Source organism: Rosa rugosa, chromosome 1 (assembly GCF_958449725.1).
Source record: "Rosa rugosa chromosome 1, drRosRugo1.1, whole genome shotgun sequence".
Taxonomy (NCBI): domain Eukaryota; kingdom Viridiplantae; phylum Streptophyta; class Magnoliopsida; order Rosales; family Rosaceae; genus Rosa; species Rosa rugosa.
The window spans coordinates 47,731,938-47,804,026 of NC_084820.1; the positions used below are offsets into that span (position 1 = coordinate 47,731,938).

A 72,089-nucleotide genomic window follows, 5' to 3' on the forward strand; every position below is an offset into this window, starting at 1 on the left:
TCAACTTCATCTACATCCAAAAAGATACTCTAGGTGGTTGAAAAGCCGCTCGCTGGTCTACGAAAATGCAATAATCAGACTAAGACATATGACCTATATAGTGCGAATTGTAGTGATGAACATGATAGTTATAGATCTCTTTAGAGTTGCCGACTGTTACCCCTATAAAAGATATAATAAGGATGAATCCAACTGGATGACCGATCATATATTTCTCCATATTGATTATATCCATAAGTGTCATAGCCAAATTGATTGTTGCCTTCATGAGATTCATTTGAGGTCTCACTGTGCTCTGTGCCTAAACTGATAGAGTCAATTGAAGAAACATCAGATGGGGTACTTTGATCATCAGTTGCACCTCTAGTCCTCCTCCCATATCGGGTCTTCTCTTGAGCACCATGACCAACTATTCTAGCTCCGTGGTCTTCATCTTGGGTGGTATGATCAAACTTACCTTCACAGCTAAATTGGTTTAATCCTCCACCCACAGAAGATTGTTCATATTCATATCTTTCACCTCCACCACCTGTTTCGCTTCCACCATCTTCATCATCATAACTATCTGGAGTTGTTGTACCACCCCACACATCATCACTATCTGAATTATCTCCTGGGTTTTTAACAACTTCTTCAGATAAGACCCTCTTTACATTGATTCTAGTATTAGTTGCAGTTTCTACAACTTGTGGAAGAGGTCTTCCAACTTCATCATGAATTCTCCTTGTCCAGATTTGTCTTCAGGAAATTTCTCCTCACTTGGATTCCACTCCTCACTCGGATTTCCCTCGACGAGATTTCTCCTCACCCATATTCGCTTCGAGGAGATCCCTCCTCACACATATTTGCATTTAGAGAATTACTTCTCACACATAATCACCTTGAGGGTATTTCTCCTCACCTGAATTCGCCTTGAGGGGATTTCTCCTCACCCAGATTTCTCTTGAGGAGATCTCTCATCACACAGATTTGTATTTAGAAAATTATTGAGTTTTTTCTATTTTTATTTATTTTTCATAAGATCACATATATTTCTTCACTTTATCGGGGATATATCCTAAATATCTAATATATCGGGGATATTTGACGATGTCGGAGAAATTTCGGGGGAAACGGTAGAAGATAAGATATTAACCCTCTAAGATATATTGGTCCGTCGAAAAAGGGAGATATCAAGAGATATATTGGAAATATCGCAGATATTTCAATTCTTGGACTGAAGGAATGATCAATCTGCAAATAAAATAGCAACTAATGTCTAATATGTCGATTTATTATCGTCTGATTTTACTTACATGGCAACTATAAGCATCACCATGCCCGATCAGAACCATCCCTTTTAAAACCACATTGATTTTTCCCTTAAACATAAATAAATAAATAAAATAAAAACCCACATTTTTTTAGGGCAACGGAAGATAAATCCATTGATGAAAATTATATGATCTTTCCCAGTCAACCTTGAAGGATCCGAGGACCGCTCATATTACAAATTGATGCTCATATAATAAACGACTAAATCCAAAAAACAGATACTCAAAATACTAAAGTCCAAAAGGGAAATGCAGGAAAAAAAATATAGAAATAAAATTCTCTACTTCTAATAACCCTAAAATGAACCACTACCTTAACTAACTTGTTGCCTAACACCCTCCTAGTGTACGTCGCAACAACCAAAGCAGTCACAGCACAGTGTAGGGGTACTACTCCTAGCCAGACTGGGAAAGGATCTCTTGCCCCGAAACCTCTGCAAGTGGAGCCTCAGAACCTCCCTCATATGAAACAGAGCGCATGGACTCTGATCGAGCCAACTATGATACCATATGGATGGCATTTGGTGTGTTCCTCCGACCACGGGGCTTGCCACACTTCTTGTTAACCTTAGGGGTTGTGGTGATGGTGGCTTCGAAAAGCTCGTCAGATGAGAGGTCCAACCCCAAATTCTCAGGCTGCAGACTTGCAACAACTAGAGCAAGGCTATGTTAGGCCATCTTGCCCTCTTCCCGTGCCTAATCCTCCCTTGGACTCCATATACTGGAAATCTGACCCGAACTCGAGGAATCATCTGGCTTAGATGTAGTCACCACCTTTGGCAAAGGCCGAATTTGCACGTTCATTTTCTTCAGCAGATTTGGGAACCGAAAAACGGGGAAGAGAGAGGGAGAGAGGGTTGGCTAAACATTTGCCCTAAAAACCAGGGGAGAAAGAGCAAATCCCACCGCTGGTCCTTGAACCAGACCCTTAATTCTCCTCGCTTCCACCTTCGCCTCTCTAGGGCACCTCTCCCTTCCATGATTAATCATGGAACGGAACATTATCTACACCTATAGAGAAATCTTTCATACCTGAAGTGCAAGGTAAGGACGTCCACTGGTGAAACCCTAACCCTTTGATCCAAAAGCACCGAATCATTGATTAACAGCACGAGTCGAACCCTCGCTACACCACGGTGCACCGCAGTCTAGTCCACATGCAGCACCTCACCGATCGTCTCCCTAACCAGTCGACTGGTGGCCTCAGTCAGGATCGCTGGCAGAAGGCCTTATAGCTCCACCCAGATCCAAACAAAGTCCAACCTCACCGCCGCTATGTCGGAGAAGCCATCGTAATCATTAAGCAGGACCACTGCTCGTTGAAAGCCCCAAGGACCACTCTTCTTCACCCTAGCCATATCGCGTTAATGAGTGAAGATGAAAAAGATGCAGTCAACCTTCCCCGAAATTTGGAGATTTTCCAAGTCTATCGACTCTTCACCGTCTTTGAGCGACAGTCAGGTAGCAAGTCTGGCTAAAAAAAAAAAAACCACATTGATTTTCTGTCACTCGAAATTTTTTTGAAAACATTCTTACTATTTATAGATTTATGCACATAACAATATGTAATTCAACGATTGGACAAATCTAATAGTCTGACCGCAGTGACGGAGCCAGAATTTCATATCAAATGGGGCACTCAGAAGTTTTAGAAAAAAAAAATTAAAATTTAAAATATATACCCATATTTTAATAAAATAAAAAAAATTGCCATAAGATTAATATTTTTCTTAACATTACATATTTTATTAGTAAAATTTATAGCTTTAGATATTAGATAATTTTCCATATGGAGATATAATACTTGCATGCCTTGCCACTAAGCCAAATTGGTTGACAACGAAATTTCTGAAGTCTAGCCAACTTATTTTAGTTTTCATGTACGGTTAGTAAAAAAAGAATATAAAAGTGAGTAGGGCACGGGACTCACTGGATCCCCAAGTGGCTCCACCCCTGTCTGACCGTCTAACTGAAGATTATATCTAGAATTTCACATATCGGGTGAATTTGTTCCTTATGCCTTTTTTTAGTTGCTAAATTATATATATTTTTTTGAAACGATTTGATTTTATTAGATATCAAAGCCATGAAAAACAGGCCAGAGTCTAACAGAACTTACATAAGAAAGTCCGGGACAAACCGGATAACCTATCTAAGCCACTCTAAAACTCATTAAGATCTAAGGGACGCTCGCTGAATAGCAAGCCTAAACTAAGAAAGAGTAGTCTTGCTCTCTAAGGAAGAAATATTCATCTAGTCTAATCTGTCAATCACGCAATTGTGGTACAAATATCAACTAGACACGTCTTAGAAAAGCCTATAGAAATTACCCCTACTGCAAAAGGCTTGAGTCCAAAATGTCTAAAAGCCGAGAGGACTTAAGATAGCGCTAGCTAGTCCCACCCCCTTAGGGTTGGAACTTGCACCATCTTCAGTCTCCTCAGTAGCCAACAACCTCGGAAACAGGTTGCTCCTTGGGCTATTCTTGAGGCACTGCAGCTTGTCTCCAAATTTGAGCCCTCCCCAATCAGGCCCAGTAATCACCATGAACGGCCCACTGAAAGCAGCCCCGAACCCAGCAGGCCCAGAAGCCATAACCAGCTCAGTCAAACCAGCGGTTAACCCTAGTTCAAAACTAGGGTTTCCCGCCGATTTTTCCGGAGGCTCTTTTGACCCGCAGGCCGCTGTTGCACTCGTCTCCAGTACCAGACCTGTTCCCGCCATCAGACCCGACCTAGCCACCGGCTGCGGTACAGAAACCAGTCCCAGGCCTCCTGTCGCCGCCATCTGCAAGCCTGCATCACAGCCCGAGTCGCCTTCGTCCAGGTTAGACCGCCAGACGCCACCATAGTCAGCGCCTCCCGTCGCTCAGATCTGACCTCGGCCACCCGACGCCTCCATGATGTAGAGGCTGATCGTCTCGAAGACGGCAGGCCCCGACACCCATGCCTCTCTAACACGATCCACCACTCCACAACTAACAAAACACCCTCAGTCGAGGGTCGCCTCAATCGGGGCCTGGGAGAACCTGTGTCGAGATCCCAACGCCGCCGCCTGAGAAACCATGGACGCTCCCAGCCTACGTCGCTTGAATCTCGCCTCTGCTTGGTCAGGAGAGCACGAGACTCCCCGCCGCTATACCGAAACCTAGGTTTCGTCTTATCGGGTCGCTCCGCAAGTTTCGGAGGCCCTCGCACCATCTCCCGATTGCTAAATTATATATGTTGCTCACCGTCTATACAATATCTTTTCAAATATGGTCCTAAACTACAATAAATATTGTAAACTCATTAAACCTTGTTATTACTGGTTTAGCTAGCACTATGATGAGGAAGTTGTCAAATTTCTTTGTTTCCTTTTTTAGTACATATCCATCTTCGAATTTTCAAATAGACATCTCCATTAAATCAAAAGGTTTCGTGTGATTGTCTTGACCTCTAACCTAATCTAAAAGTTTTATACTCTAGCACCCAACTTGAGAAATGAAGCAAATTAAGTGCTATTCCTTAATCAAGGGTGGGGCTTACTTGCTCTAACTAAGAAGGGGCCTAAATTATAGGCCAAAAAAGTACTTAACAACTTAATACTTGATTAATAAAAAGTATTTAAAGAATGTGCAATCATGTTACATATGGCCGGCAAAGCATGCAAAAATGCAAGAAATTACATTATATTGAGATAAAGTATTATTGATTCATTATAAATGTAAGGATTAATTTCAGTTTACCCCTCTGAGGTTTGGGGGTGTCATCATTTCACCCCCCAAACTCTCAATTTCATTTTTTTACCCCCTGAACTTTCCAATTTCAATAAGCCGTGTCCAATTTCTCCTATTCTGTCCAAATGGGGCGTTAACTTTGACCTTTGAGGGCTAAAATGGTCATTTCAAGACCAAAAACATAAAAATAAAAATAAATAAAAAAATTCATTTTTTTCTGTTTTTTAGTTTTTTTTTTTTGTTTTTTTTTTTTGTCTTCAACCTATACACCACAAGTTATGGTTTATAAAAACAAAAAAAATACTCTAGGTGGTTGAAAGCCGCTCGTTGGTCTACGATATTTGTGATATATCTCCAATAAAGTGAAGAATTTTAGGATATATCCCCAATAAAGTGAAGAAATATCTGTGTAAAATCATTTTTGGTCTACGATATTTGTGATATATCTCCAATAAAGTGAAGAATTTTAGGATATATCCCCAATAAAGTGAAGAAATATCTGTGTAAAATCATTTTTGGTCTACGATATTTGTGATATATCTCCAATAAAGTGAAGAATTTTAGGATATATCCCCAATAAAGTGAAGAAATATTTGTAAAAAATGATTTTACACTTTATCTGTAAATATCAGTATATCCCCAATAAAGTGAAGAAATATCTGTGTAAAATCATTTTTTACAGATATTTATTTACAGATAAAGTGTAAAATTATTTTTTACAGATATTTCTTCACTTTATTGGGGATATATCCTAAAATTCTTCACTTTATCGGAGATATATCACAAATATCGTAGACCAGCGAGATGCTTTCAACCACCTAGAGTATTTTTTTGTTTTTATAAACCTATTATAACTTGTGGTGTATAGGTTGAAGACAAATTTTTTTAAAAAAAAAACAGAAAGAAAAAAATAGAAAAAACAGAAAGAAAAAAAAAAGATTATTATTTTTTTTTTAATCTTGAAATGACCATTTTAGCCCTCAAAGGTCAGAGTTAACGTCCAATTTGGACGGAATAGGAGAAATTGGACACGGCTGATTGAAATTGGAAAGTTCAGGGGGGTAAAAAAGTGAAATTGAGAGTTCGGGGGGTGAAATGATGACACCCCCAAACCTCAGGGGGGTAAACTGAAATTAATCCTAAATGTAAATTAATGTCCGACACTGACTATACATATACTAGTTTTTTTTTTTCCAGTATTAATTTACCAAATAAAACTCTGAAGTACGATATATGAAATGGTCTTTCTAAATGTACCCAGCAAATATCTAAGTATACCCAGCAAATCTTTTACACCCAACAAAATCATAGAATCTCTAACTACACCCATCAACTTTTCCAATAATACCCTTATTTTTACACCCAGCAAATACTTACTTCCTTCTTCTAAGATGGTTTATATTAAACTTCTTAACACTGATCTTGTAACAAGGATGCATACCCAGTCCCAAACTCAAGAATTTCTCCATTTTAGACTTCATCGTCATCACTACCTCCTTCGCTCTTCCTATTTAGTTTGGTGGCCAACTACCAAAGCCTATATTAAGTTTTTGGGGTTGCCTCGACACAAGCTAGCTCTCGTCGTTGCTTCCGCTTCCCGAAAGGTTACCTACACATATATATATTGCCATCATATGTATAAACATCATCGAAATAGCTACTAGTACAAACTAACCAAATTAATATCAAAATCAATTAAATATAATCATGTATTTGTTTCATCAAGATCTGGCAGAAAACAATTATGAAACCATGTATCTAATATTTACCAAAAAAAATGCACCTGATAACAAGATCAAAATAAAAGAATTGAAGAAGAGATGGATGGATGGAAGAGAAGGATAGGGTGTATATACGCTTAAATCCGTAAGCCTGGGATCTGCTGGTGGCCTTGTCAGTGATGACAATAGCCTCCAAGATGTCACCAAACTGCTCAAAGTATCTCTTCATGGTCTCCTTCTGGGTCTCCCAAGCCAATCCTTCAACAAACACCTCAATGTACGTCGTGTCCTCAAACTGACCTGCCGCTCCTCCTCCCAAATTAATTGCTGCTATTGCTGCCGTTGGTGCTGCTACGGCCTGACTCATGTTTTCGATCTTTTGCTAGCTGTCTATTTGAGCCGATCTTTGTCGTCATCGCTACTTCTGAAATCATAATTACACTCACAACTTTATCGCAGAGATGAGACAATTATAATGATAAGTGAAATTTGGGTTTGAAGTTTTGCTTGAAGAAACAACGTAACAACTTGAACTACTGGGTACAAATAAAAAAAAAAGAGTTTCAACTATAAATTATTATCTTAGTTTACCATAAGTTATTATCTTAGTTTACCATGACTTTTAATGTCATTTCATATGAGGATACAACTGTCTTTTCATGTAAAATTGATTTGCTGGGTATACATAGATATTTGCTGGGTACATTTAGAAACACCCTATATGAAATCACAAAACATATATCCTATGTTTCTTGCATTTGAACGATCTTACTTTGAATACGTACATATAAATATAATAAACCATGGAAAACTGAACACTTATCTAGCTCAAATTAGCTAGGGATATTCCTATTCTAATGGATTTTGACATTTTCAAGCAATTTAAGTTGAGCATTTTAAATTTGAATAGCATACCTCTAATTTTAAAAGAGACACAACAAAAATGATATAGGATTTGATCCACGTTTTTTGGTTTAAACTTTAAAATGGCCAATGCAACATTTTGGCAAATCAATCTTCCCCAGTTTTAGGAAATGTGCTAATTTATGTTTAAACAAACCACATCGATTTAGGCCTTAAAAACCAGAAAACAAAATACCACAACGACAACCTCAATCGTCCCTTTATCGAGAAATTATTAAGAGTATTACCATACATTATATTGACTTTAAGTCATTTCACTCATATAACATATGTTTATTATCGATTATTTTCCTATTAGAAATTCCTAGATTTCATAATCTAATAACTTAAACCCCAAATGGAAAAAAACTGTTGTTGTCCGATTTTTGTGTTTTTAACACAAACTTTAACGATAGTTGAATGAAAGGAAACCGTAACACCTCTCATATTGCGTATTAGAAACTTACTCTTTTGAGTCCGAAATACAAATCAACAAGTTAACTTTCATTTTTTATCCACAATTTTTTTTTTTGACTTGGTTTCTTCTCACCATTTTCCCACCGTAAAATTGCATCTTCATAATAGTCAACCCCATTCAAAAAACAAACCCCCCCTCCAGATCTTACGCCCAAGAAGGCTGAGATGATCAAACCGTAAAGAGTACAAAAAATTAATCCCACCACCACTACCATCAATGAACTGTCAATTTAACCTTTTATCCCGGTCAAACAGTCAACACACCATGGCAGAAACCCTCAAATTTATACTCGATAATCTATTTAATTGGTTTTCGTTTTCTCATTTTTAATTTTCCTTCTTTACTGTTTCTCACACCTTCCTCAGTTTTCAAATTGTTACCCCATCCCGCTCACACTTTCCTCTCTCTCTCTCTCTCTCTCTCTCTCTCTCTCTCTCTCTCTTTCAGTCTCTCTCAGCTCAGGCTCTCCTTTCTCTCAGAGCTTACAACACAGATTCAGGTCAACCTCCAAGCAATGCAGTTCACAATTTGTGTATTTACTAATGGGTTTTGGTCATTTTCATGGTTTTGTTCTGGGGACAAATCGATTAGGGTTTACTGGGTTTGTTGCTATTTTTTGAAATTCTTCAACTTTTGGGTCGCTGATGTGGTTCTCAGTGTACCCTTTTGTTCTTGGAAGAAAAGGAAGTGAATTAATGCTTCAAGAACCAATCTTTCTTATTTTGGGGTGAATATTTGAAGGAAAAGAAGAAGCTCCCACTTCACTGAACTACTGAAGTTGATTTCTTTTTCTTTTTTTTCCCCTTTGGTTTTATGTGAAAAGTGAAAACTTCGCAAACTGGGTCTTGCTTCCTCTTATGGTAATTCATGTTCTAGGTGTCAATTTTGGAGAATGCTGAAGATGTTTCAGAAATGGGTTTTTGACTAAAATGGGTTTTTTACCTGGAAGAGCTCAGCTTGATGCTGAGAATTTAACTCAGCTTTTGGGCCATTTTATGTCTTTTAGCCCCCATTTCCATCTGATCTGAGTAGCTGAAATTCAAACATTCAAATTGCAGTTCTTTTCCTCAGCAACCTATTTGTACTTTTCCTAAATTTTCATTTTAATGCACAGCTTGATTGGTGTGTCCAGAGTAGAGTCTAATGAATTCTCAAAGATATTGGGTTAAGAATGTTACACATTTACATCCCTCATTATTGTATCCTTTGACCATAAAATTCTTGGGTGTTCTGGAAACATGTTGAAATGAATACCAGATATGATGCCCAAACTGTTGTCAATGTGTCTATCTATCATTTGAATAGAACTTTGGGTGTGATTGGAAGCAATCTGTTCAGTTGATCTGTATCGTATTGTGATAAATAATTCACAATCTACTAGCTCTCCATATAATGTGGCTCTTTTGGTGGTTGTTGAGAAAACTTGTATAGCCATATGTGATTTCAAACTTCCTTTGTTTTTGAATGAGTAACTTTTTTTTGTTCCCAGCATCATAGTACACAAAATGCAGGCTCTACTATATTGCATTGATCACATACTTATCATGATTTTGAAATTGCATAGGTTTTACTTTGAAGTTGCATTACAACACACCTGGAGATCTGCTTAGAAATTTCATGCTTCCTGATGTCTCCATCAGTATTTCTGTAGTTTACCGCTATTTCGGATTGTTCTTGAATTCATTTGGCCCTTTGGTTTTGCTTCAGGTTACATTGACTGGTTCCATTTAATGTGGTGGGCTGTTCGTCTCTCAGTCCAGCAAATATGAAGAGACAGAATCTGGCCACTGCAAATGTGAAGGAGTTTCCTGGCCGCATAACACGTGCTCGAGCTGCTTCATTAGATACATCCAGACAGTTTCCCCCATTAAAAGCATGCACACAACCCAAGCAGCAGAGTCAGAAGCCGGCTTTGCGTGCGAATCCAAAGAGAGCTTCTGTGGATGAGAACAATGAGAATGAGGCTGGTAACGCATGCGTCCAGCATAAGAGGAGGGCAGTGCTTCAGGATGTAACCAATGCTTTCTGTAAACCTTCATATGGGGACTGCTTCAATGCAACTAAAGTTCAGGTAAATATGCTATTAATTAGATTTTTCAGAATACAAATTCTGGTATTATCATCAATATAGGATAAATGCAATAACACACTTGGTTGTGCAAGCATACTGCTAATTTTGGTTGACTGAATGTTAAGCAAATTTAGAGACAATATCGGTTTGCAGTTCTTTGGTTGATCAAAATCTAGTAAGTATACTTGAAGGATTATTGTCAGGAGTCTATAACGTCCACTTATATCAGTGTCTTTCTTGTAACAAGGATTAGTAAGTAGATATTTCTGTTCCAAGATCTTTTATCTCTCTATTTTCCTGCCTCAAGAATCTGAACTCCGCCTCTAATTTTGCTGAATGCAGGCTAAGAAAAGAAAGCCAGCTAAAAGAGGTCAGGCAAGGGTCACAAAATTGACCCCTTCGATTTCTGTAGATTTGAAAACGGAGGTTGTGCATGAAACAGTAAAAACAGAACTTACATCGGACAGATTTATGCATTCAATGAATTTGGAAGATGGTGACAAACTTTTTCATTCGGCTGCCTTAAGTGGGGATGCTATTGCTATCCATCAGTTGGAACATCAGAGTTCTGAAGTGGATTCAAAAGTCCAAAGTTGTCCTAATAAAGGTTTGCTTTTGTTTTCTCACCTCGAGCATGTATAATAAATGCTTGAGTAGAAATCAATGGAAGGTTTAAATTGTGAAATATATTGACACCCTTGCCAAGATATACTTTGGGATTGAGCACTCTTGTCCACATTGTTTTAATTACCTACTCATACCTAGAAAGGATAATAAACTGAGCTAGCATGGGTGAAATTTGTTATTCTAAATGTCTGTAATTTGAAATGGCGGAGAGTTCAAGGAGCTATATGAGCTTGGAAGGCCTAGTTTGAGGAGGTTTCACCACCAGATATTGGTTGTTTCTCCTTTGAGCAATCTGGTCTATTACTAGCAACTCCCTGTGGTACACTTTTCAATAGAACATACCTTAGCAACTCAAATCCAACTCTAAAAGCTTAAAGAGTACATATGACTAGAACCTTCCATACTGTTCTGCTCATATTCAAGATAGTTATTGCTGATTTATGGTTTACCAGTTTGAAATAAGAATTGGAGAACGGTAATTATTCACCGAAAGTCATCTTAAATCAACCATCAAACAACAAGAAGTCGGTAGGGGTTCAACATTATCTAAAAGTTAGCATTCTGCAAATCTTTCTCTTCTATTGCCATGTAAGATAAAATGACAGTTCTCATTATAATGCAATTCATTGCAATACAATGCTTTATGTGTTATACTCTGAGTACTAGATGCCAAATTGCTAATGTTGCTTTTTATCTTGTTATATGTCCATCATATGCAGTACTTTGTGACCTTTACTATTAAATTGTTGCAGCAGACATTGGTAACCTTTTGATGAACATGATCACATTGAGTAACCCGGATATTGTTGACATTGATGCTGGTCACAAGGATCCTCAATTGTGTAGCCTCTATGCCCCTGATATCTATAACAACTTACGTGTTGCAGAGGTGTGTGCTGTTCATGTTATACTTTGTTGTGATAGAAGTTCCATTTTCTAGTGCCACAACTATATATTCAATTTTTTATTACAGATTTACAGTGGATCATTAATCACTAGTCACCTATGCCACTCAATTATGAATATCAGTGATGTACATTTGATCAGCTAGTTTACCAAGCATAACTATCTCAACCAAAACGATGTAGTGCCACCAATAGATACGTGATTCCCAACAAGTTATCTAAGCTTTTTTTCATACGATGTTCTGTTCGATATGCCTACTACTTTTTCACGAGTTTTAATATTGAATTATGAACATATCCCATTCCCTTGATTAGAAAATGATTATAAAATGCTCTTCCATGCTAGCTTGATACATGTGATACAGTGATTGTGTGGAATTGCATGTTGAGCTAAAAATTAGAAACTTAGTACTCATTCTGTTTCCAAAATGCTTGCTCATGCTTAGGGGTCCTATGCTAGGATCTCTCATCTTTTATCCTCTTCTCCATGTGACAATTGATTAGATTCTTTTTGTTTTTTGTTTGGTTTGTCTTGACAGCTTTCCCGAAGGCCATTTCCTAGTTTTATGGAAACGACACAACGCGATATCACCACAAGTATGCGGGGTATTTTAATAGATTGGCTAGTGGAGGTTAGCTGTTTTCTTTACCTGATATTGGTTATGTAGACCTCATGTATCTGATTAAGCATCAGGCTGCAAGTTATGAGCCATTTAGATGCTGCCTTCCTTTAAAATTCAAGCTGTATTACTGAGGATAGTCCCATATTTTCTTTTCTACTATTTAGAGGAACTATTCATTTTGGATGTTTTAAATTCCCTGGTTCATGTTGCAATAGTTGGTTCAACAATTGCTGTATGAGATGCTGGAAGTTAATGTAGCTTTATGTCCGGTTCTTGTCCTTAATGCAAAGTTACGTCCCCCCAAAATTACCTATGCTTTCCCTTTGGAACTAAGTCAGTATCAAATGGGATTACATGTTTAAACAGATTTGCCTAATATTGTTAACCTGCTTCTAAGATAGTTCTATCTTTGCATTTTATATAGTGTAATTATTCTTCACATTGCTCAACTTGTTCAGTAAATTATACACAGCTTGCACAGTAAGTCTTCTATGAAGCTTCTAATTCTGTTGCAGGGAATAGCTATACACATTTGTGCTTTCTATTCTGCTATTCCACTATGAATTGCTCATTATGCTTTTTCAAATGTATGGATCCTAATAAAAATTGGTTGCTGATAAAATAGTCTTGGTTTCAGGTGTCAGAGGAATATAAGTTGGTGCCAGATACCCTTTACCTCACAGTATATCTGATAGATTGGTTTCTCTCCAAGAATTACATTGAAAGACACAGACTTCAACTGCTTGGCATCACTTGCATGCTGATTGCCTCGTAAGCTTTCCTACCTATGGCTGATTTAACTTCATTACTTCTCTATCAAAATTTGATTTAGATCTATTAAGAAGGTATATAAGGTGTTTTTAGTACTATTAGGTTGATTGCAGTGGCAATAATACTTAATGAAACCACTCATTCCCTAACAGTGTTAGCTTTTAGCGCCTACTGGGTTGTCTCAAATGGTGTATCCAAGCTCTGTGTGCAGGATGAACTGAGTTTGGTACCTTTAATCCCCATTCCTACTTGTTAGTTGGTTGCAAGGTGCATTGTGGGGTTGCACCTATATTTCTCTCTATTGCATCTGTCTGCCTCTCCACGTGTAGGACGGCTGTACATGAGGGATGGTGTTAGCTTGATACGTCACTAGCTCATTCCTCAACAGCTTTAAACTATTGAGGATAGTGGTTGTCTAACTTGTTCAATATTTCTAGTTTCCTTTAGGTCAAGGCCCACTAGATGGGAAGAGACCTATGACTTGTGTCTATATAGACAGCATTTGAATTCAACCAAATGAGTTTGAGACATCATTGGTGAATTTCTATAAATAATTCCCAACACAACATAGATATGATTAATTGTGATTAAAGAATAATATGATCAATTCAATTCAGTAATTAGTCTTTTCTGAGAGATCCTAAAATTAGAAGTTTCAAGGTTTTACTTAAATAGATTTTCAAGCCAAAATTTCTAACGAGTTGTTTGACAGGATGGCTAATGTGGTTTTCCTCTGTGTTTTGAAGGAAATATGAAGAAATTTGTGCACCACGTTTGGATGAATTTTGTTTCATGACAGACAACACTTACACGAAAGAGGATGTATGTCATTGCCCCTTCTTTTTCTTTCTCAATAGACTGTTATGAATTTGAATAACACTACAAAATTGTTAAAGCCAAGTGGTACTGAATGAGTAAATGCATGGTAAGGGATGCTCCTTAATCAGTATATTGTCTAGCTGCTATACACAATTAGATGAGATGAAAGAAATCTGGTTGATTCATGCAACTTTAATGCCATCGGTTTTTGTGACCTTTGTGACCCTGTTAGCAGTGTAAAGAAGCAACAGATGCCTTTTATTAACACCCACTTTTTATTTATTATTTTCAAACCTGTGGTAGAACTTTTGTTTGTTAATGTATTTGTTACATTTTTAAGGTTTTCATTTGTTCTTTCCCTGTCATATTTTTCCTTCATTAATAAAGAAAGTGGCAGGTATTGCAAATGGAGAATCAAGTCTTGAAGTACTTAGGCTTTCAGCTTTTTGCACCAACAGCAAAAAGTTTCCTCAGGTACTTTGGTGTATATGATGTCAAGCATCAGTGTTGTTTCTAATTTCAATGTACTAATGAATATTCCTGATACATATTTGTTTTCAGGAGATTTCTTTTAGCAGCACAAGCTTCTTATAAGGTAACATGATTAGTTAAAGCTGCTTTTAGCGTTGTTTGGAAATGCCATGCTCTCTTTGTTTTGACCTTGGTTTGAAGAATGACTTACATATCTATCTCGCCAAAAATATTCCAGAGCCCTAGCCTTGAGCTGGAGTACTTGGCCAATTATCTTGCCGAGCTAGCATTGGTTGACTATGGCTTTTTGAAGTTCCTACCTTCAATGATTGCTGCATCAGCTGTGTTTCTATCCAAATGGACCTTAGACCAGTCTAGTCACCCATGGGTCTGCCTTTTTCTCCCTTCTAGTTTCATTCTTTTCTTGTACATTTTGATTATGAATTGAAAATAATAACTTTGATTGTAACTCTTACAGAATCCAATCCTAGAACACTATACCTCTTACAAGCCATCAGATTTGAAGATTCCAGTTCTTGCTTTGCAAGATTTGCAATTGAACACAAATGGCTGTCCTCTGAGTGCTGTACGAATGAAGTATAAGCAACTGAAGGTATCAAATAGCGAGTATAAAGAAGAAACTAGTACTGCTTTATTTGTAGTTCCATATCACCCGCATCATTAATGCCAGACGTATTATTTTCTATTGATGTGGTTATTCTTCTGGCAGTTTAAATCCATCGCGGCTTTATCATCCCCAAAGCTTCCTGAAACACTATTTTGAAGACAAGTTTCAAGGGACAACTAACAGCTACTGAGATTCATGTACTTTTCGGAAGAAGTTTCCTCTGGATTTTGTCAATCATTCCATGAGGTTGTACCTGATGTCTCCTTTCCATTTATATTCATTTTTTTGCCCAGTTTCTTGATTTCTTGTTTATAGATTTTCTGACCCGGGTTTGTGCTTCATCCAACCTGTGTCTTAACTAGGGATGTATGGCCACTAGGTATCGAACTTGGATAGATAACTTGTTAATAAATTTAGCACGTAATTGAGATGTGACCACGGTTTAATTGAGTTGTAAAGTATTCACGACCGTAATTACTGAAATGTAATTTTTGCTTCCAAAGCCTTAAAATCTATATTAACCAATTTTTATTTGCACACCTAGTCTTCTGATATTTTATGAATGTTTTATTACTGCATTGTAAGAACTGAGTGTTGATAATGTTGATGCTTCCGGGTTCAATTCACTTGGATGTTGAAATGCTCCATTTTTGTTTTGGGTGTGACCACTTTCCAATTCAAAACCTATTAAATCGAGAAATGGAGAGTTATACAACGGTAATAAATTACTCTAAGGATATAAGGGTCTTGCTTCTTTGGCCATAATTTGGAAATGTTGGATCAAATCTTAAAAGGATAGTGTTATTTCTATGAAGATTTGGGAATTGTTTCATTGCAGCATCCCCTGGAATTGCTTCTTTGTTGCTGGTCTATGGTATATATGGAAATGGAGGTGCTAATGTGTCTTTTGCCATGGCTTTCAAACTCTCCCATGGCCAAATAATTTCACTCATAAGTTTTCAACCCTGTATTTTGAAGCTAATATAGTGTGTCCAGCTCTAAATCTGACAGATAAATTACCAGCTCAAGGGGAATTTCCCTACTACTCAATTGATGAACTTGGTCGTAGTTGTGTTTCTGCTAGTTTCACTGCTGCAAATGCTCTACATGAAAATGCAGATTTATTGGAAATGAGTTCATCAGAAGTTGTTATCATTAAGTTTTTTAATGTCTCTTAACGTACGACGTTAAATATGAAAACATTTATATTATAACTAAGAGATAATCACCATATATTAAAGGAGAAATTAATATTAAATGAGGTCTCACCTGATATCGAAGTGCCTCTACCTCCGCTGCCTTAGACGGTGCAAGGCTTCGGAGGGGAGCGATATCCCAAGGTGTCCGTCGGAGGAAGACATTCGCCACCTGAGAAGAGACATCTCTAGTAGAGAACATATTTGACAAGTTGAATTTTGCACTCACAACTATTGTTTGTGCAGTGAAAGTTTTGCGTTGATACACTTTGATAACCCTTATTCTACTAAAAAATCGATTTCCTTCCGCTAAAACATCAATTTTAGTTTGTTTAAGTCGATGAAACTTGATCTCGAAGTGACAAAAATCAAAAGACCATCAAGGTAATTAATTTAAGAGTATTAGGTTGCTAAGACGAAAGTTACTAGGTCACGATAATCTATTTATCATTTTTCATAACAGTAGTGTTCATCTGGTCACTAATTGACTAAGAAAATTATGCTCTATCACCATTGGATGTAAATCCAACGTTGGAAAACAAATAACTCAATTTAAACATAATATTTTCTATCATTGAATCACATTCAATCATAATTGAGTATAATTTTTTAGATCGGTTACTGACTCGATGAACATCTTAATAAAGGTTTTCCTCTTCCAATATTGGGAATTTGGGATGATACGTATCAACAACCTTTTTCTGGCTAAAAAACCAAAATCAAATCCAACCCTTACGCTGCAAAGTGCGAATCCGACGTAAGAACAAGAAAAAGAAGTAGCAAAGTTGTGTTGGACGTCCTGACGTCCAGTTCGTTTCGTTAATGTTTGCGTCACCTGTGGTCAGAATATGACGGCTCACCAGTCACCACAGCTAGAGAAAGAGGACAAATTAAGGGTGCTGAAATCATAAATGCAGGGTATTTTAGTAGTTTCGTTCAGAAAGAAGATTTTCTGGTGTTCCTGCTACCATCACCAATTGTTTATAATCTAATATATCTCCAGCAGCTTAGTCACAGAGAGAGAGAGAGAGAGAGAGAGAGAGAGAGATGACAATGGCGGCTTTGAATATCCTATATCAGCCATGGCCACCTACACCATCCTCTCTCTCTTTTTCCAATAATAATATTTCTTTTTTAACCCAATGTAATGCTGCTACTGCTACTATTAATAGTAAATTACTTTCTTTGTCTCATTCTTATCACTTCTCTGTTCTCTCTTCACTCCATGGAACAAACAGACCAAACTCATCATCCAAGCTCTCTTCAGTGCCAACCCACCTCTCAAAGTCTGGTAATTTTTCTGTTTCTGGGTTTTGTTTCTCTTTACCTAATGCATTTACTTTTTTTGTAACTGCTCACTGTGAAGTTGATTTTGGGAAGACTGTGAATTTGATCATAAGAGAAAGAAATGGGAAAAATACTTGAAAAGTTCTAGTCTTGATGTATCATTGGTTTGTGCCACTGGGCTTTGTCAGACTACAGTAGATGGTTTTAATAAGAAATTTTACAGGGAAACAGAAAAGGGAAATTTGTTATGCTTTTTATGGGTTCCTGAAGAAACTGGAAAAAAAAAAAAAAAATCATAAACCTGGATTAGGAAAGATGGTTGTAAAAGAGAAAAATTTCAGAGTACCATATCATCTTTATGTCGTTGATGCTCTTTTTGGTCTGATTATGTCCTTGATGCTACTTTTACTTTCTGAAAACAAAGAAAACATAATGGGGTGACCCTTCTTGGTTGCTGAACAACTGGGGGACAGTAATTATGAAAGTTGAAATTGAATACGGGATGTTTCATTGCTTTCGTTTGTGAAATCAAGATCTCAAAATAGGATAGGCTCAGATTCATCCTGAAAACCCTTCTATGTATGTTATGCCTTCTAATTTTGTCGGTTAAAAGGTTGTTAAATATCATGTGAAGATTCTTGTAACATGATATTTATACAACATCTCTGATGACAGGAGTATCTGTTCATCATTGTTTTGGCATGCATATTTTTGTTTCGATTCAATTTTGGATCTTTCTGCTATATGCAGCAATGGGTTACTCAACAGGGTTGACATGGAAGTATCCTAGGAGCATTCTACATATATGATAATGAGGAAGCAACAATTTGGGATCCCTAGTGAATGAAATTTTGAACTGTCAAAGCCCACATATTTGGGGTGCTTTTGGAATGAAAACTATATGAACTCAAACCAGATATTAACATGAAGCTATTTATCTAGTTCTCAGCACAACAAGTGAACAGTTACACAGTTGGAGGTTTCTACCATGAGATATCCGGAAGCCTTCACTATCCCTTATGGGATGGATTCCTTGAACTTTCACCCTTAACTGCTCATCTCAATTTCTCAATAGCTCTTGCTTTGTATCTGTTGGATGGATTCTTCAAGAGTAGTGAGCTTTTTTATTTTTGGTCTGAAGAGTAGTGAGCTTATATTCTTGCTTTCTCTTTGTGGATTCTAATCATTGGCGAGCTTGTCTAACTAATTGCACTGTTGCTTCCTCTTCTCTCCATTTAAGCTCTCTTATTCACATATTTGTATATTTCACTGATTGAAAGTTAGCCCTCTTCCTCATAAGCCCATCTCTTCCATGGTTTAACCTTCTAGTTGTTGCTTGAAAGAACTGGCTAACTTGCTTAATTAAGACACCTCAGTACCTGAAGTGGATCAATGATAACCTAAAATAACTCCCTCTCTATGTAGTTCAGCATTACTTTGCTCATGACTCATACTCCTGTTATTTAACTGACTCTGTCTCCATTCTTATTGAATTTAATAATGTCCTCGTAACTACTACCAAGCTTACTCTCTGTTTTTTTTTTGTCTTGATATTTGTTATGGCCTGCTACAATTTCCTTCTGTTAGCTATAACACATTCTCGATTTTTGTGTGTAATTCTGTCTGTTCTTCTGTCTTTTGTTGGCATTCTTTTCCTTATATTTCAAAAATAAAAATTAAAAGAAAAGGCATCTTCGTTGATTGGAGATCATATAGGACATGGATGTAGGCTAGGAGATGGATACATCATTTGAAGTTTTGATAATATATAGTATTTATGAATCTGAATAGTTTGTGTATGACTTATCATGGGTAAAACTGAAGCTTAACTAGTTACTGTAAGGCGCTGTCTAATGATGTGGACAGATTCATGGATGATTATTACCTCCTTTTGTTTATCAGGGACTCTTACTGCAGGCACTGGATGTTCCTGGATGCAAGACAATTCCATGCATCACAACGGTGCTGCTGACAGTGAATGTGGTGAGGGTCCATTGCATTCCGCGTTTCCAGCAAAGGCTGCTGAGATTTCATCTATTGAGGACCTTTATGAGTTTATAAGTTCAGGTCCATTGATGAACAACCTGGGTTTAGCCCCAGAAGCTGTGGCTGAGTCCATTGACAAGTGGTTGGCATATGGTTTACACCTGTGTCGGCTATTTCAGCTCAATGAATTGGACCTCTCAGTTCCTCAGAAAGTTAGGATATATCACTATTATCTTCCGGTCTTTTTTTGGTGTGAAGATCAGATATCTCAGCACAGATCCTTTTACAAAGATGGAGAAGATATACCTCCTCTAGTGGTACATCATTATTTACTCAATCGTCCCAGCTCTTTTTCATAATAAGTTTATCCATTGGGATACATTTTTATATTATAGTGTTTACATACATAGTTTTCAGATCAGTGATGGCATTTCTGAAGAGCCATTGCTGACATTTTTTTTTATATTTTGGTTTCTGGTTCTGACATTTGGTCTGATGCAGATTGGGTTTAGTGCACCACAAGGTTGTGGAAAGACTACACTTGTCTTTGCTCTTGATTATCTTTTCAAAGTAACTGGCAGGTAAGCTATGAGCAATTGATATTCTAGATGATTTATTAAAGATAAAGAAATTTTATATTGATTACATCTGTTCAAATCTCAGGAAGTCTGCCACAATATCCATTGATGACTTTTATTTGACAGCTGAGAATCAGGTATTGGTTTATGGAAGTTTTAGGGAGTTTGTGGTACATTCTTCTTTAGATTTGATTTCTGATATGGTAATGTTCAAATTGTAGGCTAAACTAAGAGAAGCACATCCAGGAAATGCACTTTTAGAGGTAGCAATGAGTTTACCTTATAAGTGACTGCCAACTTAAAAAGAGTTGACAAGTTGATTGTAACTCATTCGAAAACTGAAATTGCTTTCTTATCAATAACATTGCCTGCTCTCATGTTCGTGGTCGTTTCTAGTTACGTGGAAATGCTGGCAGCCATGATCTTCCGTTCTCTGTGGAGACACTGACTGCTCTAAGCAATTTGAGTAAAGAAGGTGATTCTCCTCCACAAATTTTTATCTGCAAGAAATCATGTCTGTTTCATAGTTAATTCACACCCTGAAATGTTCAGGTATGAAGATGAAGCTACCCCGATATGACAAGGTAACTGCACCATTTAATGTTAAATCTGCTTATTCTTCTTTTTCTTTTCATTTTAAAACCAGCTTTTTGGTTCAAATTTTCTCTTTCGAACTTTATCCGTGTTGCAGTCTGCTTACAATGGAAAGGGGGACAGAGCTGATCCTTCGACATGGCCCGAGGTGGAAGGGCCGCTTACTGTAAGTCTGTAAGAGGACTTTCAGTTATATCTGGAAATTATTCGGATACTATGTTCAAGTTTGTATAAGTTTTTTTAGGTTATGAAGTCAATTGGTTAAACCCAAAGGTAAACTAGTTAGGTGGTTTCAGTAGGCTGTGTGGAAACTCTCAAAAACAGATTTCACCTTGCAATGTATATGTGCCTTTGGCTGGTTATGTAGGCTGTTCTATTTGAAGGTTGGATGCTTGGCTTCAAACCCGTTCCTGTGGAAGTTGTCAAAGCAGTCGATCCACAGGTTAGCCTTGTTGATGTTTACTTGTGCTAATGCAAACTTCATGAAGTGTTATATTCTCCTAAAGACAAACACAGCTCATATTTTCATATTCATTTCACAGCTAGAGACAGTAAATAAAAATCTTGAAGCTTATTATGATGCATGGGACAAGTTTGTCAAAGCATGGATAGTCATCAAAATCAAAGATCCCAGCTGTGTCTACCAGTGGCGTCTGCAGGTTGGCTTTTGTGGTTTACATCCTTCCTGCAACAAATTACATTTTTCCATTGTTTATGTACTTTTTGTTGTTTAGTGTAACAACTGCTTGTTGCCCCAAACTTGCAGGCAGAGATTGCCATGAGAGAGGCAGGAAACCCTGGAATGTCCGATGATGAGGTTGTGCCCTAAACCCTCTATATATAGTTATATACTCGTGTCTTATAAATTGTCCGCTGAACCTAGAACTGATGCTTTTCGGGGGATTAATTTTCAGGTAAAGGATTTTGTTTCACGGTACTTGCCAGCATACAATGCTTACCTTCCTACCCTCTATGCCGAAGGACCAAAAGGGTCAGATCCAAAGCACCTCATCTTCGTAGAAATTGATGAGGGAAGGAATCCCATCCTTGGTAACTAGTTGCATTAGTTTGAGATGTAAGATCCCCAATTTTGATTTCTTGAAATGTCAATTGTATGGGTGATCAGTATTAGAGAAGCTCTGTTTCAAATGTAAAAAGGTAAATGCAAGTAACAACAATAATGATTTTATTAACTCGAATGAATTTGTTTACAATCGCATCATAACTATCATCCGGGATTTATTTCTACTGATCCCACTCAATGGCAAGAAATCTAAGGGCCACAGCAGCAGCCACCATAGCAGCAACAGCAGCAGAACAAAGCAAACAAACTGCAAAATAAATGTAATCCAATCTTAAGTATAGAATAGTAAGATCAAGAAATAAGGAACATATGAAATTGAATATGAGTGAGAGTTGAAAGAAACAAACCAAGCAGAGAAGAAGCCTTTCTCCTCCTTGCGTTTTCGGACGTGATCACAGCATAACATCTTTTGATTTGGTGCTGCACCTTCCATTGCTTCTTTCTTATATGAAGTTCTTGCAAAACAATTTCAAAGGCCACCATGAAATGGTATATATAGAGGTAACAAGTAGCAAAGAAGAAAACAAAGCCTTCGCTTAGCTGTGTTTCTCACTTGCCCATTTATGATGGTAGTTAGGAGAATGAGAATGGCAAAGAGTGGCCTTCTTATTGGCTCTCATTGATAACCCATGACATTGTGTTATGGAATCGAGCACTATTCCAGCTATGAGAAAAAATTTGTTACAACTGCCACATGGAAGCTTTAAATGTCCCATTGTAGCAGAAATATGTAACTATCTGGAAGTTTTGCATAAGTTGATAGAGCACAGCATGATGAGTGATGAGCCTCATAGGTCATGAGACATTCAATTTCATCAAAGCAACTTATTGCTTCCTTTGTAAGCAAAGATAATATGAACATGTAAACCCTTTTCATCATTAGTGTTCTATAACGAAAGAAGCAATATTCTGAAAACCCATTTTGCTGTTTTTGACTTTTCTGAAACAGCTTAAAGATGAAGTTTTGTAAAGCATTTTGATTTTGTTGCTTTTGTGGAACCAATTTGTGGCTTAATTGCAGGAAAATTGATAATTACATTTTTGTAATAAAAAATAAGGATTTCATTGGTAGTAATTGAAATGGTAACTTACAAAATGATAGATTGGCCTCACTAAAACCTTAGTCGGTAAACAAACCCAATTACAACCGAAAACTTTCATCAAGGAGAATCGGAGTAAGCCATGAAGGATCAACACCAACCCAAACCATCGATGAATTACAACTGAGAACAACCTTTGTCATACAATGGATGGCCTTATTACAAACTCTAGAAGAATACATCCAATAACTAGACTCAAAACATTTTTGATGATGGAAGGATTTTTATTCAACAAGAACTATATTACAAGCAAAAGACCCAAAACGGGCCCAAAGAAATAAATCCAACAAACAAGCTCAAACAGCCCTACAAACTTCAACCATGGTGCAGATCTACCAGGAACTAGACTCAAAAACTTTGAAGAAGAAGCTTTATATTTACTATTAAGGCACATCAAGGCACCAAAATCAACTTCTTCATCACTCAATGCATCAATAACTCCCAAGGCATCACCCTCAATCTCTATTTCCTAAACCATTTCCTAAACCAGAAATTCTTAAAGTCATCATTAGCGTAGAAGATGTTGGAAACTGGTTTGATTTGAAGACTTGACAATTAACCAAGAAATTCTAACATTCTACATGATGTTGGAAACAGAAAGGATTGTGAAGGGAATAATTGCCCTTCATTTCTTTTGGGTTTATGGTTCTCAAGTCCCCACCTTTTTTTCTAGAAGATATTTGGAGACACGAACTCAATTATTTCTGTCGTCAAACATATAAAATATGAGTCATCTGTTCCCATTAACCTGGTTTATGATTGCATTTAGATGGTTTTTCACAGAAAAGAACATTGGAAAATAAACTCGAGAATAATATGGCATCTGAAACCACATAGAAAACAAGATATGCAAAAAGAATTATAAAGATTTATATAGCGCAGTAATGCAGTATTGTGTGTCCAAGTAAAACATGAAGTGTGATAAACCAAAAAACGGGAGAAGAAGCCTACAACATCAAGTGCATTGAAATGCAACTCGTAGATAATTACAGACCAAACTCTTATTCATGTCAACTAGTCTTCCTAACTAAAACTCTTTAATCAAGAAGAAAAGCCTCTGTACATGCATATATTGATCATTCGATTAGCATAGAACTATAGAAGGCTTTGTCTTTCAGCTGCTGCTTGTGCATTTTGAAGGTGTTCTCGGAGCTAATCCAATCGCCTCTGAGCTTTTCATCAACCTTAGGCGCTTGCATGACTCCACAAACATACTGTTCAAAGCCGAAAAAGGGTTAGTGTTAAGGACCTATGCACAATAATATTCTAGTCAAAAGCATGAACAAGAAAACTCAAGTTCATTTATGTTGTCCGTCTGTGAATTAGCACCGTCAATGAGGTGAGGCTATTTTGAACGCACAATCCGGATTCACAGTCTGACAACATAAATCGGACAATAAAATGGTTACTAAATATTCGAAATCTTACTTCCATGGTACATCTCCAACAAGCATCCAATCCCCATCTCTGTCCTCATAAGTAGGTACATATTCCACTCCATTAGCAAGGTCCATAAGCTTTCTCTCATTCGTATCATTACCTGCAGCAACAGTAATAAAAACCACCATTAACATCTGAGACGAAAACTGTGACATGGGTTTGAACCAAGTAACAAAAATACACAGATAGAAATAAGATTCAGATACATACGGATGGTCAAGAAGGAGAACAAATCCTCTAGAGCCCCCAAAAGCTGCTGATAGCTCTTGCACGTCTCAAGATCCATTTTGCGCAAGTACGGAGCTCCATCTACTGCAACCTTCACATACTTGCAGCTCGTCATCAGGTTCCTCCTAGACCCTCTCACAGGCGGCCACCCCACCACTTGTGCCCTGAAATATTCATTCACAAAAATTCAAATTATTCCCATTTCAAAGTTTCACGTAGTTAATCCAACAAAACTATTTTAGTTGGATCGAAATCTTACTTGGCTGGAGGTCTATGAGTTTTCACCTCATCATCAACAGTTGTTGACGACGAGCATGAGCTCCCAAGATTGAGACCGACGACGGTGGTCTCGGAGAAGCCACGTTTAGAGCCAGAGCCAGGCAATCCCAGGGTCAGCTTCGTCTCGTCGTAGTTTAATCCGGCCGGCGACTGTTGCTCATTTTCCGGTGACATGTTTGATGCTTTGTGGTTCGAAAGTGAATGTGATCGACCAACAAACGGCTAGACTGGCTTCGTGGGCGTTTCGCCCTATTTATATTGAAATGTGAGTGGGAAAATAATGCAGCCAGTGGTTTTCGAACACGTGGTTTCAAAAGTGCGGCTGTGATTCGTCCATGTCGAAGGTGTATGATAGAAGCGTGTGTTTTGTGATTTCTGTGCCCTTGCGACTGATGGCATGGGCCCGCGCGGTCGGTCCGGATCCGACCCTGTCAATTCCACATTTCTTTCTTCTTCCTTTTTTTTTTTTTTTTCCTTTTTCATTTATAGAATATTGGTTTTACTTTTCTTTCCCTCCATCCCTTTTGTATTACTTTGAATTTGATTGTGAACATTAGCAGTGATATTCGGTTACCTACTCCTCTATAAATATGACTGAAGGTAAAGCCTATAGGCTATAGTGTCTAGAAGTTGATTAATGCCAACAACTGAGATGTAGATATTTAGATCACGCGTGACATTATATTGAAGATTTGATTATAAATAAATGAATACAAAACTCTAATTCAAAGCGAATTGGATAAAAAAACCTCATTCTAAGAACATGCAAAATGATGAAGTCATTGTGATTACGAGAAGTTTCAACCCCTATCAGTATTTTGTGCCTCATTATAGGGTTCACCCATGACAATACTATACCAAACCCTAGGGTATTTTTAGCTTTATCTCTTACATCTGATTTAATTTGCGGAATTGAGACAATAAAAAAGGAAATTCAATCATTCTAATGTTTGGGATGTTTTTTTTTCTGGATGTAAAAGAATAATTTTCTTCAATTGAAGCATTGGCAAAGAAATTACTGTTAATTTTCATAAAGCTAAAGAGACCTTAAATACGATTGAACTTCCTTCTATAACTAGCGACCTTAAACACTATTAAATAAACAGTAGAAACCTCATTTTACTTTAGGATAATTATAATGTCTAATCATGTCAATCGATGGAGCCGCGGAAGGAAAGGGGAAGGAAAGCCTCAAAGTCTCCCCCGTGTAGGGGTGGAGTCTCACAAGTCCTGGCTCTTGTCTTGTTGAAGGACAAGTCAAAAATACACGGAAACCCTTTGCAATTTCTCATGTGCCCACCAACCAAAATTACTTAAAAGCTTGTGTGGGGCCCCTGTGACCACTCCATGTGACGTGTTTGTTTGTCGGTGACGGAAGCTCCTTTTTCTTTACCCTTGTTGCGAAACACGTGTCGGATTCTGCCGGATTCCTCCCGCGGTTTACCGTTATTTATCAGTTACTCTGACGCCATTCACCGGAATTTCCGGGCCTCCTGTCTTCCCATCGAGAATAACACGGATCGGTTTTTTCATTCATTATTACAAAATAAAAAGTTTCTTTTCTCTTGTTAAATAAATTAACACGTAATCAACTATATTTAAGAGAGTAGGTTTTGTTATGTAAAATGATAATTTCACTTACGTGCAAAAACTTCTCACGAAATTCATGAAAAACTTCCCACTATCCGTAGTAATTCTTAACTGTTTTTTTTAATAAATTTCTCTCATCCATTTAATTAATTATTCACACCCATTAATTGATGTGTTTTTTCTAGTTTTAAATTAACCAAAACAAAAGATGGTCATTAGAGAGATTCAGCTCTATTAATCATGTTCACTTGCTCAGTACATTTCCTACTCAGGTATATTTTTTTTTTTTTTGATCGGGTTAGTTGTTAGTAACTCACACACCCATGCAGTGGTATTCCAGCGCCAGGACACCTGCACCGACATTGCGGCAAAAGCCTGGCAAAGCCAGACTAATCCACTGCACCGCAGACGCACGAACCCAAAGGGTCCCTCAAATCTGCTGGCCACAGGATGGAGCTGGGATTCGAACGCTAGACCTGGGGGTTCCAGACTAGGCCATTCGACCAACACACCACACCAGGTATACTTAATTGTCATTAGATATAAATCACAGGGTAGATAATAATAAGAAAATATTTATTCTCCATTGTTAGATTTAAATTCAACAAAAATTACGTAAGTAGGTAAATAAGACTGTGAGGTGTGTTATTCAAGGCTTAGTAATAACCTAAGGAAGTTTTTCTATTTTTGAAAAATCAAATTTTAAGGAGAGCAAGGGCAACCATACACCATTTAATTTGAAGTCGCATGCAGAGAAGAAAAATAGCTTCCAGCAAAAACCAACGTCATTCTCTTTGGTAAGAGAAAATTACTTTGTGTTGCGATTATTATATTTGAGAGTTCCATTATCAAAAATTTCTTCGTACAAACTTGTATTCTCCAATTGCAATCTTATTTCTTTAATCTTCTTGTTTTTTTTTTAGGGAAAAAAATGTAAATAGTACTTGATTTTTGACCCATTAGTAATTTTAGTACCTGACAAAAAAAAAATGTCATTTTGGTACCTGAAGTTTGGACCTGAAGGAATGGATGGATTTCAAAACTTTTTAATTAGTGCGGAATTAGTTTAACCATTAAACTACTAACTAAACATAAAATCCATTCCTTTAACCCATGATCTTGGCTTATTGTGATATGTATATAAACATAGCATGCATAGTAAGGAAGAACAAAGAGGGAGTTTATGTTCTACTCACCCTTGGAGCGTGATTTTAATCCGATCCAAGTGAACCACCAAAGTTCCTCTCCTTGATCTCTCCTTTTGTGTGTTTCCTCCACCTTGAAGCACCTTGAATTAAGAACTCTTTCTTGTACTCCTTCTTGTGCTTGTAATCTCCTCCTTGATGTAACAAGTAAAGCCACAAAAATATATGGCCTCTAAGGATCTTCACCAAGTGAATCAAGAGATGAAGAAAGATGAAAGAAAAGAAGAAATTATGCAAGTGTTCTTCTTTCCTTTAATTTTGTAATGGACCAAGAAAGAACTCTTTCTCTCTCTCTCTCTCAAAAAATCTCAAAATAATAGTGTGGAGACACACTTATTCTCTTTGTCCATGCTTTCACTTTTATATAATAGGAAATAACTCCAATTACTAAAAGAAAATATTGACTTTCATAAAGCCAATATTTTGGCTGGTCCATACTTGTTATTGGGCACTAAAAATGTGTCTTGGGCTTTCATTTAAATCTCATTTAGTGAAGCCCAAGTCCACACGAAAAGCCCGACAATCGTTTAGGCCCAATAGGTTCGGTTTTACCCGAAAAACCTAATTATGTCCAAATAATAAATCTAATTAATTATTTGGTCATAACCAACTCTTGTTTAATCTTCTTCATATACAATCTCAAGGATCCACTTATATGGTGTGCGATCTCTTAGGTTCTAATTAACAAGGCAGTGAAGTTTATAGAAACCATTCTATTTTGTTTACGAATCAAAAACTCCATTTTTGATTCTCCCTTGTTATTAGGATTATAAATGTTTATTAATCCTCGGGGACTTCACAAGTCATGAGTGACGTCTTGCAACATATCATGACTACCCTAGTTAATGTAGAATGACAAAGAACCTATTCAATTGGAATTACAATACAATACGGTCCTTCTCTAACACTATGTTCTAAATCACATCATCGGGGTATGGAATTGATATGTCAATCCCCTAATGTGATTTTCATTCTTATGTGATTCTTAGAATGTGATTAAAAACTCCTTTTTAATCTCATTCAATGCTTTGGCCAAAGACTCATTGAATCACATCTTTGAACATACACCTTATTTACTTAAGGATAGAGATTCCTTATTGTACACTCACATGTCTCCATGACCGAATTGATTATACCAATGAATGCATCTATTATATCCATTAAGGGACACAATATTATTGCATCATCAAGAGATAATCCATTCACTCATAAGACAACTATGGTGTCTCAGGTCAAAGGACTAATTTGTATTATTGCAATTTAGAGTTCAAGTTTGACATGTAAGTAAGACTCCATACAAGAACTCTAATGATCGCGTTCAGTGTACTCTTTAAATTAAGAGCACCCACATACTTATATTAGTGTCTCTACACAAATGACAAGAGACATATCATCCTCCATATTGAGCATACATAGTATGTGCTAGTCTTTCCGGATTATCAATGTCCAAGTGATAATCCTATGACTAGGAACTTTTTAGGATAAGAGTGTGAAAGAGTAAAGGTCTCACACATCTAACTCTTTAGATTACTTTATCTTTAACTCATATTCCTTGGACCTTGTTCAATCAAATATCAAATATAAGCAATGAACAATAAACTTGCCCTTTTGATTAATAATAATTACATCAAAATGATTGTTTTAGGACACAATTCCTTCAATCTCCCACTTGTACTAAACCCAATCAGCCATGAAACGTACACCCATCTTCTCAAGATGTTGTTCTAGCTTTGCTTGTGATAAAGGCTTAGTGAATGGATCTGATATGTTATCAACAGATGCTACTTTGAGAATGTTAACGTCTCCACGATTAACAATCTCCCTTATGATATGGAAACGTCTTTCGATGTGTTTGGATTTTTGATGAGACCTTGGTTCCTTGGCTTGAGCAATTGCCCCATTGTTGTCACAGTAAAGTGGAATCGGTGACTCAATGGTAGGAACCACATCAAGTTCATTGATGAACTTTTTCATCCAAACTGCTTCCTTTGCAGCCTCTGCAGCTGCAATGTATTCTGCCTCAGTAGTGGAATCTGCAGTAACGCTTTGTTTGCAGCTTCTCCAATTTACTGCACCTCCATTCAAGGTGAAGACAAACCCTGATGTGGATTTTCTGTCATTCACATCAGATTGAAAATCTGAGTCTGTGAATGCTTCCACTTGCAACTCTGATTGCAAATCACCACCTCTATAAACGAGGAATAAATCTTTAGTCCTTCTCAAGTACTTAAGGATATTCTTAACAGCATTCCAATGTTCTAAACCTGGATTGGACTGATATTGACTAGTTATGCTTACGCCATAACTGATATCAGGTCTTGTGCATAGCATCGCATACATGAGGCTCCCTATTGCAGATGCATATGGGATCTTGCTCATCTTCTGCACTTCCTCAATCGTTTGTGGGCACATTTTCTTAGAAATGTGAATGCCATGTCTGACAGGCAGAAAACCCTTCCTAGATTGTTCCATGTGAAATCTATTCAGCACTTTGTCTATGTACAAGGATTGAGATAATCCAATTAATCTTTTTGATCTGTCTCTATAGATCTTTATTCCTAGTACATAGGCAGCTTCTCCAAGATCCTTCATAAGGAAGGTCTTGGACAACCAAACTTTAATTGAAGATAACATTCCTACATCGTTCCCAAAGAGTAGGATGTCATCTACATAAAGTACAAGGAACACAACAGCACTCCCACTGACCTTCTTGTAAACACAAGGTTCATCCATGTTTTGTGTGAAACCAAAAGATTTGACTGCATCATCAAAACGGATGTTCCAACTCCTTGAAGCTTGCTTATATCCGAATAGATTTAACCATGGCAACAGGAGAGAACACATCTTCATAGTCAATGCCCTCTCTTTGCTTATAGCCCTTTGCCACCAACCTAGCTTTGTAGGTTTCTATTTTACCATTTGAGCCTATCTTTTTCTTGAAGACCCATTTGTTTCCAATTGGTCTAATACCAGGTGGAGGGTCAACGAGAGTCCAGACTTGATTGGTATACATAGAGTCAATCTCGGATTCCATGGCTTCTTGCCATTTCTTTGAGTCAACGTTTGACATTGCTTCATTATAACTAGAAGGATCATACAGGTTTTCATTGTCACCAAGGAGATTTAACTCCCCAAGGCTATCATGACACAAACCATACCTTCTGGGAGGTATCCGGATCCTACTAGATATTCTTGGAGTTTGTGTTATAGTTGGTACAGGAAGTTGTTCAATGGGAAATGAAGTGTTAGTTTGTGGCTTGTTGGACACTTCCTTGAGTTCTATCATTTGCTCAACATTTCCATCAAGGACATAGTCCCTTTCAAGGAAAGTGGCATTCCTGCTAACAAACACCTTTTGTTCTTCAGGTTGATAGAAATAATATCCTAAACTATCTTTAGGATATCCCACAAATAAACACTTGCTTGATCTAGCTTCAAGCTTGCCTGCTTCTAGTCTTTTGACATAAGCTGGACAACCCCAAATCTTAATATGATTGAGACTTGGTTTCTTCCCATGCCACATCTCATATGGTGTAAGAGGGACGGACTTGGAAGGCACTCTATTTAACAAATAAATTGCTGTTTGAAGTGCATATCCCCAAAAGGATATAGGTAGATCAGTATAGCTCATCATGGAACGAACCATGTCTAACAAAGTTCGATTTCTCCTTTCAGAGACACCATTGAGTTGTGGTGTTCCAGGAGGAGCTAATGAAGAAACAATGCCTTCTTGTTTGAGATAATCAATAAACTCATTGCTTAAGTATTCGCCTCCTCGATCAGATCTTAGAGCCTTAATACTTTTGTCGGTTTGTTTCTCAACTTCATTCTTAAATTCTTTGAACTTTTCAAAGGCTTCAGATTTGTGCTTCATAAGGTATATATAACCAAACCGAGAGTAGTCATCGGTAAAGGTTATGAAGTATGAGAATCCACCTTTACTAATAGTGGACATGGGGCCACATACATCAGTATGTATTAGGCCTAAGAGTTCTTTAACTCTTGTTCTTTGTCCACCATAATGTGACTTGGTCATTTTTCCTTTTAGACAAGACTCACAAGTAGGCATAGGATCAGATCCTAATGACTCTAAGTATCCATTTTTGGATAATTTGTGAATTCTATCTTGGCTAATATGACCAAGTTTAAGGTGCCACATCTTAATGGGGTTAACCGTTTCTCGAGTTCTCTTAGATCCCAAAGCATTTTCCTTCATACAGTTAATACTACCATCTAAAGCTAGATGAAAGAGACCATCAATAATATTAGCATGACATATCATGCGTTCATTAATAGATACAAAACCACTTAGTTTATCAAAAACTACTCTATAACCATCCTTCAAAAGCATGGAGATGGAGATAAGGTTCTTTATACATATAGGAAGATAAAGACAATTATTTAACTCCAATGTATCTCCTGATGGTAACTTCAAAATATAAGTCCCCACGGCTTTGGCATCAACTCTTGTGCCATTTCCTACACGTAGGGAAATTTCTCCAGCTTTAAGCTTCCTTGCTCCCACTAGGTCCTGCAACGAAGTGCAAACATGGTGGGATGCACCTGAATCAATTATCCAAGTGGAAGTATTATTAACTGTAAATATTGATTCAATCACATTGATCATACCTTCTGTTGAAGACTTGTTCTTCAAGGATGCAAGATAAGCTTTGCAATTCCTCTTCCAGTGCCCATCTTTGTTGCAAAAGAAACAAATACCTTTTGGTTCCTTTTGTTCCTTCTTCTTCTTCTTTTGGACTACTCCCTTAGGCTTTATCACTTGTTTCTTCTTCCCTTTGCCTTTACATTTGGACTTACTGGATGAAGAAGAAGCGATAATAGCCGCACTCCCACTCTCTTTCTTAATTTGCTTCTCAGCTGTTACTAGCATATTGAGAAGATCAGAAAGAGTATGATCCATTTGTTGCATATTATAGTTCATTATGAACTGAGAAAATGAATCATCTAGGGAGGAAAGAAGAAGATCTTGAGCTAGCTCCGCATCAAGTGCAAATCCAAGGTCTTGAATTTGCTCAATAAGGCCTATCATTTTTAGACCATGTTGATGAACAGGTGCACCCCTCACATGCTTTGTCTTAACAAGCTCATTGACTACTGTGAAGCGCACATTTCTATTTCTCTCACCAAACAATTCAGTGAGATGAAGTAATATAGAACTGGCGCTATCCATATTCTCATGTTGCTTCTGAAGTTGTGAGTTCATGGATGCAAGCATAACACATTTAGCTTGCGTGTCATCATCCTTATGCTTTTGATAAGCAACACGTTGCTCATCGGTTGCATCTTGAGCCAATGGAGTGTGAGGAGGTGCATTTTGTAAGACATAAGCGATCTTATCGAATGTCAATACAATTTTCAAATTGCGGAGCCAGTCATTGAAGTTTGGGCCCTCAAGACGATTTTCATTGAGAATTTTGGTGATAGGATGTCCTGACATATTGCAGTCTACATAACATAAAATAAAAGAAGTGAGATTGATTTTAAAACCAAGTGACTCGGGTCTTAAGAATCAAATGGCACCCTCTCACTATTTTAACAAATTCCAAATCCCTCAAAGGAATTCGAGAGTATAAATTAAAACTCTTAGTGAGTATGGAAGACTCATTTTCATTAAGCCAACCGCATCATAATAGAACTATAAGTCAACTTAATTTCCATGAGAGGATACTCTTATCCAATCACATCAAATGTGAATATCCATAACTTTGGCCTCTAAAGTAATTAAGTCTCACCATAATAGGATATTGATAAATTACTCTAGTTAAGCTATACCCAACATCTCATGTAAGTATAGAGATCAAAAATTAAATCTCATCATAATAGAATATTGACCAAGATTTGTCCCTACCTTACAACATCAAATGTTGAATAACCTCTCTTTAATGCTCCTAGCAAGAAATACCTCCGTTCGGAATGATATTCACATGCAAGAACATCTACTAGGAGATTACAATGTTGGAAGGCCACAAAGAAGCATTCATAATGACTTCTTCGTTTTTCAACTTAATATCACTTTGAGGGAATTTTAAGGTCTCATCTTTAATAATCTCATTAATAACAATCACATTGCATTTGCTTTGATCCTAATGCAATCACACATTCATTATACTTGATCTATAATAAAATACTCCCACTAATTGTTTTCAGAAAACAATTTGATTTCATCAAAAACATTTTTCAAATGGAATCATGGGAAATATAAAATTACTTGATCAAGTGCAATGAACATGCAATTATAATAGGTCACATAGGATGATTATGGACTTGTTGTTTGATCCAACATGAGCCAATATGTTGGATCAAGGTTATGTTTGGGTGGTTGATTTTAATTACGCGTAACGATTACGAGAATTAAATAACTAAGCTAAGCTATTACACTTTGCACTTGAACTCCTTTCAAGGCTTGATGACTTCAAACTTCTTCTTTGGATCATCCTCATGTGCCTCCATCTTCGATTACAAGAGTGGATGAGGGGCATACAAGCTCCCATTTAATTTAATTAAACTTGAATAAATTAAATAAGCTACTTAGTTACACAACCAAATGAATTAACTACTTTAATTACATAGCCCAAAGGAATTAACTACTTTAATTACATAACCACATTCATTCAAAATGAATAGTCGGCCAATCTCATGCTCAATTATATTAGGCCATAGTCCATAATCATCCTTTAATTAACCAAGATTAATAAGGTTAATTAAACAAGCATAATTAACTTATTCAAAATAAATTAACCACTAAATTACTTTAATTTAATGCAAGTAAATTAATTGAGTGATTTAGGGGATGATGTCTTACATCATGCAACACTAACTTTTGGTGAGTAATTTAGGGGATGATGTCTCACATCACTTTTGATGAGTGATTTAGGGAATGATGTTTTACATCATGCATCACCAACTTTTGGTGAGTGTTTTAGGGGATGATGTTTTACATCATGATTCACCAACCTTTGGTGAGTGATTTAGGGAGACATGTCTTTTATCTCATTCCAACTTTTGGTGAGTAATTTAGAGAAACTAATAGTAAAGATGACTAACTCTACCAACCTTTTGGTGAGGGAAACATGGAAATGATTTTATGTCATCATTAACTATTAGGTAAATTTGAATTCATGAATTTATGGATCAAAAGTGAAAAACAAACACCATGAAAAATTAGCTAGTTCATAACTAGATTAGACATGTTCCAAAGCTGGAAATAAAATTTCAGCTTTGTGTTCTTCCATTGAACACTTGTTTACTTCATCTTTGAAGCCAAAAATCATGCATACCCTAAAGCATATATAATCTAACATGTTTCTAAGATTAACACCTTAATTAAGAAACATATAGAATCCCTTAATACATATCTCATATGCATCAAAGTTTCATAAAACTTAAACCACTTCTTACATGTAATTTCCAGAAAACTTTTTCTAGCTATCATAAAATCTACCTTACATCACATGCTTCATAACTTTTATGATAAAGCAAATTTTATGATCTAAATTACATATTACTCTAAGCTTAAGAAAATCACATCAACCAACATACTTAGCCATGTTTATAACATATCAAAATTAAGCCAATGGCTCTGATACCAATTGAAGGAATGGATGGATTTCAAAACTTTTTAATTAGTGCGGAATTAGTTTAACCATTAAACTACTAACTAAACATAAAATCCATTCCTTTAACCCATGATCTTGGCTTATTGTGATATGTATATAAACATAGCATGCATAGTAAGGAAGAACAAAGAGGGAGTTTATGTTCTACTCACCCGGAGCGTGATTTTAATCCGATCCAAGTGAACCACCAAAGTTCCTCTCCTTGATCTCTCCTTTTGTGTGTTTCCTCCACCTTGAAGCACCTTGAATTAAGAACTCTTTCTTGTACTCCTTCTTGTGCTTGTAATCTCCTCCTTGATGTAACAAGTAAAGCCACAAAAATATATGGCCTCTAAGGATCTTCACCAAGTGAATCAAGAGATGAAGAAAGATGAAAGAAAAGAAGAAATTATGCAAGTGTTCTTCTTTCCTTTAATTTTGTAATGGACCAAGAAAGAACTCTTTCTCTCTCTCTCTCTCAAAAAATCTCAAAATAATAGTGTGGAGACACACTTATTCTCTTTGTCCATGCTTTCACTTTTATATAATAGGAAATAACTCCAATTACTAAAAGAAAATATTGACTTTCATAAAGCCAATATTTTGGCTGGTCCATACTTGTTATTGGGCACTAAAAATGTGTCTTGGGCTTTCATTTAAATCTCATTTAGTGAAGCCCAAGTCCACACGAAAAGCCCGACAATCGTTTAGGCCCAATAGGTTCGGTTTTACCCGAAAAACCTAATTATGTCCAAATAATAAATCTAATTAATTATTTGGTCATAACCAACTCTTGTTTAATCTTCTTCATATACAATCTCAAGGATCCACTTATATGGTGTGCGATCTCTTAGGTTCTAATTAACAAGGCAGTGAAGTTTATAGAAACCATTCTATTTTGTTTACGAATCAAAAACTCCATTTTTGATTCTCCCTTGTTATTAGGATTATAAATGTTTATTAATCCTCGGGGACTTCACAAGTCATGAGTGACGTCTTGCAACATATCATGACTACCCTAGTTAATGTAGAATGACAAAGAACCTATTCAATTGGAATTACAATACAATACGGTCCTTCTCTAACACTATGTTCTAAATCACATCATCGGGGTATGGAATTGATATGTCAATCCCCTAATGTGATTTTCATTCTTATGTGATTCTTAGAATGTGATTAAAAACTCCTTTTTAATCTCATTCAATGCTTTGGCCAAAGACTCATTGAATCACATCTTTGAACATACACCTTATTTACTTAAGGATAGAGATTCCTTATTGTACACTCACATGTCTCCATGACCGAATTGATTATACCAATGAATGCATCTATTATATCCATTAAGGGACACAATATTATTGCATCATCAAGAGATAATCCATTCACTCATAAGACAACTATGGTGTCTCAGGTCAAAGGACTAATTTGTATTATTGCAATTTAGAGTTCAAGTTTGACATGTAAGTAAGACTCCATACAAGAACTCTAATGATCGCGTTCAGTGTACTCTTTAAATTAAGAGCACCCACATACTTATATTAGTGTCTCTACACAAATGACAAGAGACATATCATCCTCCATATTGAGCATACATAGTATGTGCTAGTCTTTCCGGATTATCAATGTCCAAGTGATAATCCTATGACTAGGAACTTTTTAGGATAAGAGTGTGAAAGAGTAAAGGTCTCACACATCTAACTCTTTAGATTACTTTATCTTTAACTCATATTCCTTGGACCTTGTTCAATCAAATATCAAATATAAGCAATGAACAATAAACTTGCCCTTTTGATTAATAATAATTACATCAAAATGATTGTTTTAGGACACAATTCCTTCAGGACCCCGACCCAACATTAGTACTTGAAACACTTTTGGCTGTTACGGCTTTAGCCGCCTGGCAAACTTCGAGGGGTATTCTGGTCCATTCAACTATTCCCGCCAATTCAATCACAATGAATCTATTTCTTGGCGCCAACTAACCGAAGTATATATCACTTTGGTACCGGATATTTGAAGCCCGACACAATACAAGTACCTTGCCTATTGATACATAGCTTCAAGTACATCAGAAACCTCTACTTCGTTGTCTCAACCTACCTTTGTTTTCTCCATCATAATTACCTCCATTACCAATAAAATTTCTCAGCTCCGGATCCTTGAGCCTCACCAAGACTCTCTCTCTCCCTCTCGCCTTGCTCTCAAATCCGATAGAAATTTGGTCTCCGATGAAGTACAAGATCGAGCTGGAGTTCATAATCAATGCAGAAAAATTGGAGCTCTCTCTTCGTCTCCGTCCGAGGATTCGATCTCAGTGACAAGTACAGAATCAGAGGGATCTGAGATTGCCTCGGATGAGTGAGCTCTGATAGGAATCAGAGCTTCTTCTTCATTTTCGAGTACCACATCGTTGCGAGGTTTAGCTTCGTGATCTGATATGACTTCAATTAAACTGAATTTGGAATTCAAATTTGAATTTGAGAGGATGTGTGGAGGCTTTGTTTGAGATTTGGTTTAACAAAAAAAAGGAAGACTATGAAATCTTTCAATAGAGGGAAGGAGAGACCCAAAGCCGGTCTTGTAGATGAGGTCGTCGGCGTCAATTTGAGGCTGCTACGAGGTGGATCAAAGCCTAATCGATCTAACTTCAATTTGACTAGAACTCGGGATGAACAGATGATGGAGCTTGTTGTAGTGTTTGGGTAATTTGCTGGGTATATCTGAGGAGTGAGGAGACCATTTTGCTTTCTAATCCAAATCAACCATAATTTGCAAAGAGCGAGAAAGGAAGAAGAAGAGAGTGCGTGGAAACTAAAAAAAAAAACATAACATTAGAGTTGAAATTACTAATATGTCCTTCAAGTTATGTTAGTTGACTAACGCCGCTGTGATGGAGTTAACGACTTCAGGTACTAATGTTGGGTCGGGGTCGAACTTTAGGTACTAAAGTGATTTTTTTTTGTCAAGTACTAAAGTTACTAATGGGTCAAAGGTCAGGTACTGTTTGCATTTTTTTCCTTTTTTTTTTATTATAGATTTTGATCAATTAAGTGATTGTGCAAAAAAAAAAAAGGGATAACTTTGAGAATCTCACCAACTTTGCATCCACTTAAAGAAATTGATAACCTAATTATTAGGATTGATACAGACTTTGAATTCATTCAAATATACACAAAGTAAAGTGAAATTCACACTTCTCATTTTATAGTCCACAATATAATATTAAGATACTAAAAACGAAAATATTAGCTCAGTGGTTAGAGCACTCACTCGTAAGATCGAGATCATGGGTTCGAGTCACCATAGAGGTAGAAGTGAAATCCTTTGATCCTCTTTTTTAAAAAGTAAAAAAAAAAAAAATAGAGTGTGAATTGTAAAATGGAGAATGCATGTGAATTTCACTCACCACACACACAAACCGTCATTCTAAAAGGCAAGCTTAAGTTCTGAAAACTACTCGTTAATTATTAAGTAGGAAAATGATTTGTGGCCTCAATCTTAAGTGTCATGTCATGTCACCTACACACATCAACTATTTGTCAAATCATGCTATGTAACTCTTGAGAAGTACCTATTTGCATCTAGGTTATTTAAATTGACCTAGTTTCTCGGAGCTAGGTTGCGATCGGAAACCTAGGGTTTCTTTGATCTGAAAGGTGTCTAATGGCCATGAATGTGTTGTTCTGGAATTGTCGAGGGATTTGTAATCCTTCCACTGGGCGTGCTTTGAAGATGTTAATCTCACAACATCAGCCGAAATTGGTATTTCTTATTGAAACGAAAATCAGAGAAAGAGAGGAGTTCGACAGATTACAGCGTAACCTAGGGTTTGATCATGCAGAAGGCGTGATGAGCGTTGGGCTGGCTGGGGGACTGGGTTTGTTCTGGAATGACGATGTTACGCTCAAAATACGGCAGCCTTCTACGGCCCGTTTTATCGATGCAGTGGTTGATGAGGGAGACGGCCTCTTGCGGTGGCGTTTCACAAGTTTTTACGGCAATCCAGGTGCAGCAGATCGTCATGAATCCTGGGATCTTCTCCGGGGTTTGAGTGACGACGACAACTTACCGTGGGTTGTGCTGGGAGATTTTAATGAGATCTTGTTGGCCTCGGAGAAGCTGGATGGCAGACCACGATCAGAAAGTCAAATGCGAGGTTTCCGAGAGGCGCTGGGATATGCGGAATTGGTGGACCTTGGGTATTACGGATGCCCGTTTACTTGGAGTGATTTGGAGACGAAGGTTAGGTTGGATAGGGTGGTTGCTACGGTGGAGTGGTCTGATAGTTTCGGCCATTCTCGGGTGATCCATCTGCCGCCAAGCAAGTCTGATCTTATTCCGGTTTTGCTTTGTATCAGTGCAGTTCCGGTTGTTTCACAGAGGAGATATCATAGGTTTAAATTTGAATCGATGTGGTTGAAGCATGAGGAATGCCATGAGATCGTTCAGCAGCAGTGGCAACGCCCTGTTCTAGGGCAACCAATGTTTCTGGTGTCCAAGAAGATTGCTAGAACCAGTATTGCGTTAGATGTTTGGCAGCGCAATGTATTTGGTGATCGTCAAAAAGCAATATCGGTAACTCGTTCACGGTTGGAGTCGCTGACTTATTGGCAGAGAGGGGTACTTTGATGGCACGTTTGGAGAGTTTGCTATCAGAGGAGGAATTGTACTGGAGTCAAAGAGCTAAGGTTTCATGGCTTAAGGAGGGAGATCGTAATACTGGTTTCTTTCATCGTAAGGCTTCTAACAGGAAAAGGAAAAATTTCATTGGCGGTCTTTATGATGATGCAGGGAACTGGAAAGAAGATGATGATGGTCTGGAAAATGTTGTTGTGAACTATTTTGAGAAAATTTACAAGGCAGGAAGTCAGGAACTGTTGATGGTGGGGCTTTGGAGGAAACTCTTCAGGCTATTTCTCCTTCAGTTACAGACGAGATGAATATTTCTCTTTGTTCCCAATATAGTTGTCAGGAGGTGAAGGAGGCTTTGTTCCAAATGTATCCCACAAAGTCGCCTGGACCAGATGGAATGCCGCCTCTTTTTTTCCAACATTATTGGGAGAGTATAGGTGATGACCTTATTGCTGCTGTACACAATTTTCTACAGACTGGTCAGTTGCTAAAACAGATTAATTACACGCATATTTGTCTGATTCCTAAGACTGCTAACCCTGAGACTATGGCAGATTTGAGACCAATTGCGTTGTGTAATGTAATTTATAAGTTGTGTTCGAAAGTTATTGCGAATAGGTTGAAGTTGATTCTACCTCAAATTATTTCGCCTTTTCAAAGTGCTTTCATTCCAGGCAGGTTGATAACTGATAATACGTTGGCAGCGAATGAGCTAGCTCATTTTATTCATAATAAACGAGCTGGCGATGAATTTATGGCATTGAAATTGGATTTGAGTAAAGCCTATGATCGATTGGAGTGGGGGTTTCTGCAGAAAGTGATGGAGCGTATGGGATTTGCTCATAGTTTGGTGCGGATGATTATGCAATGTGTCTCTTCTGTCCGATATTCTTTTCTAGTACGGGGGAAACCTCGGGGTTATGTGGTACCTTCTAGAGGATTGCGACAAGGGGACCCATTGTCACCATATTTGTTTCTTCTCGGAGCAGAAGGCCTTTCTGCCTTGTTAAAAACAAAGGCTGATCTCGGTGTGTTGCCAGGTATTTCTATTTGTGAGGGAGCTCCCATGGTTAATCATCTTCTTTTCGCAGATGATAGTATGCTGTATGCGAATGCTAGTTTACAGGCTTGTCAGAAAATTAGTAATGTATTGAAGGTATATGGTAAAGCATCTGGTCAGCAGGTTAATTTCCACAAGAGTTCTGTTACGTTTAGTAAAAATGTGGATCATGTTACTCAGTATTTGCTGGCTAATTTTTTGGGAGTTCCGGTAGTGGAATCCCATGAGAAGTATCTTGGTTTGCCTACGTATGTTGGTAGGAATAAAACTAGTACCTTTCATTATATTCAGGAGAGACTGGATCAGAAACTTCAGAATTGGCAAGGTCGGCTTCTTAGTGGTGCTGGCAAAGATATTCTGATTAGGGTGGTAGCTCAATCTTTACCTACATATGCTATGAGCTGCTTTCAATTAACAAAAAATATCTATGATGATCTTCAACAGAGATGTGCTCGTTTTTGGTGGGGAGGCTCTAATGAACAAAGGAAAATTCATTGGAAGTCTTGGCAATTCCTCTGTCGTCCAAGGAAGGAAGGAGGTTTGGGCTTCCGAGATTTACATGCTTTTAATAGGGCTATGTTAGCTAAACAGGGCTGGCGAATTGTTCAACATCCGAATTCATTGATTGCTAGAATGTATAAGGCTAGATACTTTCCAGATTCTTCTTTTTGGGAGGCTGAACATCATCCATCACCTTCGTTTTCTTGGCGGAGTATTTATGAGGCTAGAAGTGTTCTGGTCAAAGGGGCACGTTGGCAAGTGGGAGATGGGAATGATATCTTGCTTTCGGACCCATGGCTACCTAGAGAGGCACCATTTCGATTATTACCGGTTCAGGGAGGCAGAAATGCACTATGGAAGGTCAGTAACTTGTTGAATGATGAGGGTTGCTGGAATGAAGCATTGATACGACATGTTTGTCATGCTGATGATATCCCTTTTATTTTGTCTATTCCTTTGAGTAATAGAAGGGTTCAGGATCGTTGGGTGTGGCACTTTGATTCCAAAGGGTTGTTTTCCGTTAAGAGTGCTTACAGGCTCTTAATGGAGGAGGAGATAGTACAAGCGGTGCCTTTGCAGACACAAGATTTATGGAAGAAGCTATGGTCAACCAATGTACCAGGTACGGCTAAAATTTTTCTGTGGAAGGTGTTGAACAATTGTTTACGTACTATAGATAGATTGATTGCGAAACAGGTTCCTCTGGAGATAAGGCCTTGTGTTCTCTGTGGAGTGGGGGAAGAGACAATTGAACACTTATGTCGGCTTTGTCCGTATGTGAGGGGAGTGTTGGATGCCGTGCCTGGTGTAGTACGAACGGCTTTCTCTTCTGATGCTCGGTTGTTGTTGTTGTTGGAGTGGATTGGGGGTTGTGCTTCTCACTTGCCTCCAATTTATGGGCAGCTTTTGTTTATAATTTGTGGGGTATTTGGAAGGAGAGAAATAATATAGTCTGGGATAATAAACGTATGGAGGTGAACCAGGTGGTGCTACTATTGTCAGCTCGTCTCCAGGAGTACCAGAGGCATCAGGGTAAGGGACAGGGTGGAGGGGGTCGGCGAGTAGTCCCCTGGAAACCTCCTGATGCAGGGTGGGTGAAGATTAATGTTGACGGTGCTTTTCATAAAGATACTGGTACTGGGGGAATTGGAGTCATTATCTGTGATGATATGGGGAAATGTTTGGGAGGTTATTATGCTCCAATATCTCATGTTTCTTCCCCAGAACAGGTGGAGGCATTAGCAGGGAGGGAGGCAGTCTCACTTGCTATTCAGCAAGGTCTCTCTCCGGTGATTTTTGAGACTGATTCTCTTACTCTTTTTCATGCAACAAAGCAGAGAGTCATTCCCCATACTTCCTTTATTGGTCGTGTGTATGATGACATTACCTTTCATCTTCAACAGATGTCGGGTTCTTACTTTACTCATGCTTATCGTCAAGCCAATGTTGTGGCTCATACTTTAGCTCGTTTTGCTTGTTCTTCTGCTAGTTCTTTGTTTTGGGGCCTAGAGACTCCATCTTGTATTACTGATGTACTTTCTAAGGAGTTTACCTCCTGATTTATTTGAGTTGATCGACAGTTTCTCTCAAAAAAAAAAAAAAAACTCTTGAGAAAAATACCATTTTATCTTTCCAAAATCTAATGACTATGTTATTTTGGCTTTCTTAAAAAAATTATTTTAGTTTTTTTTCTTTTCATTTTTTGTTTTCATTACACTCATGCTTAGATTTAAATAACAATTTTTTTTCTCCATTCAAGAATAGAAAAATTTCTGGTGTGCCAAAAGAGTTCTGTGATTCTCTACATCAGATGTGTGCTCGTTTTTGGTGGGGGAGCAAAGATGATAATAGGAAGATCCATTGGTTGTCTTGGGAACGTCTAAGTCGGCCTAAGGAGGAAGGAGGGATGGGGTTTCGTGATCTGTACGCCCATAACTTGGCGCTATTGGCCAAGCAAGGATGGCGAATTCTGCGTAACCCCAACTCTTTGGTTGGAAGATTATTTAAAGCTCGTTATTTTCCTAATGATGACCTCTTATCTGCTCCTGTAGCTCGTTGTCCTTCTACTTGCTGGCGCGGTATTTATACTGCACGATCTACTCTTCAGAGTGGGGTGAGGTGGCAGGTTGGTGATGGGTCGAGGATCAGAATTTGGGAGGATGCATGGCTCCCAAGGCCGGTTTTGTTTCGACCTAGCTATCAGGTACGGTACCTCTTCTTTGGTGTTAGTTAGTGAACTGTTACGTAATGGACAATGGGATAAAGAGGTGATTGCAGCTAATTTTGATGCGGGTGATGCCTCTCTTATTTCCTCTATTTCCCTTAGCTCTAATCATGTGCCAGATAGACTTGTTTGGCACTTTGATCTGAAAGGGAAGTTTACAACTAAAAGTGCATATAAATTGGCAGTTGGTGCTTTACATCCCAACACAACGGCTAGTTCTAGTTCTGAGGTCTCAGTTCCCATTTGGAAATCTATTTGGGCAGCAAAGATTCCAGGTAAAATCAAGGTTCATGTTTGGCGAGCTTGCGCTTCAATTTTACCTACTATTTCTCAGCTTAGAGATCGCAGGGTTTTCCTTCAAGATGGGTGTTATTTCTGTAATGCTGCAGAGGAGTCTATTGTTCATATTAGCAGGGAGTGTGCCTTTGTGAAAATCTGCTCAATCTGTTCCCTTCCATGCAGTCTGTTTTGGCTACACCAATGAGTTCTATGCTTGATTGGTTAAGCTTCTGTCTCTCTCGCTTGTCGAATGAGGATTTTGATCTATTGTTGATACTTATCTGGGGAGTTTGGAAAGAGAGAAACCAAAGGGTTTGGTCTGGTATATTCCATTCTGTTGCACAGGTTCATTTCCAAGTGATGTCTTTGTTCAATACGTTCAAGGCAGTTAATGTGGAAAATAAGCTTACACTGGGAAGGCAGGTTAAACCTTGGTGTCCTCCTCCTGTTGGTTGGCTAAAAGCTAATGTTGATGGGGCGTATAATATGCATTTACGTCATGGAGGTCTTGGAGTAGTTGTTAGGGACTCTATGGGTGATATAGTGGCTGGGGCTTGTTGCAGGTGTGATGATGTGACTTCTCCATATATGGTGGAGGCGTTGGCTGGTCGTTTGGCATGTAAGATTGCCTTACAATTTCATCTAACTCCCATCATTGTGGAGTCTGATTGTCTACGGTTGGTTCAGGCTGTTCAGGCAGATGGAGAGGATACTTCTGAGATTGGGAGGATTGTAGATGACATTTCTTTGGCATTGACTTCTATGGCTGGTTCTTTCTTCTGCCATGTCTATAGAGAATCTAATAAGATTGCTCACAAGCTAGCTCGTAGTGCTCTTGTTTCAGGGTTGCAAGTGTCTTGGAGTGGGATTGTCCCTCCTGCACTTGATGAGATCCTTTGTAACAATTAGTTCGTATTAATAAAGTTTGTCGTCTTTCCATTCAAAAAAAAAGAATAGAAAAATTTCATGTAATTCAATCAATGGATTTGCACATACATTCGATCACAGTAGATTTGCTTAACACATGTATATGAATTCAACCTTTGTTGGGTTCTTGTAAATTTTGAAAATATAGTGTGAAAAATACATGTTCATACGATTATATATATATATATATATATATATATATATATATATATATACAGTCCGGCTACACTAAGGACGTCCTTAGTTTTTCTTAGGTACGGATTTCCGGTTTTCACCCACTTTCCGATCAAATTTTCACATCTTAACCGTTCAGGTTTTAGGTCCTAATGTATAGATCACCTCTGCAAAATTTCAGCCAAATTGGTGATCATTAAGGCATCCAAAACTGCAAATTACAACAATGTAAACGAACGGTTCCGGTTCGACAGATTCGGTTCGTTCGTGTAAATTGCAGTTTTGGACGCCTTAACGATCACCAAATTGGATGAAATTTTGCAGAGGTGATCCATACATTAGGATCTAAAAACTGAACGGCTAAGATGTGAAAATGTGATCGGAAAGTGGGTGAAAACAGTAAATCCGTTCCATAAGAAAAACTAAGGACATCCTTACCTGAGAAAAATCCTATATATATATATATATATATTCTTTTGTTCATTTTTTTTCTCTTTATTAGCTAGGGTTTAAACGTTATATTTGAGTTTATTATTTTTTTATTTTCCCCCCCATATATTTAGATTGTAGATGATAATTAATGGCTGCTACTAACATGAAATTTTTTCTTACCTCTTAATTTAGACATACGTATTTTCCAAAATCAATTTATTAATGCTAGTTTTTTGGATGAAATTAATCAATGTTTGGAAAGAAAAGTTAATGCCTATTTCTTGACACCTAATTCAATATATTAATACTATTTGGAGAGAAAAATTATAGGAAAGAATTTAATTAAATTAAGAAAAATATTGGTCAAAGAATTTGTAGACATATCTCTTAAATTAATACATAATTAATAGCTTATCTTTTTTTTCGTCTCCTAATTAAATTCATTATTGTAATTAATTCACCCCTAACATCTAAAAGGAAGTATAAAAGGGTAAAGTTGGTGTTGCAATAGTATGATATGACAAGATATATTATGTAGAATTGAAAATAAAATTTGTATTTGCTTACATGACATGACACCTAGGATTTGAGGCCATAAATCTTAGGCCTCATTGAGACCCTATATCATTGCCCTATTAAGTATAAATGAAGGGTCAATATTGATTAAGGACTTGGCTTTTTGAATTTGGTGACTGAGTCTAATTCTTCTACGGATCAAGCAGTTCACTAAATATTATTCTTTTAGTAGTTGAGCTTGTCAGTGGTTCAATGTAGGTGTATATTTAGATCAATAATGGTTCGAGGTCAACAATTTGTTCTAGGTTACTTCGCCACTATGCATTATATTATAACGCAAGGAGCTTAGAGACTTATTAACTTTTGATTTCCCACTCAAAAGCTCTTAGTCATGTGCTTCAACTTTTTCTACCTATTAATTTTCCACAAGAAGAAAAAAGGGTACACTAATCTCTAATGAATTGTGTTTGTTGAAATGGATCGAGTTAGCTAAGCTACAACAAAACTTATTGATCGAGATCTCAAGTTCTTGGAATATCTTTCCCAAGTAGAAGGCACCAAGACAGCCAGATATTTTTCAATTAGTGCCAGCATTATTTCTAGTTATGAATAGAAATGTCTTTTTAGGTCTCCATGATATCAAAGCAATAGCATCTACTTCACATGGAGGCATCTTGAAACAGCTAGATAGGTTCTATATTTGGTTAGCCAAAGAGGCAAAGGCATGAAATGGTAGGGCATATACATCAAATTGATATATATGTGTATCATGAAAGACAATTGTAAACCCATAATGCACTATATCATCAAAGCTAAATGTTTCACCAATAACTAGCACTTTTTCTAGTTTTCTTAAGACGTAGATTGTTCTACAAGGATTGAAAATTTCTTTTCACACTCACTTTTTGTACAAATTTGGTTGGGTGAGATCTCATTCCTATGTAAAAGTTAACAATTATGTAGCCCATGTTACCATCTAACATAGAAGAGATCAAATATAAAAGTTTACATAATGGTGAATAGAAGCGACATTTTGATTTATAGGATCTTACATAATATATAGGATAGTGAAATTTGCATTCTACTTTTTATATTCCACACTCTCTTCTTAATTTTTTTATTTTTTTTTATTTTATCTCTAGAAAACTATGATATTTTGGTAATAAAAGCATCATGTGTTGATGAAGGTAATATTTAAAAACTCTAATGGGAGTGTGGATTATAAAAAATAGTGTTAATTTCACTCCCCAATATATATAAACTGATATACATAATTAATATGGGTGTCTCAATATTTAAGTTTTGGATTGAAAATTACCAGGCCAACACTCAATCACCTTTTTCATCGTCACTCAATATAACTCATCGACACGTTAAGCAAGTCATGATACATAAAATTGAAAATGTGTCAAGAATGAAATGATCATGCATCGAGAACGGTTAACAAAAAATAACAACATTTCATTTCTTAGGTCTCACTACCTATTAGTAGTTCTTATAGCTGAAATGCTAACGATAAGTAGATGTAGCTTTTACCTTATGAAAACTAAACTTTTACTAACTTTTATAAGCCGCAACTTAATAGTATAACTTTTTAAATAAATTGTTTTATTAAATATCACCAAACAACTTTTGTTATTTAACTTATAAAATAAGCAACATTTCACATAATATAAGATATGCCGAACTAGATCATAGAGAACTTGATTGAGTGATTAATTAAAGGCTGCTTAACACTGGATCTAGGTCTGTGCACTCTTATCCTAGTCTGCTAGACATGGTGGATTGGTTATACGTACAATTAATCAAACCCCAATCCATTTAAGCAAGTGTTCTGGTTTAAACCGATACACTGTAATGATATATGACTTCATGCAACGTACTGTGGGAGTCGAATTAAAACTGAAGCATTAATTCCTAATAACAATATTTGTTCTAATCATGTAAACCCTGAATTAGTAATTAATTACATTCATGCATGTGCATGTACATGTACATCTGCAGATTCGTGGAGTGGGAAGTCCCAATAACATTCATGCATGTCTACAGAATCTGCTAATTAGCTGCATCTAAAGACTCTAATTCTTGACCAATGTGACCCCAAAACAGTGTTATGGATCTCATCGATATACTAATTTCTATAAAAATCTAATTATATCATCCCGAGATCAAGTGACCAAAAACAAAACTGTGCTACGCACTCCATATACATTATGTCGCACATATTAATATATATGATTAAAAGCAAGAGGTCTTGTTCACTAAATCAAAGAAGGGAAAAATTCACCAACGGTGTCTGGACACTTAGGGGACTTTCAGAATGATACCTGAACTTTCAAAGTTATCAATGTGATACCTGAACTCATTTTTTCGTATCAATGTCGTACCTACGGTCAATTTCCGTCACTGAACAGTTAACCAGAGGCATGTGTCCGGCACGTGATAAAAAAAGTGAGGGCAAAACAGACTTTTTCTATCAATTTCCCCTAAAATCGATCAAAAATTCAATTCCTTCCAGAATTTAGAGGACATGAGGTTCGAACCCCCAACCTCCCTCACAACAACTCAACTCCCCACCACTGGAGCACGAACTGACCTCAATATAATAGCTCCAAACTTTACATTTATACTCTTTTTAAGCGATACCGAATAATTATAAAAAACATACAAACCTTGGAAGACATGAGATTCGAACCCCCAACCTCTCTCACAACAACGTAAGAACTCCCCACCACTGGAGCACAAACTGTCATCGATGTAATACCTCCAAACTTCATATTTATACACGTTTTAAGAGATACCGAATAATATACAAAATTTACAAACCGTGGAAGAGATGAGGTTTGAACCCCCAACCTCTCTCACAACAAAACAACTCCTCACCACTGGAGCACGAACTGTTGCCGATATATTATCTCCAAAATTTATATTTATACTCTTTTTAGGCGATACCAAATAATTAAACAAAACAAACAAACCTTGGAACATTTGAGATTCGAACCGCCAACCTCTTGCACAACAGCTCAACTCCCCACATCTTGGGCACGAGCTGCCGATGTTAAAACCCCTACGATCTTTATATTTATGTTGTTCTTAGCTGATAGATTAAACACCAAAAAGAATCTTCTCTCTCTCTCTCCTGGTCTTCGACCTTTCTTCTTCTTTCTGCAGTTTCTGCAACTCTGCTTCATCTTTTGTTCTTTTTTCTTCCTCCCCAATCCCCATCAACGTTGTCGTCACGGCCGCAGCAGGGCGAACCGAGTTGGACCGGAGCGGCCGGCCGGGGGAGAAAGCCAACTCGACGTCGAAGGAGTGAGGTGGCGGGATGATCATGACGGGAGAGAGAGAGTTGCTGGAGGGGGAAATGTCGGAGACAGGAGGGGAGGAGGCGATGGGCTCCGGGGCGGCGAAGAACCCGACTTGGCGGACCTTCGGATTGCTGACGAAGAAGCTGAAAGAAAGTAGAGGGAAGAAGAAACTGAAAAAGAAAAACAAGAAAGAAAAAAAGAAAGGAAGAAAGCAAAAAAAATAAAGAATAAAAAAAAATAATAAAATACTTTTGAGGGTAAATTAGTCTTTTACCCTTATTTTGTGCCTCACGAGCCGGACACGTGCCTCTAGTTAACTGTTCCGTGACGGAAATTGACCGTAGGTACGACGTTGATACGAAAAAATGAGTCCAGGTATCACATTGATAACTTTGAAAGTTCAGGTATCATTCTAAAAGTCCCCTAAGTGTCCAGATACCGTTGGTGAATTTTTCCCATCAAAGAATTCACTGAATCAAAGAATTTACTCAGTTAGATTTAAATTTAATGGTGAAGACTAATGAGGTATTTACCAGTTTAAATGAATTTTAGCTCATTATTCTCTATTATTTGATTTAAATTAAAAAATAATTAAACATAACTGAGTAAAAGATTAAATAAGTAGGTAAATAAAACTCGATAGAGTAGGTTACTTGTCAATGGTCGGTACATAGCTCGATACAATATATATAAAAATAAAAATAAAAGTTCGATCGAGCTATGTGGGAATGCAGATTAGACCGAAAATATGATTCTGCACTAGAATTAAGCTTGAGCTAAATGCTATGCACTAATCATGTGCATAGGAACATACAATTAATGTATATAAGCACAAAGAATATGAGAACATGGGATTTCTTTCTAGAACTTCACCCTCTTTTATAATATATGAAGTTCTTTCTATTTTAAAGTCAAAAGGAGAAATATTGATATTTGCCATGTGTCTAGGATTCAGATAACAAGTCTCCTGATTTTGTTAACCAAATGTTCAATTCAAATCTGGAATTTTTCATTTGTTGACGAAGTGGTGTTAGCTCAATGGTTAGAGCACCCAATACCTAAGATTCAGGTCTTAATTAAGTTCGAGTCACCATGGGGTAGAAGTGAAATCATTTGATCATCTTTAAATATAAAAAAATAAAAAAATAAAAAGAATTTTTCATTTGTTTAAAATTAAATTTATTGAAAATACTTTATAAATTACCACTAATATATTAAACACACGAATTTCCGAGCAACATATTTCTCTCATTCAGTTTCACTCAAAAAATAAATGTTTGGTGACACTTACTATGAGAATGTTAAAGAGCAGGTTGAGTGATTACCTATCAACCTCTAGGGCTACCGTGGCTTGTGGGCACACATGAATTGTTTTCTCTTCAAGTTCCGAAAGAGAGGGAGAAAAAAAAAAAAAAGTTTACATCAGGGTAGGAAGTTTCACAAGCCAGAAAAATTGGGTTTGAATAGTAAAACCCTAGTTTTCTTATATGGGGACAATAGATTGACATCTATCAAAATGCCCATTAACAATAGCCAGCTACTCTAAACCATTTGAAAAATGATTAGAAACTTTAATTTCATGGAGAACACAGCATCATTCTTGTTCCCTCGTCCTCCCTTAACGTCAAGTGAACAATAATATACATAGCAGCAGTACGGGTACTAGTATTAGCTAGTACTGCTTCTTTTATGTTCCCTGCCCTCCTTTTCAAACCAAGAACACTGGCCACCAGGAATTTCGGTCCACCCCTTAGCTAATTACAAGCTATCATCATATAGGATTGATATTTTTGACAAAAAAATAATATTAGATTGATTTTCATTATCACTCACTTAAAATCAAGATCAAATTCTTCAATTTTTTAAGATCAACGTACAGTGAATTTATTGGTGGAAGCTTATAACTCAAGTTGTTGAATTTATGGTTTACATTCATGATTAGGGTTTTACTCTAACCTTTCTCTGGTCAGAGTGGGGGAGCTAGGGTTTTTCATCAAATGGAAGCGTCATAAAGAAATTATCATTGAACAAAAGAAAAATCCAGTAAAATAAATTGTCAATTTCAAACACATATTACAACCAAATGATGAGGGAATTCTCTTTCCTCTTTCTCTAGTGTCCTTAATCAATCTTAATATCAAAGTTTCACATCAGGAATTAAAACATTATGCAAGAATTCGATCAATTCGCTGCTTACAATTACCAGAAATTAACTATAAAAAAATTGCAAACATATATGATGTCGTAGGTAGAGACGAGGTACGACAGTACGTTATACTAATTGATCTCCATTTTTCATTTTTTCTGAAGTGTTATTTAGGCTCGTCTTTCATCGTTGCCTTGAGGAAGCCCTTGGACTCCAGGACTCCAAATCCCTTGGCATCCGATCTCTTCATGATCCGCAGTCTCTTGCATGACTCGAGAAACATCCTGTAGATCAATTACAAACAAATTTTAGGTTATTAATAGGTTTCTACTGAAACTTTGATGGTGCAAGCGAAATTGGTCGGAATTAGATTTAGACCATCAAACGTAAAATTAATATGATGAAACTTTACTACTATGCCGATGATCGTAAAAGTTGTTAGTACACAGAATATTATGTATGCACAAGTACTGTGTACTACTGGATATGTGGTTAGAAAGACCTTGAATTTTCTCCTTAAGAACAAAATAATGGCTCGGCTTGACCAGGCCATACTGTCTCCAAAGGACAATTTGTATCATTCAGCCCGACATCATTATAAGAAATGCTTATGTCGGTAGTGTAGCAAGGGGGTCCAAGATTAGGTATTGAAAATAATGTGAGAAATAAATAACCAAAACCATAATTAGCATGCATGCCTAATAAGTGCTGGTTTTAAGGACTTCATTAGTGTTAACCCTACTTCACTTTACACCCATTGTTGACCCAATTGATTGATTTTCTTTCCTACATTAGTCACCATCTCATCTTTCCCACAATTAGCAAACATGAAATATTTAGTTCTTAGAGATAATTTAGAGTCTCGCCCAATAAGGAAGCATGAAAATTTTGACTTCCTTGGTTCAATTGACTCGTATCTAGTACGTTTAGTTCAAGTGATTATAATCTTAAAACTGAGTGAAGAAATTATTGAATTTATCAAGTTTACAGTGTCACAGACTCTAATAAAAATAGACGAATTCAACTGATACGTGATATGTGTTTGAACTTTAAAGATGACTAAATATCTACTTTCGACTTGTTTTATATAATAATTCTAGAATTTTAGTGTGCACTGTTTTTTTTTTTTTTTTGACATGACTTCTAAATCATGTTGAAATCAATAGTAAAGGAGTTAGTTTGAATTAAAGAGAACTTACTCCCAAGGGACGTCTCCCACTAGCATCCAATCTCCATCCTTGTCTTCATAAATGGGTGCAAACTCGCAGCTGTCTGCATCCTTCAACACCTCGCCTGTCGACATTTAAAGACAAAATTTAATATTAATTTAACGAATTAGATTATAAGTAAGATTAAGAGTGAGGAATAATCAATGAATATAAGTCGAAAAACTAGAATTTTAATTTTGAGCCAGGGACTAATTAACCGAAGATTTCGTACTTCAAATGTTTTACCGTTAAATTTGGCTGAGAAACAAATTTCATGTTTGAAAATCATGGAGTATGGTAGAAGGTCTCCGAATTAACATAAATTTTGGAGGAATTGCAAGCTAGTAACTCTGAAAAGGAGAAAGTGTAAAAATTAAAAAGGTGCAAGAGCCACATAAAAAGGATTGGGGGGCTACAGTATCAAAATTGAAAAATCTTAGATTCACCCTATTTTTAATAAATTAATTTTGTATTTTTATAAAATTTATCAATTTTATGATTGTTCAACCTTCTAATTGTATCAAATAAATGAATAATTTTATAAATTTTTTGATACAATTAGATACAATGGTGAAACCCTAATATTCATAAAAGAATTACTTCAATTTAACGTTATATTTTTGTACTGATCCTATTGATGTCGACTCTTTCTTTACTTTTTTTTTTTTAAAGGCGATTCTTTCTTTATTTAATTATTCTGATATGAAAACCATAGAACGCACTAAGTTTCATGATAAAGCCTTAATATATATGTAAAGCATAAAAAGAAAATATAGATCGAGTACTACTCACCTATACCAAAACAACCAAATAGCTTCTCCAAGGCCACAGCAAGATCTGCATAGCAATTGTGCATGCCCAAGTCTATTTTACGAAGAAAAGGCGCACCATCCATGCTGACTTTCACGTACATTTTCGAAGTCTCACTCAAGCTGTTAACCTTCCTCCGATATGAACACACCGGAGGCCACCCCACAACTTGACTCTTGGCTTGATCTTTCCGGTAGTCATCACGGTCACCAGAGTTGGCGCCGTTCCCATCCCCCCCATTAATCTCTGAAAACACCCTCTTCTTCTCCTTGATTTTGTCCACTAAACTTGGACCACTAGGGAGACCTAACCTCAGCTCTGTAATTTCCAGCCCTAGACCTTCTTTCGCCATCTGGGGTTTTCAGTTTCAGAGCAGTTTGGCTATGCTTTCTTTTTTTTGCTCTATCTTTTGGATCAAATAACTGTGTTGTGAGAATCGGGTTCTTTTGTATATGGTTTTATAAAGCGAGTAGCTAGAGAAATGCAATTGGTTAATTGTAGATGGTGAATGTTAGGGAGGGAGGACACGGTGGGAGCAATGACAGGTCAACTATGGCTTGGTGGTCGGTCACATGAGAGGCAAAAGTGGGGGATATGTGCCCCCTACAAACACTAATAAAGGCCGGCACCATAAGTTGGATATGGGACAGATCCTATGGCTGGTTGGTAAGTTGTGATTTGGTGGGATCTCATATTCACCGTCTGATCTCCTGAATTTGGAACAGATCATGTGATTTATTGATTATGGTCCTGCTTTGCCTAATTTCTTCCTGATTGTGGGGGTCTTATTATAAACAGGGCTAGCTGGGAGTAGAGATGTTTGCATCATGAAATCATGGGAGTATGTTTTGGGGTTAATTAAACACATTACTTTGTTTCAATCAGTACTTATCAATTTCAATCAATTAAAGCCAATTGCTATTTTATTTGTCGATAGGTCAAGTAAGTACCGATATGTAGTCCAGTGTGCTTGGTTGTGAAAGTGAACTGGACTTCGTATAACAAGAACGATTCAAAATTGGTTTTGGTTGATCGTTGATATGGAGTTCAGTCTGGTCTAGTCCTTCAAGGTTTATCAAAATCTCCAGTCCATTCCACGTCAATATGATCAGTACGTTAAGTGTTTATATGGAGTCCCGTCAACTACTAGGCATTCAAAACAAGTACATGCTCGAGCATAATTGACCAACTATCTACATGAACAAGTGAAGAGGATGAAGCGTTGGCCACGACTAGAAACGTCTCAGTTTCCTTTAATGGTAATGAAGACTATAGGGACTCCAGAGCACAAGCTGGATGATTTGCATACGAATTTTTTTTTTTCCTCTCTCTTTCCCCTAATAAAGTTTTAAAAGAAGTCTAATTGACCTAAAAAAGTTTGGATTTCATGGAATGATTTCTTAAGAATAGATGATTTCTTAAGGGAATTGAAAATGACACTCCTTTTGTTATAAATCAAGCTCTCGTGATGGATTATTTTTCAATAAATAATTGCGTGTGGAAGGTGTGGATGGTAAAAAATGTCAATTTCACTCCCCTTCCTTAATTAGTCTTGCATAAAAAACTATTTATGTTTTTGCACGACATGGGTTCACCATATGGCCCACGTAATTCATTTCCTCACCCGGTTTTCTTTTTGGACTCGAGTTCCCCTACTTCATTAAGTCCAAAAAATTAATTATTTATTGGAACCTTAAACTAATTGAAATGACTACTTACATAATAGATTTTAGGGAAAAATTCACCAACGGTGTCTGGACACTTAGGGGACTTTCAGAATGATACCTGAACTTACAAAGTTATCAATGTGATACCTGGACTCATTTTTTTGTATCAATGTGATACCTACGGCCAATTTCCGTCACGGAGCCGTTACGGAAATTGGCCGTAGGTATCACATTGAAACGAAAAAATGAGTCCAGGTATCACATTGATAACTTTGTAAGTTCAGGTATCATTCTGAAAGTCCCTAAGTATCTAGACACCGTTGGTGAATTTTTCCCTATTTTGCACGTGCGATGCACGTGAGTCACTTAATGAAGACAAAAGGACCGATTTACCCTCAAATTCTTTCTTTCTTTTCTTTTCTTTTTTTCTTTATTCTTCTTTCTTTCTTTCTTTCTTCTTCTTCTTTTCTGGTTTCTTCTTCCCCTGATTTGAATCATCAAGATTCAAATCATCTTGCTCGTCCGATTCCCACCGCCGATCGCCGATCAAACACCGCCGCTGCGTCTCAACCCACCTTCATGCACCACAGATGTTTCTGGTTCCCCCAACTTCAAATCCTATAGCAAATTGAAATTGTGCATTGAGGCTTCACCGCTCACTCCGAGTTCATCCCTGCCGCCGCCGCCAATGACTTAACCACCACCACTCTCGTTCTCTTCTCCGACCCCCTTTTATACACCATTGATCAGAAACTCAGACTCCGCCAGTCCTCCACTCTCAAATCACAGCTCCAATCCCACCCCTCCATCCTCTCCTTCGTTCCCGACATGCAACACCACCTCCACACCATCCTCACCTGCAACTTCATCGGTTTAGCCCAACTTCGATCAGAGGCAATTTTAGCCAGACAAAGATTAACAACTTCGGCCTCCACACCATCCTCACCTGCAGAAAATTCGAGCTGTTCTTATTCACCAGCTTCGCCACTCCGCTGCTACCCACCATTGTGCCTCGCCGATTAGTAGACAAAGAACTCGGAGCCTCCACCATCGAGAAATTGAGGCTCACGTTCTGCGTGTCCTGCGCGGCGGATATCGGCATCGTCGGAGAAAATGTTGTATGAACATAAATTTAGTTTGGGTTCCACGGTGGCAGCTAGTCAAGCTCGTTGATTGCGGCCTTGGCTTTCTTGATTAGCCAATCGACGACCTTGCTAGGCTGGTCGTATCCAAGCCGGTCCTGCATGTCGTAGAATTGAATGGCGGTGTGGGCGACGAGCCGGATGCTGCGGTCCCTGGGGCCTTTGGTGGTGCAAACCTTGCTGTGGCGGTCCTTCCGGTCGGTGGCCCTTAGAATGTGGCATTGAGCCTCCACGATTTCGCTAGCGGTGGAGGAAGAAGCAGTCCTTATCCCCAAACCCAATCGAGAAGCAGCGGAGGACGACGTTGTTGTGCGGTGGTGGAGGTTGTTGTGGTCAAGTCATTGGCGACGACGGCGAGGATGAACTCGGAGTGAGCGGTGAAGCCTTAATGCACAATTTCAATTTGCTATAGGATTTGAAGTTGGGGGAACCAGAAACATCTATGGTGCATGAAGGTGGATTGAGACGCAGCGGCGGTGTTTGATCGACGATCGGCGGTAGGAATCGGACGAGCAAGATGATTTGAATCTTGATGATTCAAATCAGGGGAAGAAGAAACCAGAAAAGAAGAAGAAGAAAGAAAGAAAGAAAGAAAGAAAGAAGAATAAAGAAAAAAAGAAAAGAAAAGAAAGAAAGAATTTGAGGGTAAATCGGTCCTTTTGTCTTCATTAAGTGACTCACGTGCATCGCACGTGCAAAATAGGAAAAAATTCACCAACGGTGTCTGGACACTTAGGGACTTTCAGAATGATACCTGAACTTACAAAGTTATCAATGTGATACCTGGACTCATTTTTTCGTATCAATGTGATACCTACGGCCAATTTCCGTAACGGCTCCGTGACGGAAATTGGCCGTAGGTATCACATTGATACAAAAAAATGAGTCCAGGTATCACATTGATAACTTTGTAAGTTCAGGTATCATTCTGAAAGTCCCCTAAGTGTCCAGACACCGTTGGTGAATTTTTCCCTAGATTTTATAACAAATTACATATAAGTTATTGACAAAAGATGACTTAACAAATATATCCTTTAAAGATTGAATTAAACATATAAAGACTAAATCTTACAAATAAGGACAATGTGCTCTCCACTTGCCACATGTCATGAGTTAATTTACTTTTTTACCCTTAACTAATTCTTTTGACTTCTAATCCATTTATAATGATTAAATCTTACAAATAAGGACAATCTGCTCTCCACTTGCCACATGTCATGAGTTAATTTACTTTTTTACCCTTAACTACTTATTTTTTTTTTAGAATAATCCCCTTTATGTTATTTTTTTTTCCTGAGAATAATCCGTTTATATTACCTTTTTTTCTTAGAATAATCATTTTATGTTAACTTTTTATTTTATTTTTCTAAAACGGATTATTCTATGTTACTTTTTTTTTTTAGAATAATCCGTTTTATGTTACTTCACAAAACCTCACTCTCCTACTACTCTCATCTCATCGCTTAATCCTGCTACTGCACTCATCCAATCCTGCTACTGCACTCATACTCGTCCAGATCTGCTACTGCACTTGTACTCGTGTTCTGCTACTGCACTCGTCATTGTCTAATCATGCTACTGTACTCGTCAAATCCTGCTACTACACTCACTACACTCATACTCGTCCAGTTCTGCTACTGCACTCGTCATCGCCTAATCTTGCTACTGCACTTGTACTCGTGTTCTGCTACTGTACTTGTACTCGTGTTCTGCTACTGCACTCGTCATTGTCTAATCCTGCTACTGCCCTTGCTGCACTCATACTAGTCCGGTTCTGCTACTGCACTTATACTCGTGTTCTGCTACTACACTCGTTATCTGCTACTGTACTCGTCCAATCCTACTACTGCACTCGCTGCACTCATACTCGTCCAGTTCTGCTACTGCACTTGTACAATGTCTGCATACAAGTGCAGGAGCAGTAGCAATTAGATTTGTCAATCCGAAATTGAAAGCATAGAAAATCACATTATTTCCACAGCAAGATTACCAAACCAGTAGCAATTAGTCAAACCAGTGGCAATTACCAAACATCAAATCAATCACAATCATCATCAAAAACAAAAACCCAAACTCTCCTATCAAAAACTTGTGTGCAGATCAAATCTTGCAATGGCTGCTCCAATTCACATATCTAGAATGTTTCAAAGTTGAAATCGAAGGCACAGTGAGCAAATTATTCTTGCTTGAAGCTAAATTAAACTGGCTCAACCTAAACCATTTCATCTTTTCTTTTATTTCCATCCACCACCATGCAGCTCTTTCACTACCCAATTATCTCCTCAAGTCCTACATTTCCCTCCCATCTCGGGTCGGGCCGACCCGCCTTACCGTCCAATACGCCTACCGCTCTGACTCCCTAAACTTCCACAACTACGCCGGCTCCACCCGATCCGACTGGCAGAGCTCTTGCGCATTCTCGCCAGCAAGGACCTCTGCTCCCAGGAGCAGCCTGCTCAAAAATCCGGAACCGCCGACCACGTCGCGTCAAAGGCCACAAGACCTCCGTTGACCTCGACCTCGTCCCCATCGAGAACCTCTCCTCCACTGAGGACAAGCCGACCTCCCCTCCCGCCAAGGCCCTCACCATCACCGACCTCTCCCCGGTGCCTATGCACAGCGCGTACTCCGAGGCCATCGCCAGTAAGGCTTACCTGAACTGCGAGGCCATTCCCTGCGATCAATTCGAAGTGGCTTTCCAGGCCGTGGAGCTCTGGATCGCCGACTGGGCCATTTTTCCGATCGGAAGCTCCCTTGGCGGCTCAATCCACCGGAATTACGATCCTCTCCTCTGCCATAGGCTCCACATCGTCGGCGAGGTACAATTACCCGTCCTCCACTGCCTAACGGTACTATACATATCAAACCTCTGTTTTGGGGTTACTCTATCTTACAGTGGCATCATTGTAATTTTAACGAAAAATTATTTCAATTTGTAATTGCATATGAAACATCAGGGATTAAGCCTGCTTTATTTTCCTTGGGCCTGGGCTCCTTGTCCTTATTTGTATAAAACTTACACAAGGTGGGTTTTCTGTTTGTTAATCTTTGGTCTGTTACTTATATGTATAGATTTTAACTATAAGCTCGAGTTTCTAACTGATAAAGTAATATGGCCTTCAATTGTTGGAGTAGTTCAAATCCTTTAAACACATTCATGCGGGAATCATATTCTGAACATACACATGTGCTGAATATTCAAGGCACACTTAGACAACTTATATTGGGTGACGTGGAGCCCAAGTGCCTTGCAATATTTACATGTGGATTAACTTGAATCTGATACCATGATAAAGTAATATAGATATATAACTGGACAATTGAAACTCAACTAACATCTGAAAATGTTGGTTTATACCTGTAGACATTAAGCATGTCGAAAAAGATCAATGAAATCTGGGTTAAGAGAAATGTTCCAAGAGATCAATGAAAATGTTGTTTCAGCGTGGGGATTTTCTACCCATTCTTCCATTGCCATATGCTTTCTCTGGATTAAAAAAAAAAAAAATTAGACTGGAAGACGATGAAAGTAAACAATAAGATGACATCACTTACACTTGGCACATTAGTAAAACTATCTTCATTAGAAGCAGCTCCATCTTTTGTCTGCTCTGGAGGTTTCCTTCACTGGTACTACTATATGACCAGTGATTGAAATTGAGCATTAACCCTTTCTGGCTTGGAATTGTAATTGTCTGTTACAAATCCAAAAGTGTCTTTAATCATTTCTTTAACACCTCAAGAAATGCCTAAAAAGCTAACATGATACAACAAAGTGAACAAGGACTCCGCATGAACAAATCACAATAGAAGGCAGAAAGACAACAAACAAGACAAGATAAACTGCCAACAAATCAACCTAATCAAGCGACAACCTATAAAATATAGCTGCTTTCCATGAAAAGATTATAGAAGAAAGAGTGTAGGTTTGAAGTTCCCCATAAACAGAAGCCATAAAAAGTTTCCCATAACCCAAGTCTCTCCCAAAGCTTTTCCACCACTGCACCTATATAGACTTCAAAAATCCTTTTATCTCTTTCAATCCAAAGCACACAGCTGAAGTGTTCTTAGTCTGAAACCAAATCACAACTGTTAGTGAGAACTAAACCCCCGTGCAGAGTATTGAGTATGCCATTACAGGGCTAGAATCTTTCAGCTTCTGATTTTAATAGAGGATTATGAAACAAGTAGATCTTACAGAAAGATAAGAAACATAACCACAACATCTATTCTAGGCGGTAGACAGTGAAGTAATCATACCCTTGAGGGAAATGGTAGCCTTTGCGTGGACATTCTTCATACACACATACATCTAGCAAATGCCCAGCTGAGTGAAGCCTGGACAAAACAATCACCATTAACCAAAACACAATTTCCTAATAAGCACTAAAAATTAGCCCAAAATCAACATAATAACCACTCACATATCATATCAATTCGACCATATTAACCATAGCTCTTGATTCAAATACCCAATCTTAGAACCATTTCTTCACTAAGCCATGGATTCTCACTTCACAGATTTGCAATTTCATCTCTATCATATTCAAAAACATATTCCTAGTGTTTCCGAAAGATGAAAACATCAAAAATCTCAGGGTATAACAAGTCCAAATCAAATCAAACCAAACCAAATCAAATCAGGAACTGAATCCAGAACAGAAAAGGAAAAAAGAAAAGAAAAAAGTCTTACTGAGAAGGGAAGAGAGCCATTGGGGAGCAATAGAGGTTGATAGAAGCCATTTACTGCGTCTGTGTTGTTTCACCAAACCTCTAAAAGCTCCAAATCTGCGTTTGTGTTAGTCTGGTACACTAGCTTACCTCCTATTTATTGACCCAAAATAGCCACCAATTAACACAACGACATCGAAATCGAAACCCCAAATTTGAAATTGGGATCCATCATTTCGTTTTGTGAAACATGAACAATAAGCAAAATGGAAACAAATAAATTACCAGGGTTTTGACGATCCTGCGCTGGTTGGACTTGGTGGTCGTATAGTTAGATCTGAAGGCGGAGGCGCGTTCTCCTTGGAGGCTTGCCGGAGCTAGGGTTTGGCGATTGGGGAGGCTCTATCATCGAAATTGTGGTGCAGTGGCATAGACTTCATCTACGTCAATTCCAGAGAGAGACAGAGAGGATTTTAGAGAGAGAGAGAGAGAGACAGAGAGAGCTTGCCAGCGGTTAGTGAGGGAGAGAGAGATAGTAGGGGAGTGAGCAGAGGAGAGGGAGGCGATGGTGGCCGTGAACAGAGAGTGGGAGAGAAAGAGAAGAGGGATAGGGTTTCGGGGAAGAGCCAGACAGAAAATGGGTTGCCAGTTCTTTCGGAGATAGAGTGAGGATGAAAATGGGTCGCCAGAGAGAATGGAAAAACTGACGAAGTGTGGGTGAAATGGAAATTTTGTTCCCCGCTTGTTGAAATTTTGAACTTAATATTTTTCGCGTTTTTTAAAATTTCAGAATCAAATCGTAGACATCGGTCAACAGTAATAAACGATGTCAATTATATGCATATAAATCGGAATTTGAGGAATCGATGTTAATGATATTTTTTTACATCGCGTGCATTCCTGACCGATTTAATTGTTGTGATGTCTAAGGCCAAAATTCTAGTAGTGAGAGTTCTTTTTTTATCTCACTCATAAGACTATAACATACCCCTAACGTGTGGTGAATTTTTAAGTCACACTTAGACATCTTATATTTGGTGACGTGGAGCCCAAGTGCATACCTTGTAGCATTCACACGTAGATTAACTTGGCTCTGATACTTTGATAAAGTAATATTAACTTCAGTATGATCTCACCCCTAAGTCGATCTTTTAGGTCGAACATTCAACCAATGAATGTTCTCATTTTCCTTTAAAGTCGATGATTCAACAACGAAGTAGTGTCACAAAATAACAAATCATGCATTGCCACATTCATTGCTTTTTTTTTTACTCCAAAATAATGGAGCCTAATTTGTTTTGATTTAATAAGCCTTAATCAAATTAGTTTTGAGCCATGAATCACATTAAGTTTAGGGAAAATTTCACAAACAGTACACCAAGTAAATGCCACTAATAATTCTTATACATAAAGTTCCAAACCAAACATTTCGGTACACGAAATCTGAAACTCAACCCACTATCAGTACACGACGTCAATTTTTGACACCAAAATGTCCATTATGCCCTCAGTTATTATTATTATTTTTTTCTGTTATTTTTTGTTTTCCTTCGTTTTTATCTCTTTCTTCTTCCTTCTTCCGGCTCCACGAAACCCACCTCTGTTTTCATGTGAGAAGAAGCCCGAGCTCACCCACCTCTGTTAACTTCTCAGCCACCAAACCCATCCGCTGGAATACAACAAGCATTACCAAAAGGAAGCTTAGAAACTAGCTTATCTGAAGCATCCTTATCGAGTCTAGTATCCATTAAACAGAAAACATCAAGAGCAACTGAAGAAGACAGAAAGGTTGCTTGAGGGAGAAAACCTGGCCGTGAACAACCATGGCAATTCCAACTTAGGGTTGTCATTCTAAACTATGGAAAGAAGAAGGTTCTGCATTGGATTTTTTAACAGAGTCTCTGCCTTGTTTACAAGGACTTATGAAGAAAGATAAAAAATAAGGAGTCACATAATCTTGACTAGAGGTATGTAAATTTATGCTAGAGTTGAATCCGGAAAAACAAGTACACCATAAGCCTAAGCTTGTAATATGCAGATTAACAAAATCAAGAACAAACAGAGAGCCAATAAAATTAATTGAGCAAAAGTAAAAGACAAACCTGGCCTTCACGAACTCAAAGCTACAATTAAACATTAATTGATAATTATCCAAGCTGAAGGAGAGAGCAGAGTGACCAATTGTATAGGTAAGAACTTGAACCCAACTCACCGTCATAAGTAAAACCCAATTGAATGCAAGGGGGCATCTGCAATCCTCAAAGCCAAAGAGGCGCGGAGCCATCGAGGAGTAGAAATAACCTGAGCCCAAATGGATATCGAAAAGATTCTCTGGACCAGTGCTGCGTCTGATTCCAAAAACCCCAATTTTCCGTTGTTTCCATGCCATATAGTCTTGGTCTCCTCCGCGAAAAAACTGATCGATGATCGAGAGATTTATGATTTGGTTCTTCAAATTGATAATCTCTGAGATAGAATTGATTGAAACCCGGCCAAGGATCTTTCCATTTGATCACCAAAGCTACCTAGAATCCCTAAGTTTGCTTTATATTTGGTTCCGCCCCTGGTTGGAAGCGAGGGAGTGAGCCCGAAAGAAGGAAGAAGAAAGAGATAAAAATGAAGGAAAAAAAAAATAACAGAAAAAAAAAAAAGCTGAGAGCATAATGGACATTTTGGTGTCAAAAATTGACGTCGTGTACTGATAATGGGTCGAGTTTCAGATTTCGTGTACCGAAATGTTTGGTTTGGAACTTTATGTATTAGAATAATTAGTGGCCTTTACTTGGTGTACTGTTTGTGAAAATTTCCCTTAAGTTTAACGGGTATGAATTAAAATTCTCAAGAAACATATCCCCCTATTTTCTTCATTATCTCCCACGCAACATTGCAACAACACCTTATTTTAATACTTCAAAGTACAAACACAAAACCCAATTGACAAAAGTTCTTGAACTTGAAGCTTCTATCTTGCACCAAGAAATGTGAGGTCTCTTCCGATATGGTGTATCTTTGCTATCGCATAGGTCCGTTCTTTCTGTATGCAAATCAAACCAACGCATCGATTTGCTAATTAATCGTCACCGGAGAACACATGCATTTGATGTATCCACCTCGTGTGCGTCTATCTAACAAGTATGTGGTTGACGCTGTCCGATCTGTATCTTTCCTAGTCGATGACAACCATGAGATCCATTGACTGTACCCCTGACCTTCGAAAACATCACAAATTTCTTGTATTGTTAAATAGTTACAAGATTTTACTCTTTCACATTCCTGTACACATTAGGCTATGCTACCATACAATATAAGGTCCCAAAGTTTCAAACTCTTTTATTAACAAAATGATTATTATTAAATAATTCAATAAATTCTATTTGAATGTGGAGAATAATATAATTTCCAAGATACTCATATTCTGTCTTGTTTGCAGAAACCTTAAAAGCCTCCGCGCTGCTCAATTCATTGATGACCATTGCCAATTCTCTCCTCTTCCCTTCTCCAATGACGTCAATCGAGGATGTCACCACAAGGTTTGCTGCTTCTCTGGGTTTGTTTGGAAGCGCACCAAAGTGGTGGATGTCAATGACATCACTGGTGGCACTGTCATGCACGCGACGCCATTCTTCCTCCTTGGAAGGATCGAAGGATTCTGACTCACAAGAAATTTGATGCAGCATCTAATATTCTAAAAGCGCTAGGCGCTAGTTGGGCAGTGACCAGGGGACTAGGCAGTTTTTTATTTTTAATTTTTTAATTTTATAATATATAATTATATAAATAAAAATATAAAAAGTATTATAATCGCAGTTTTTTATTTTTAATTTTTTAATTTTATAATATATAATTATATAAATAAAAATATAAAAAGTATTATAATTCAAATTAATTATTATAATTCCATATTTCCATATCAAATCAAAGCTTCAAAACTTATGTTAAGAACTCCTTTGAATCAATAATTCCAAGTATAGGTCAGTAACAACTAACAACAACACATGAGAACGTCCAAATTGAATTCTAGAATCTAGGTCAGATTAAATACTACACTCAAAAGGCAAACCTTTTTAACTCATTTAGAACTATAAGGACATCTTTGAACTGATGCGAATTCAAAGTACAACATCGATCCAATCGCAAATTACATACTACACACACAAATAAAATAAACTAAACTAATCTAAGCATCCTCAAGAAAACTATCTCTAAATTAAACATGCCTGCTCTGCAATCACAGGGGAAAACAAACAAGAGTAATCAATTGATTAAATTCAAAGCCCATCAAAACAAAATAACTGTTGAGAATGTGTATAAATATAACTCCCATATTGGAAAATTATAAGGGTTTGGGTCACTCTATCCATTGCCAATTGGTTTTGGATCAGAACCCCAAATTACTTTATCATAGTATCAGAGCGGCTTACCCACGTGTTTGGTTTCAGCGATGGCCACACATGCTCACCGTCACCCAATTTAACTTGTCCACGTGTATGACTTGAGAAATCGCCACACGTGCGGAGGCGTGTTGAGAATGTGTATAAATATAACTTCCACATTGAAAAAATATAACCTTACTTATGAGTTTATAAGGGTTTGAGCCACTCCATCCATTGCCAATTGGTTTTGGATGCGAATCCCATAATACTTTATCAATAACTCCATGCCTAGCTTCTGTAATAACATCACTTCCCTTTGAGAGTAACAGATTAATAGAATAACATCACTTCTCATAATTCATATTTATAAATAGAACAATAGAATAAACCAAGAACTGGGTTTAATCAATTCCAGATTAAGAGCAATCAATCAAAACCAAGTCTAGAAATGAAAGCCCACATAGTAAACTGATCAAATTTTTGAATTAAAGATTGTCAAGTGATATGGAGAGAGAGAGAGAGAGAGAGAGAGATCGACACCGTCGTGCCACTGCCTGTCGTGTCGCTGTCGTCGACCGTCGACTCGTCGACCGTCGACTCGTCGAGGAGACTAGGAGAGAGATCTGGGTGAGAGAGGACTGGGTTTTAGAGAGGATTGAGAGAGGTCTGGTTTTCATTTTTGAATCAAGGAGATTGAGAACGGATTGAGTTTCAGACTTTCAGTTGAAAGAATGAGAGAAGAAGTCTCTTCATTCGTCGTTTTGAATCTTGATGATAAAGGAAAAAAAATTATTCAGCAGCTAGCGCCCAGCTCTCAGGCAGCCCCGCCTTGCCTCCGCCTAAAGGGCCTAGGTGGCTGCCTAAGAGGCCAGCGCCTAAGACAAACGCAAATGCGAAAATCCGATTAGTGCCTTGTCGCATAGAGTGTGTTTTAGAACATTGGCAGCATCATTATGTTGTATTCGGGTCTTTAGAAAGAAAAAAAAAAATCGGCTACTGGAGAAGCCGAATGATTTGCTAGTGTTCTCTTTTGATGAGCGTGGAGACAGAAACAAAGTTCTGCGTAGAGGACAGTGGAATTTTGCTAGGGCTCTTATGGTTTTGTAGGAGTATGATGGATAGTCTCCTGTGGACAATATTTCCCTCTTCGATGTCTTCTACTGGGTCCGTATTACCAACATTCTTGTTGCTTTTGAGGTTAAGTAGAAAATTTTCAACATAGCTACTGTTGTTGGTAAGCTATTGGAACTAGATGAGAAGTTTTTGAATAGTAAGAGGGAGATTAGGGTTATGGTTTTGCCATGATATTGCCAAACCAATCTTTCTGAAGAAGGTTCTGAAGATTGCTCTGAGCGTTGTGGAAGAAATCTCTTATTTTTTTGAAAACCTGGTTGGACGCTTTAGAGGTTGTGGCTTGGTATTCCATGTATCTGGATCCTGTGTGTTGGAGCGGCAAGTTGTATATACGGTTGAGAAGCCATCAACACTAAAAATCAACTTTGTTGAAGGGCGGTTCAATTTTGGAGGTGCAACTTTCAAATTCTGATCCTCTGTGCCATATCCAAGTTATACATCTCTGTTCAATAATCTGAAGTTTCATGACCAAAAAACCAAAAATCCTGTGATACTCATTTATAAGACTAGGGCAGGTTCGTACGAGTTCAAAGAAGACCTTGGCCTTAGTTCCTGTGGATGAGCAGCAGATTGAAAAATAGGAGAGGGTGCACTCACCGACCCCCTCCCTAAAAAAGCTGAAGGTATAAACTACATCTTCTTTTTTGGAGCAGAAAACAGTGCAACTAAAGAAGCTTAAAACTCGGTAATTCTCTTCTTAATTCACAGTTCACTCATTAGGGCTGGTTGAAGCACTGAAGTACACTATGGTGAAAGCAAAGTAGGCTATGACTAATGTCAATGTTACTGAAAAGAAAAGAGGCCATCCATTGGGTGCAAAAAACAAAAATCCTCCTAAAGCTAAGAAGGAGCAAGATGAATATGGTCCTTTATGCTTGACTTACCCCTGCAAGATGAAGGAATTGTGTCCTAAAACAATCATTTTGATATAATTATTATTGTAATTATTATTAATCAAAAGGGCAAGTTTATTGTTCATTGCTTATATTTAATATTTGATTGAACAAGGTCCAAGGAATATGAGTTAAAGAGAAAGTAATCTAAAGAGTTAGATGTGTGAGACCTTCACTCTTTCACACTCTTATCCTAAAAGGTTCCTAGTCATAGGATTATCACTTGGACATTGATAATCCGGAAAGACTAGCACATACTATGTATGCTCAATATGGAGGATGATATGTCTCTTGTCATTTGTGTAGAGACACTAATACAAGTATGTGGGTGCTCTTAACTTAAAGAGTACACTGAACGCGATCATTAGAGTTCTTGTATGGAGTCTTACTTACATGTCAAACTTGAACTCTAAATTGCAATAATACAAATTAGTCCTTTGACCTGAGACACCATAGTTGTCTTATGAGTGAATGGATTATCTCTTGATGATGCAATAATATTGTGTCCCTTAATGGATATAATAGATGCATTCATTGGTATAATCAATTCGTTCATGGAGACATGTGAGTGTACAACAAGGAATCTCTATCCTTAAGTAAATAAGGTGTATGTTCAAAGATGTGATTCAATGAGTCTTTGGCCAAAGCATTGAATGAGATTTAAAAAGGAGTTTTTTAATCACATTCTAAGAATCACATAAGAATAAAAATCACATTAGGGGATTGACATATCAATTCCATACCCCGATGATGTGATTTAGAACATCGTGTTAGAGAAGGACCGTATTGTATTGTAATTCCAATTGAATAGGTTCTTTGTCATTCTACATTAACTAGGGTAGTCATGATATGTTGCAAGACGTCACTCATGACTTGTGAAGTCCCCAAGGATTAATAAACATTTATTATCCTAATAACAAGGGAGAATCAAAAATGGAGTTTTTGATTCGTAAACAAAATAGAATGGTTTCTATAAACTTCACTGCCTTGTTAATTAGAACCTAAGAGATCGCACACCATATAAGTGGATCCTTGAGATTGTATATGAAGAAGATTAAACAAGAGTTGGTTATGAGCAAATAATTAATTAGATTTATTATTTGAACATAATTAGGATTTTCGGGTAAAACCGAACCTATTGGGCCTAAACGATTGTCGGGTTTTTGGTGTGGACTTGGGCTTCACTAAATGAGATTTAAATGAAAGCCCAAGACACATTTTTAGTGCCCAATAACATGTATGGACCAGCCAAAATATTGACTTTATGAAAGTCAATATTTTTCTTTTAGTAATTGGAGTTATTTCCTATTATATAAAAGGGAAAGCATGGACAAAGAAATAAGAGTGTCTCCACACTATTATTTTCAGATTAGAGAGAGAGAAAGAGAGTTCTCTCTTGGTCCATTTTTCAGAAATTAAAGGAAAGAAGAACACTTGCATAATTTCTTCTTTTCTTTCATTTTTCTTCATCTCTTGATTCACTTGGTGAAGATCCTTAGAGGCCATATATTTTTGTGGCTTTACTTGTTACATCAAGGAGGAGATTACAAGCACAAGAAGGAGTACAAGAAGGAGTTCTTAATTCAAGGTGCTTCAAGGTGGAGGAAACACATACAAGGAGAGATCAAGGAGAGGAACTTTGGTGGTTCACTTGGATCAGATTAAAATCACGCTCCAAGGGTGAGTAGAACATAAACTCCCTCTTTGTTCGTCCTTACTATGCATGCTATGTTTATATACATATCACAATAAGCCAAGATCATGGGTTAAAGGAATAGATTTTATGTTTAGTTAGTAGTTTAATTGTTAAACTTATTCCGCACTAATTAAAAAGTTTTGAAATCCATCCATTCCTTCACAAGACTCCTTGCCCTAGCAAGGAAAAGAAGAAACTTATCGATTAATTTTTTGATTGTGTCTTGCCTACATGCTATGAGATTAATTATACACCTAGTTAATGAAGCTCTTGGAGTACCACAATTGAGTTATCTTTGTTGAGTTAATTTATGTAGCATGTTAGGCTCTTGAATAAGTGAGCTTTGATGTATAAGTGAATGGCACCAAAGTTTCCCATATTTAGGATGGTTGTATGCGCCATTCTGGCCTACGTTCAATTGAAATCTATTTTAACTTAAAAAAAAAAAATTATGTCTTGTTTCAAAATTCATCCATAATGATAATCAGCAATCAATATGCTTGAGAAAAATTAAATAACATCACACAAATTGAAATGGTACACAAAATTAAACCACATTAGAATAAAAAGGATGAAAACCTAAGTAATAAACCTAGGGAGCCAAAACTAAGCTAAGGAACTTTGAATTAAAAATGGATTTAGACAAAACAAAACAAACCCCATTTCAAATCCCCTATTGGAAACCAACCACCCAAAAAAAGGAAAAAAAAAGGAAAAAAAAATCGCAAACAGTGTCTGAAGTTTGGCATACTAATAACTCAAGTTTTAGAAATATTAAATTGATACCTGAAGTTTTTATCGTGACCCAACATATATACCTAGAATCATTGAGGACGTTAACCCTGTTAACTTTTGAAAGGTAGAGTCATTCTTTCCCTACCTGTCTTTAACCCTATCCCTTTTTCCCAATTTTCAGACTCTCTCTGCAAGGAATTTGGGAGTAGAAGGGTATGAGGGTTTGTGGGTTGGTGATGGGAAAGTATAAATTTAGATTATCTGATACGATACCCAAAAAGTATTGCAGAGAGATAGGAGAGAACTTTAGAGAAGATACCCAATGCTTTGTTTTACAAGCTCAAATACATGAGCAAACCCAAAAAGAACCAGAGAAGCAATTCTCATCCAAGAAGAAAAACCAACAATTACCATCACCACCACACACATTTTCTTCCTCAGCAAAACCAACAAGCCCAGCAAAGCCCAATTGGAAGACTCATCACCACCATTGCTCATTAATCAAAAAAGTCGTACTACACAAGAAAGCTGAGTAACTCCACAGGTGAGAACAGTTCACTCTGCAACACCCTTATAAACCCCAAAGTCACCAATTTGCCTCATGAGCCACCAAGAAAATCCTACAGACAAAAACCGAGGAAGAGTCGAATTGCAACCAGCAAATCCTCCTCTAGTTCCAAGCTTGCCATGTCGAGTTGGCAAATAGGGGAGAGACTATATTGGTGAGATTTGATGAGTGAGTACGGACCGGCCGGTTTTAGAAAACTGACAGTACCATCTTTCTTGCAATTTAACACAAATTCTTAATTCCACTCCTCCATCTCTCTTGTCTACTTTTTCTGTATTTCATATTTTCATTTCTTCTATTTTCTTATCCTATAACTTTCGTTTCATCATCATCTACTCCCAATCCAAAACAATCCATTTTACCAATCCCAAACATGTTTCAACCTTAATTTGTTCTACTACATATTGTTCTTAGTACCAGTAATTGTAATTGTCTCTAGCCATTTAGCAAAGTAATGATCTTTAATTAAGCTTGTTATTCTTAAGGATTCAACAAGCATTAAGCCCAATTCGCTCATGCCCAATTCGCTCATTGTTTCAACTCTTTTCTGATTACGGTTTCAATTTTCTACAGATGGGTTTCAATGTGGGATTGAAAGTACGTTAGTTCTTCAGCTGCAACTCTGACAATGTGGGATCTTCTTGTCATTGAAATCTTGGCTGCTCAATCCTTTGGTTTGCACTGGCGTCTCCCCCATCGATATGAAAACCCTCCCCGTAATTAATTAAAGCCTTCAACGTGTACAGCTCCACCGCCATGACCACCAAATTGAGATCACAATCCCAAAAATTAACACTAAGAGATTAATCAGTACCAGAAAACTGAGCTAGCTGTCAATTGAGGTCTTCAACTGCAAATTCCCTTCTACTCCCAAATTCCCTGTAGAGAGAGTATGAAAATTGGGAAAAAAGGATAGGGTTGAAGACAGGTAGGGAAATGACGACTCTATCATTCAAAAGTTAACGGGGTTGACGTCGTCAGTGATTCTAGGTATATATGTTGGGTTAAGATAGAAACTTCAGGTACCAATTTGATATTTATGAAACGTAAAGTTTGAAAGTTATTATTGGGCCAAATATTCCCTTCTACTCCCAAATTCCATGCAGAGAGAGTCTGAAAATTGGGGGAAAATGATAGAGTTGAAGACAGGTAGGGAAATGACGACTCTACTCTTCAAAAGTTAACGGGGTTAATGTAGTCTAGGGATGACAAAAATCCTCAGCGGGGCGGAGCTCCATTGGATACCCGCCCCTAATGGGGGGTGAATTCGGGGACAAATGGGGAATGAGGATGTGGATCCCCAATCCCCGCTATCTAAGATTGGGGATAGGGCGGGGATGGTATTGTGATCCCCATCCCCAAACCCGCCCCAATAATATATACATATATTTAACTTATATATATTTTAATGTATTTTTTATATTACAAAAATCTCAAATATATATATTTACTACTTTACTTTAATGACTACACTTTTACTTTAATTGTGTTTTGACTTTTGCACTCACTGAATTATGATTTATGAATTTAATCATGTTTTAAATTTATTTGTTGTAGATTTTGATTTAAAAAAAAACAATATGAGAAAAAATTATTTTATTTATTAAATTCTATTGGGGATTTGGGGCGGGTTTGGAGGCTTAGTCCCCAGTGGGGATGAGGTTAGGGAATCCCCAATATATTTTTATTGGAGATTGGGGCGGGGATGAGGGTAGAGAATGACCCTGGGGATGGTATTGTGAGCCCCATCCCCAACCCGCCC

General features: G+C 37.5%; 4 protein-coding genes and 2 long non-coding RNA genes across 7 annotated transcripts; 2 read left to right on the forward strand and 4 right to left on the reverse strand.

Moving 5' to 3' along the window:
• Positions 1-8,461: 8,461 nt before the first annotated feature.
• On the forward strand, positions 8,462-15,581 carry LOC133739545 (cyclin-A2-4). The gene is given in 14 exon segments (XM_062167330.1): positions 8,462-8,533; positions 8,564-8,632; positions 9,841-10,204; positions 10,547-10,811; positions 11,584-11,720; positions 12,276-12,368; positions 12,997-13,130; positions 13,877-13,952; positions 14,347-14,423; positions 14,511-14,544; positions 14,659-14,808; positions 14,899-15,033; positions 15,151-15,189; positions 15,191-15,581. Coding segments are annotated over 12 exon segments (1,494 nt in total). The 5' UTR covers positions 8,462-8,533; positions 8,564-8,632; positions 9,841-9,898; the 3' UTR covers positions 15,239-15,581.
• Positions 15,582-17,207: 1,626 nt separating this feature from the next.
• Positions 17,208-21,906, forward strand: LOC133725164 (D-glycerate 3-kinase, chloroplastic). 2 transcript variants are annotated; one of them, XM_062152297.1, is made up of 12 exons: positions 17,208-17,535; positions 19,449-19,834; positions 20,019-20,098; positions 20,181-20,232; positions 20,317-20,358; positions 20,492-20,570; positions 20,648-20,679; positions 20,787-20,855; positions 21,057-21,131; positions 21,232-21,348; positions 21,456-21,506; positions 21,604-21,906. In XM_062152297.1, the coding sequence occupies exons 1-12, from the start codon at positions 17,292-17,294 to the stop codon at positions 21,745-21,747; spliced, it is 1,371 nt and encodes a 456-aa protein (XP_062008281.1). In that variant the 5' UTR covers positions 17,208-17,291; the 3' UTR covers positions 21,748-21,906. The 2 variants fall into 2 exon arrangements, with proteins under 2 accessions (XP_062008281.1, XP_062008280.1); XM_062152296.1 differs by having other exon boundaries at positions 17,210-17,535; positions 19,434-19,834.
• LOC133725165 (uncharacterized) lies at positions 21,853-22,588 on the reverse strand. Its single transcript, XR_009854286.1, has 2 exons — positions 22,121-22,588; positions 21,853-22,020 (listed from the first exon to the last, which is right to left on the reverse strand). It is a non-coding gene; the product is annotated as an uncharacterized LOC133725165 (long non-coding RNA).
• A 1,133-nt stretch (positions 22,589-23,721) lies between these two features.
• LOC133725168 (auxin-responsive protein IAA17-like) lies at positions 23,722-25,058 on the reverse strand. Its single transcript, XM_062152299.1, has 4 exons — positions 24,801-25,058; positions 24,524-24,705; positions 24,302-24,413; positions 23,722-24,087 (listed from the first exon to the last, which is right to left on the reverse strand). Exons 1-4 carry the CDS (start codon positions 24,992-24,994, stop codon positions 23,988-23,990), a joined length of 588 nt encoding a protein of 195 aa, XP_062008283.1. The 5' UTR covers positions 24,995-25,058; the 3' UTR covers positions 23,722-23,987.
• Positions 25,059-51,307: 26,249 nt separating this feature from the next.
• On the reverse strand, positions 51,308-53,911 carry LOC133725169 (auxin-induced protein IAA6-like). Its single transcript, XM_062152300.1, has 3 exons — positions 53,431-53,911; positions 52,630-52,723; positions 51,308-51,714 (listed from the first exon to the last, which is right to left on the reverse strand). Exons 1-3 carry the CDS (start codon positions 53,798-53,800, stop codon positions 51,597-51,599), a joined length of 582 nt encoding a protein of 193 aa, XP_062008284.1. The 5' UTR covers positions 53,801-53,911; the 3' UTR covers positions 51,308-51,596.
• A 6,051-nt stretch (positions 53,912-59,962) lies between these two features.
• On the reverse strand, positions 59,963-60,893 carry LOC133739554 (uncharacterized). The gene is made up of 3 exons (XR_009860682.1): positions 60,682-60,893; positions 60,518-60,595; positions 59,963-60,329 (listed from the first exon to the last, which is right to left on the reverse strand). It is a non-coding gene; the product is annotated as an uncharacterized LOC133739554 (long non-coding RNA).
• Between the last annotated feature and the right edge of the window lie 11,196 nt (positions 60,894-72,089).

What these genes read in the sequence shown, in the direction of transcription:
- LOC133725164 (XM_062152296.1), top strand. Translation starts at nt 17,292, where the DNA reads ATGACAATGGCGGCTTTGAATATCCTATATCAGCCATGGCCACCTACA. An exon ending in CTTTTCAAAGTAACTGGCAG is followed by an intron (nt 20,099 to 20,180) that starts GTAAGCTATGAG and finishes TTCAAATCTCAG; the next exon opens with GAAGTCTGCCACAATATCCA. An exon ending in TCTACCAGTGGCGTCTGCAG is followed by an intron (nt 21,349 to 21,455) that starts GTTGGCTTTTGT and finishes CCAAACTTGCAG; the next exon opens with GCAGAGATTGCCATGAGAGA.
- LOC133725168 (XM_062152299.1), bottom strand. Translation starts at nt 24,994, where the DNA reads ATGTCACCGGAAAATGAGCAACAGTCGCCGGCCGGATTAAACTACGAC. An exon ending in GTTCTCCTTCTTGACCATCC is followed by an intron (nt 24,414 to 24,523) that starts GTATGTATCTGA and finishes CTGTTGCTGCAG; the next exon opens with GTAATGATACGAATGAGAGA. An exon ending in GTTGGAGATGTACCATGGAA is followed by an intron (nt 24,088 to 24,301) that starts GTAAGATTTCGA and finishes GGCTTTGAACAG; the next exon opens with TATGTTTGTGGAGTCATGCA.
- LOC133725169 (XM_062152300.1), bottom strand. Translation starts at nt 53,800, where the DNA reads ATGGCGAAAGAAGGTCTAGGGCTGGAAATTACAGAGCTGAGGTTAGGT. An exon ending in ATTTGGTTGTTTTGGTATAG is followed by an intron (nt 52,724 to 53,430) that starts GTGAGTAGTACT and finishes AAATGTCGACAG; the next exon opens with GCGAGGTGTTGAAGGATGCA. An exon ending in GTGGGAGACGTCCCTTGGGA is followed by an intron (nt 51,715 to 52,629) that starts GTAAGTTCTCTT and finishes ATTGATCTACAG; the next exon opens with GATGTTTCTCGAGTCATGCA.